This window comes from Melopsittacus undulatus, chromosome 5 (genome assembly GCF_012275295.1).
Source record: "Melopsittacus undulatus isolate bMelUnd1 chromosome 5, bMelUnd1.mat.Z, whole genome shotgun sequence".
NCBI classification, from domain to species: domain Eukaryota; kingdom Metazoa; phylum Chordata; class Aves; order Psittaciformes; family Psittaculidae; genus Melopsittacus; species Melopsittacus undulatus.
In genome coordinates, this window is record NC_047531.1 from 81479298 (window position 1) to 81551386 (window position 72089).

Genomic DNA, 72089 nt, shown 5'->3' on the forward strand with positions numbered 1-72089 from the left:
TTACCTTAAAGGTTAAGACCTTCCTGAACTGCAGATATGAACTTGTCTGGCCAGTGCTGGAAACCACTATTGTCATCACTCGCAACAGCAAGAGAGACTGTTCTGAATACTCCTCCCTTCTCTTTCCATAGGAAGAGCCTCAGGAAAGATCTTTTATTGTCTAGAGCACAACTGTTTTGCTTATATGCAAGATACACTTTGTAAAAGAATGAAGAAATGAAATACAGGAGGTTTTATACAGCATGTTTTATAAACACTATGTAGTATTTAAAAGTGGTTGATTTAAAAACCAAGATACATTTCTGCACATGCTGAATGCATAGGCTTTATATTTGCCATTGAAGTGCTGTACTTCTGAGGAATACTAAATTTGGTAATGCAAGGAGATAAAGAACTAAGCCTGCTTATCCTTACGATACATAGCTCTGAGATATGAAGTGGTTATTGAAAGAAATATGTAATCCCATTGAATAATATTTGATCCAATTTTAACAGGATTTTACATTTACTGAGAGCAGCAATCCTCAAGTGGAAGGGCCTCCAGAAAGGCTAGTCACCAGCTGTGAGCTCCACTTTCCTTTCAGCTGCTCAACTCTAATATTTTTCCATGACTATTTCACACCTGTGTCTGCTGCCGCTGCTCTAAACTCAGCAAGAAAGAGGGAACAATAGGACAAAACTGTTTCTACAGTGAATCAGGCCTCCAACTGCCCATGGAGGCCTTTATTCAATCAATTATGGTCTACAGGGAAGAAGGTCTCTTGTGAAAAGCAATAACCATTGTAGAAGTAACTTCACATGATTGCACTTGGTACAAGATGAGCAATTTCCTTGATCTCTACTTTCTGATTGAGAGAGGAGCACCACAGGGGTTTTCACTGTCCACGGAATTCAGGATGAGATACACAAAACAGCCCCTCAGTGCCTGAGATGTTGCCCATTCTGGATAATAAGCATTTGCAGTACATGGTGTGAAAGAATAAACCCAGCAACTTTACAAAAAGAATGCTACTTTTATTTTCAAATGCTGTAAAAAGCCTCATATAAATTTTTATAATGCTTCTATGTAACTTTCCCAACCACAACTAATGAAACAGTCTAGGAAAAATATAGCAGTTGCCATTTCGACTCCAAGAACGAGCTGCTGTAAGATATCAACATTAAAAGGACAAGGTACAGTATGTTACAATGCTTGTAATTGCTCATATTATTGAAAAAGTGAGAGCACTTCCTAAGCATTAGAGTATAACTGGGCTAAACTGCAGTATTCTCTACTTGCTGCTGCACAGGAGGAAAATCACCTCTTCAGAAGGAGCCGACGCAACACCCTGTGTACTGCTTCTGCCCATTTTTCTTAGTGTGGAGAGCTTTCAGCAAGCCCCTTTGCACTTAGGTGAATTCACCCATGTCAGATGCTATTATTCCATACTGTATTCAACGGCTCAGGTGTTTGAACAATTGACCTATAAAAATAACACGTAACTCTCCAGCAAGGCAAATTCAACAGTGCAAATGCAGTATCAACAATATTTGATTTCTGAATGCTGGCAATTTTTTTAACTCCTTTTGCACATGAAACAACCTCTGCTGATGTCCTGGAGCTAAGGCCACTCACTCATGCTGATAGGAGATGGAACAAAGTGCAAAAGCTCAGCTGCGTTTCCCAATCCAAGCTTCCTCCCCAGTTGCAGGGTATTCAGATCCAGGATTTGGATTCAGGCTCACCCCTTCCATCGACGCACTCAGGTTTTGTCTGCTGGTATGGGTTAACTTCCCAGCAAACCTCCGATTACAATTTGCATACACAATTCCACATTTTTAACAGAAGTTAACAAAACGTACTTCCAGAAAATAAGTTTTCATATGGTTGCAATCATCAAGCCATTTCAGGATCTTTGGTACTCCAAGAATAAGAAAAATAAATGGCACAGTGACAAACATCACCAAAGGAAAACACACAACCATCCAAAGGAATAAGACATAAAATAATAACAGATACATTGCATTTCCATTTTTTGAAGCCAGTGTAGATTAACCTTCTGTTCTCTTTAGTCCATACAGTGTCACAGTTTCACCTTTAAAAAAACCCTATCCTAAAAGCAGCAGTTAATATTATGTTTAACTTGACTTACTGATTAAAATAATGCTGTCTAAAAAATCCCAAAACAACCAGAAAACAAACTACCACAATGCAGGAGTTGATGCTAAATAGGCTGCAGGCTGTTTCCCTATGGATGTAACTCCTATGTGAGCACTGATATGATTAATCATCCTCAACTTTAAATGAGTATTATCTTTAGTGTTACAAATATGAGGGTTGAGCTGTTTTCCCAGGTTTGTAAACCAGTGAGTATGTACAGACGTTGTTGTTTAATAGTTTTAAATTGTGTATTTATCTCCCCTCCCCTGAACCCTGCAGGATAAAGAAAAAACACCCATCAGTATTTACTCAGCATTTGCAGTTTCCATGAAACTTATCTTGTCTCAGGACATTCAAGCAAAGACTTCTGTTTATACTATGTGAATAGGGTTACTCTGGTCTTTTGAAATGTGTTGTTCACAGGAATTCCACTTCTGATGCACAAAGTGCCCTATGAATGACACAGGAAATTAAAACTAGTAAAAATCCTATTTTGAATAGCAGTGTCCTTTGTGGCTAAGTTTGTATTGCAGGTATTTTCTGCTCAAGCTCCTCTGTCTTATCGAATGGACTGAAGGCCTTAAAAAAGGGATTTCTTTTCCTGAGAAGCCTCAGAAGCTGCTAGGGCATGGGCAGAATGAAAACTGAAAGTGTAAAGATGGATTTAAGTGAGTGACCATCTTTGGCCAGTCTTTGGATGGATACAGGTTGAGCTTCACTACACTGAGAAGGCTAAGAACAACACTGGGGAACTGCTGAGGGAGCTTGTCCCAGCCATATAAGGTCTGGGAAGAAAAACGTGGAGACCAATGAACTGTTCCCAGGTAGTGATGAACATTCAGGCAAAAGCATAAACTGTACAAATTGGATGGTCCTTGAGGCACTGGCTACTCCTCTTCAATGGCCTTAAGACTACAATTTTTTGCACAAATGCAGTATAAATAGCATATTAGATGCCTGAAGGGAAACAAAATAATGGAGGAAAGACATCACTGAAGGCCTTGAACCTGGTAGCTGTTGGATCAGGGAAGACCATGTGCACATGAATGTGCCACTGATACACATAAATCTTGCTGGCAAATGCAGATGAACACCGCAGTGTTTTTAAAGCATACAAATAACTCAGAACAGCTGCACCATGGTGCCTAACAGCAATAAATATTTCTGTAATGGATTTATAAATAGTCCCATTTTGCTGCAAAAGCCAGTCTAATGGAGCCTTCCCTACTCTATGCAAAAACATCCTGTGCTTCACTCCTATGGGTGCTGCAGAGGTTTTAGAGTGTCTGTCATTTCCTTTCAGAGGAAGACAGCGACAGTGACTCTGCTTGTTTAATTGCTGGGGAATTGTTGGTTGCTGCAAATCTCTTTTAACCAGAAATTGACATCAAAAATCTCTGCTGTATTGTGATAGATCCGAAGTATTGCAGATAATATGCTAGTACAGGGAGAGATACAGGTAAATTTGCCAGCAACCAGTTAATTGTGAACTGTTGAGGTGTGCAATTCAATCCTCAGCTGCTGCTGGGCTGAGAAACAAAACCATATGCTGCATATGGAGGGATTTCTGCTTCAGTTTCCTTGACCTAGGAGAAGGAGACCTGCCTCTGCTTCAAATCAGTCACCATCCTGCAGACCGGGGAGAAAAGCAGTTGGATGTTCTGCCTAATTCAGTCATGGATGTTTGTGGTTCTTGGAAACTGAACTGCAGACTCATCTGGTCCTTTGTAATCCCATGGTCCATGTTAGATAGAGATACTAGAAGACAGTGGAGACCACAGGAGAGTCTGACACAGGGTTTTCTAGAAAGACAAGGCTAAAGCAGGATCTCTTCTGCCTGGAACTTCTCAGGGTGACAAAAAAGGAAAAGCAACAATTTGATCACTCTTCTAGAATACATTTTGCACTGACAGAAGAGGCAATTTGAATTACAAGCAGCAAAAAGATGATCTACTTTCCAGCACAGGCAGGAATGCAGTCCTGGAAACTGCTGTCTCTTCAGAACTTGTAATCAGAAAATCTCCCTTCTGTGAAAAATCTTTATGATTTTTACTCAGATTCCTTTTTTCTTCTGAAGTTGCCAAAAGGCGTCATCATCTTAAACAGTAATACCCATCATTTAAAGCAAAAGTACCACTGAACAGATCACAGGGACAGTCTCACCATCACACACAGTGGGAAAAGGAAGGAAGAGAAGAAGGAATGATCAGATGATAAAGCCCTCCAGTGGACAAAAACAAATGTAGGCAGGGTACAAATAGGCCCACAGGACATTGCTATTTAAAATAACTCAATGTTGCCACACTCATGGGGTATCTGCAGACCACAACTGGAACACCCTGGAGCAACTGTTCAGAGAATTTTGCAAATGTGGACAATTGGTTTTTATACTGCATATCTGAAACCCAGGTAAGCAGTACAGTAACGATGCTGCACAAAAGGATATGTTTTACTCCTGGCTGGATTAGATGGTTTACAGTACAAAGCCACAGTACAGAGAGGCATAATTAACCGTTATACACACATAGGCAGTGCAGTTAAAGGGATGTACGTTCCTTTTATTCCAGTACCTTTGTATAATAAAGTTAACAAAAATATTCAAATATTAAAAACAAAAGAAAAAAACAAAAGAAAAAAAAGAAAGAAAACAAACCAGCCAGCTGGCACTGCCAACTAATTCCTGTAGTAGTCTCAGAAATCCTAATCCTGTAGAATTTCCTTGTGAAATTGATGCGCACCAGAGTCAATGTATTGATAACTAATGCCAAGCGGGTCTGGTGATGCAGCTACCTGAGGTTTGTGTTTTTGTATCTTTTGTGGGGTTGTGTTTTGTTTCACAACTTCCCGGCTTTCATGTAGGAAGGGATTGAGCCACGCTGTGTGAGCCCTTCAAACCTCTTGTAGGTATAATTGAGGAAAACCCAGTCTTTGGATTTGTAGTCAGGTTCCGTTGTGTTTGGCACTAGAATTCAGAAACACAAGTAAAAACAGATTAAAACCCAACACTACTTCTGAGAAGACTTTTCACAGAGCACTGATATAAACCTCCTTGAGCTCTTACTCCCCTAGTCAGCAGAAGAAATCCTGTTTCTGATCAACTCAGTTTGCCTTTTTTAGTATGTCTACACACCCTCACAGGCTCATGGAAGCTTGTTAGGAGACCTTGCCAAAAACCTCTAACACAGCCAACAGGATACACAATTACAATAACCACATTTAGGATGCTCCATGCACAGCAAACACATGTATACATATTGTGTTATCCTCACCACAAACAGAAGAAAAGGGATATCCAAGTTCTCCCAAGAGAATTACATATATCACACATATTACTTTCCCAGAACTTCCTCCTTCTTACAGCTTTAGCAAGGTTTGTACAGCCTCTTTTTATTCCATGAGCAGCCCAGATGGCTGGCATGCTGCACACAGACATTGATTGCAGTAGGCTTCTATATTTAGCTCCTGGTTACTGCTTTTAAAGTTCTAAAATAATATTTTCAACTTAAGATACCAAACACACCAGTATCAAAGTTATGTAGGTATCTAGATGTACAGTGTCAGTTTCAGTGGGGCTGAAATGCCAAAACCAATACAAATGTACTTGGCATTATTCAAACATGGACTTAGACAGCTGTTCTTAGACACTGGAGATTGATTGCTTTTCTATTAAACTTCCTTGCCATTAAATAAAAGCCATTTCAGAAAAAAGCCCTAGCTTTTTGGTAAGTCTCATGGTTGTTAGCACATCTACACTTATCTGTCCTCAATCAATCTTTGTTATGTATCTGCCTATCTTTAAGCAATTAATAATTAATTGAAAACAGTGGGAGTTGGGAGAACTTGGCATATGAGAGAATCAAGCCTTTTATGTATAAAAATTTCCTACTACTTGCCAATGGAAATTAACAATTACAAAAACTTCAATGATTTGCAGAACCACTCAGGTGCATAAATCATTATGTTAACTCATCACCTGTCTGAAATGTTTTGCCCACACATATGTGAAGGTTTATGTTTGGCATGAAACACAGAAGTCATTAAAGATCAAAAGCAAGTCAGTGCATAATGTTTTACCAGAATTTGGTTAGACAGACTGCATGGTAGAAAACTGCACTCTTTTCTGTGCTTGCTATATGTGCGAATGTTTTTTATTAGCTGTTAAAATCTGTGGGCTTTCCCCCTTCCCCCTCTAAAGTTCTAAGGAAGTAGAAGCTATGAGAGATCATAGGTTTACATTTGGATTTGAAAGAAAGTTTCTAGATCATATCTGTTACTTTGATTAGAGCATCAGAAAAATTAATATAAACCACCACCAAAACCAGCATCTGGCTTGTGAGAGATAGAAATTTGGGATTTACAACAGCAGTCTCACCTGGCTGTAAAATATCAGATTCAGGAAATTCATCGAAGTTGGAAGTATCATCAATACTTTTGATTTCTATAGGAATTGCAGCTGGTCTTTCCCTGCAGATACAAACAAGTGCCAGAAGAGTGAAGAGTAGGAAGAGATACATTAAAATCCAGTTTTAACTTAGCTTTTTGCAGTAACAACATGCCTTTAAAACACAAAGGTTCCACTGAGTTCATCAGTGATGTATCTGACTTGCCTGTTTGCTGATACCATGGGGAGATTTACTGGTTTCCTATCTGGCATTAGTATCTTCTTGACAAACATAATTTTCCCATTAGTTGAAACAGCATTCCGCACTTATCTGCCATATCGCTATTGCTATGATCTTAGTTGTCACCAAGAACCACTATGGTTCATTGCATAAACCCAGCCGAGCAGGACTTTACTTGCATTTGGAGCCATTAGATGTGTTACAATTCCAGTGCTCAGCAGCAGCCTGGACCTCATCCAAATACCTGTCAACTGTAGGTCCTATTTCTGACACTCAGTCACCAGTATCTCTCATCCAAAATGGGTTGGCTCTGACACATTACTGCTTTATTAGCTCAACAATTAGGGAGTCCTTTAAGAAGTCTTAAAGTGGCTTTCGAAATTGCTTAAGTGGCATGTCCCACGAAAGCATTCAAACTGGAACACGGCACTGTGGGGAAGTCATTAATTTACACCTGTAAACTTATTACAGTTGTAATTATTACAATTAGAATTAAATACACTTGTGAATGGAACAGGGAAACCATTTCACCAGGTTGCCAAATGTGGCATGAACAGATATGGTACTGCTCTTGCTGCTTATTAATACCTCTCATGCTGAGGAGAGGAATTAAATGAGGCTTTCTGCACCAGAAGAAATGAGAAGTACAATCACATGGCCTCAGCATGTATTTTCATGTAGAAAATTCAGTATTACTGAAAAAAAACCCCAACTACCTCAGACCTTAAGGAGAGCTGAACAATAGCCATAATTTCAACTGAAAGGATCTGTGGCGTCACCAAATTCTCCTCTAAAGCTGTTACCACTTTGGGTATGTGCAGCTGTAGCTCAGAATCTGCAGGCGCAAGCTCAGGCTGGAACTGGCACAGCTGCCTCAGCCATACCCTCTACCCAGGCTTGGCCCAGCAGAATTTGGCCACAGAGGTGAGTCAGTGCCTCTGGCCAGTGCTCTGTAGACATACCGGTTCATTCAGGTGTAGTATCTGCAGCATGCAATAAAGACATGCCCTGTATTTTCCTCTCACTTGCTGCCTCTTGCCTCTTCATTCATCTATTTCCCCTGCATTTCTGGAATAGAGTTTGCTTTTCTTGTGTTCCTATTACAAAAAAAGTTAATTATAGCAGTAGCTGCAGAGCCCATTACTACTGGAAGAGGAGCTCTCTGCTGACATCAGAGTATACATCAGGAATAACACAGCCACCCTACCGCATTTCCTTCCATCCTGGGCACTCTGGGGCAATCTAAGGCATCTCAAGGCATTTAAGTTCTGACCAGATCTGTGAATGCCAGCAAGGCCTGAAAATCTTTGCTGTCACCCACCTACTGCCAGTAGCTGCCTTTCAAAATGAAAGATAAATTGGAAATAATTATCCTTGACATTATGGTACATGAAATTCTTGCTTTCACGGCTCTTATTCTCTCTATAAAATGCGTGTTTGTATCTATGCATACCTGATGTGTCCCCAGTCCACTCCCTCAAAAAATGGGTGACTTTTTATTTCTTCTACTCCGTTACTACCAATTCTATTTTCCGAGTCGATACAAAACCTGAAAAAGTGGAAAAAAATAAGGGAAAGTTACAATCAGTGCAAACAGAAGCAACAGCAAATAAAAGTGCTGTGGTATCCTGTATCAGGAATGTGAGGAAGTCGTTTTCAATTGTTCCATCACTTGGGGTAATGTAAAAGCAGCCTGTTGCATCTAGGAGAAGCAGAATACTGTTAGAGTCCCAAAACAAAAAGCTATGATGACAACATCCTACACTGCTGTATCCCCATCTTCAAGGTTTGTGAGAAGCTGCAGCAGTTCTAGCCATGTAAAATTAGTCTGGAATGGAGGCTAAGTCCCTTCCACTGAAAACTCCTCTGCATGTTCTCAACTATTTAAAATCCATGTTTCCAAGTCAAACTAACAGGAACAGATACATTCAGTGAAATAGGACCACTCTCTGATATCACATTTTGGAACTACAATGAGTCAGACACATTCAAAGCATGCCATGTCCCTATTCTCCCTATCATCTCCATTTCCCTCTCCTTAGATGACCAGGTGCTGGTGGTACAAAGACCCAAGGCCTATTTGTGATATTGCCTAGCTGCATAACCTCATCTCAGACTCTACAAGACACTCAATTTAAGAGAAGCAGCTGTGAGAAAGTCGATAGAGTCAAGTAAGAAGAAATGGGTGAAAAAGGAGACAGAGATAGGATTGTTCCCTGCTTAGGTAGGCAGGAGAAAAAACACCAACAGCAGAAAGTATAAAATCCTGAAGTAAAAAAATAGGGAAGTGAAAGCCTCTGACAGCAACTCAGTGACATCAGGGATTTGTTCCAATGACTAGCAGAGGCTGACACTTCTCCCCTGGACTGATGCCTGCCTGGACCAATGCCTAAGCTGGCTGGAAAAGACTCTCATCAGAAGTAGCTTGTAAAGGAGATGGTGAGCATACCAATGCTTAGCATAGGAGTTATTAAATCCTAGCTATCTTTTGTGTGTTAGCAAAGCTAAAACTGCTTTATATTTTTACATTGTCCTTGCCGTCTCCTTAAGTATGGCCAAAGATGTCACCAATGCCATAAAGAGGGAGGCTTACAATAACAGGAAAAAACGCCCATGTCAAACAAAAAACTTGGTCTTGCCAAGTGTGGAGTCACCTGATGACCTCCTGGAAATCAGGAGTACTTGGTAGCATGTGGGCCTCCTGTTGCTCTAAAACTCAGCTGGCCTTTGTTAAATGAAATCCTGTTTGCCTATATAAGCAAAGCCTTTGGTGGCTGATTTAGTTATCCTGAACTCAGTCTCTCTGCATGATCACATCATTCACATTCACAAGGCACTTTGCAAGTGAGCATACTGCAAAACAAAAAAGCCACCATCTCACTAGTTAAGGAAATATTCAGCAGGTGATTTAGTAACATAGCAAGTTAGGCTGTAACTGTCTCCAATTATAGTCTGTAATGAATGTTCTTTAACTTGTAGTCAAGTGTCACTTGGGAAAAACACTGCTTACATTTCTACTCTACCCCAGCCAGTTGGTTTATGCCAAGTACTAATAATAGACCCCAAACCTTGTAAAACAGTTAGCCAGACCAGACTGCAAAACTTGTCAGGCTTTGTCTGAACTTAAGCTTATTTTAGATCGGTTTTACCTATATCCATAAAAATAAAGAAACTTCAGCTTTGTCTGCAACTTCCTTTAAGTTGAAATATATGTTGTCTGAACTTGTCGAAGCTGTAATGGATAAACTTACCCAATGGCCAGCTGTTTGTTGCCTAACCTGCTGGTTTGACCTCATTTTAGTAAATAGCCTACAACAAAATTTGGCTTACCCTAATTTAAACCCTTCCATGTATGGAGAAAAACTAATAAATTCAAGTAGTCATTGTATAAGTAAGCTCATGAGCAAGACATGTTAACAAATATACTGCCTGAAATATCTAAAAATGCTCCAAACACAAGCAAGACTGAGGAGGAAGAAATCCTCAGCAGCAACACTGTACTCTTTCCAGCGAAGATGGGATGCTGACAACACACAGGACAGGTAATTGGAACACTAGAGACATAAATACCGAACCCATAATAAATCCATTACACACAAACATTAATGAAGATTAGAAATAATAATTTGAATTGTTAGTATCACTGTAACTGGATTAAGGGTAACTATTCATTGTATTTACTACATTTGTTGTATGCTACTGGAGCACTGCTTGGACTAATAATAATTCTAGCTCTTGGCTCTGCCTATGAAGCACGTTCCTCTTTTTGCCTGTTACAAAACTGTGTGTGTAATATTATTGGGGAAGGAGGGGGGAAGGTAGGAATCAAAGTCAAAAACCACCCTCCATACCCCCCGTCAAAAAAACCCTCTGAGGACAAGAAAGCATTTCTGCCTGACCTTGACACTATAACCCATTGCAAAAACTTCAGTGCAAACTGAATGGATTCAAAACTGTCATTTTGGAAAAAGTCAGTATATCCAAAACATCCAAAGATTTCTGTTCAGTCCATTAAATTATGGTGAGTGGTTATTTTCTAGTTCCCTCTGAGAAGGCAAAAATTGTGTGTTAATCACCTTTTCAGTCTGCTGTTTCCCTTCATACTGTGGTACAAATCAAGATCATTACAGCTTATTTGTCTAACTTAAACAAATGCAAAAGGAAAAAAGATGATGGATGGTGATACAGAAGAAACCAAATTTCCCTCTAATCTAAAGTTTCCTTCATGCAGAATGGAAAGTTAACCTAATGGAAGATGACTGTGTCTGGGGAAGTGGCCAGAAGTGGGCTTTTGTTACTGACCTTAGAATTAAATCCTTTGCTTTTTCTGAAATGGGCACCTCTGGAGGAAATACCAACGTTTCTTTCCAGTTCATAACTTTCCTGTAAGTCTCTTGTGGTGTTTCTGAGCAGAAAGGTGGATACCCTGTACAAACAAATGGAAATATTAACAAGCTTTTCCCAGAAGATGAAAGTGACCTGGGCCTCTGCTTTTGCTCCTAGGGTTCACAAATCTAACTGGTAGCACCAGCCAAAAGTTTTCTCTTGTAACACAGCATTAAAGGCTATTTTGTTACTTCCAATAATGAGACTGAACTGCAAATACATTTAAGAGTGAACAGTTACTCACTGAACCAGCTGAGGCATCACCTCTTCTCTTTTTGGAAAAGAGGAAGGACTTAAAGGTTTTCTGGAAGCTGAATTTGGGGCTTACTTCAGGTAGAACAATGAAATTCTGGAACCTCTACTATGCGGGGTATCAGACTCAGTGAATTAATGAATCTTCTACCTCTGAACCCTTTGAATGATTCTTAAGTTGGGGTCTTTCACATACCTATTAGCATTTCATACATAATCACTCCCAAAGACCACCAGTCACACAGCTTGTTGTACCCAGTTTGCATAAATACTTCTGGTGCAATATAGTCTGGGGTTCCAACAGTAGAATATGCCTGGAAAGAAAAAATAAACTCTTTAGAAGATAAAGACTATGTTTTTCACACTTTGCAAACCCTTTTCCTGGGGATACACACATAGGAGCTTGTTATTTGCATGGACAAGAATTCCTAGCTTAAGAAATCATACTATCTAAAATCCCAAGAACATTGTTTTTTTTACATGAGTAACCATAGAGAACTTTGCAAGTAAATGGAAATCATCCTCCTAAAAGTGATGATGTAATATTCCCACTGCAATATCAGAAAGTCAGCTGAAGATTCAGGCAGCCACCAAAATACATAAGTTCTATAGTTGTTGGTTTTGAAAAGGAAAGGGAAAGGAAAAGGAAAAGGGAAAGGGAAAGGGAAAGGGAAAGGGAAAGGGAAAGGGAAAGGGAAAGGAAAAGGAAAAGGAAAAGGAAAAGGAAAAGGAAAAGGAAAAGGAAAAGGAAAAGGAAAAGGAAAAGGAAAAGGAAAAGGAAAAGGAAAAGGAAAAGGAAAAGGAAAAGGAAAAGGAAAAGGAAAAGGAAAAGGAAAGAAAAAAGAAAAGGAGTAACCAGTGGTAGATTCCCATGTGTGACACTGCTGATAAACAGCTGTTGGATCTACTACTTTGTCTTTACTGCAAAACTAATTTGTGCTATTTCTGGGCCCAGGCTCTGTCCTTTTAACCTTTTAAAAGCCTGTCTAATTCTGGCTAACAACTAGATCTTGAGCTATTTGGGAATTTCTCTCCACTGATGGAAGATTTTGCACAGGATGGTGGGGTAAGGAAAAAAAAAACCCCAAAAAAGTTTTTACTTTCATTTTCTGAGAAGAAACAAAACAATTTTACTAAGCAGAGCTGAGACATTCAGTTTTGCACCAATGGAAAGCCAAGAATATGGCTCCTTTTTAAACACTGTTTATAAAAGTTGTTATATTGGCCTTTTATTCTCTCTGTTGGGCTGCCCTGTGATTCAGCTAGCTTCATCAGGAAGTTCTACCACATCAGTCATAACTGACATGTAGATGTTGTCTTTTCAGGGATTAACTCCGAGCAGAAGTGAGGGCGTGAAATACAGTCACTATGAGGCAGCTTGATTGCAACTTAATCTCACTATGTCTCATGAGGCAAGAAAAAACAACCAAAACCTTTCTGGGAATGCTGCAGCACGTCACTTTTACACCAGAGGGTGCAAAGTTAAAAGTTCCAAAATTTGAAAACTGTGGGTTTTGCAACTGCTATTTGTTGAAAATCACGAGCAGAGCTGAAATCCTGAAGTCCCATGGCTGACAGATAGTTTTTTTCGATTCAGTTAATGCCACAGCTCCCTTCTATTACTTGACCATTCTTCATTATAAATGCAGGCTGCAGCACTCCAGTGCCCGTACCCTCCACTGCCTTTGAATCACATTCCCATTCAGCACAAGGACAAACAAATTTTCCCCATGATTCTCCGAAGAAGAACCACACAGCTCTGCATCTTCTTGCAACACTGAACTGCAGGAGCTCATGCACATTGTCAGTACCACATCAGTCTGGGAGACAAACTTAAAATACAGCTTTTCTAAGTGGTTACTCACACCTGAGGTTAGTTAGTCCAGATGTTAATAGGGGAAACAAAGGCAGAGAGAAGAGCAGTGTCCTGCTAGTCACAGATGTGAAATCAGATGAAGCAACCCTGATCCTAGCGCTATTCCACAACTGGAATCACTAGACCATCTTCTTTTGAGTTATTTTCAATTTGGGGAGCTTGAAGAGAGCAACATCTATAACAGATGAGGGCCTCTCAGTTTTTAAAGAAACAGCAGCATTAATGCAGAGCTCTTATTTAGCATGAAAAATACATAATTTTAATAACTCACCAGCTGTCGTCTGTTCTTCTTCCACGTTTCTGCTTTTCTCTTTGAGTTCATGTTCTGAAATGCTAATTTATAAAGTAGTTATTAGGTAATAAATGCATTTGTGAGAATTAAAAGAAAATATACAAACATTCAGTTTTCACAGAATAACTATTTTGTATCTTCAGAATGCTTTAGTCTAGAAACAAATACTCAGTCGTATAGTAACAACTACTGTCCAATTTGCAGCTGAAACTCATCTAAGTAGGATACAGTAGTAATTCTAAATTAGAACTTGCTGAAAGTTTTACACATTGATCTGGGATAAGCAGCACTTATTGTTGCAGCTGGCAATATATATTCATATGCAAGTGATGGTATTGTTAAGCAACAAGTGAAGAATTCAAGAACTGCAGAGGAATTCTGCATTTGTAGAACAATACACTAATGCGGCTGTGTCACCAAGGCACGCTGATGAACAACTTTACTCTTAGAAAAAGCTTAATGAGAGTGTCGCTGACTTCAGCACGTTGGCACAGGAAACCTATGTCCCTTCTGACAGAGCACTTCTCTAAGTTCCTAACACTGTTCTGAAGAATACATTAAAATGCAGACACATTACATGTATTTGTATCTGCGTGTGAATGTGCAAAGACATCAACACTGCAGAAATGATGATTTTTCCTGTGAAATGCTTCCCTGTCCGAGGGAGCTTACATATCCAGTTTTCCAATTAAATGCAATCAGCCTGACCAATCTTGCTTATCCCAGTAGACAGAAGTTAGAATGTGGCATAGCTGCAGCTCAGAACTATTTAAATGTTTAACTAGGGCACTGTCTACTTACAGAAGTCACTTGGTGGGTTGTGTGTAAGGTTCCTGTAGAACTCTGTTCTGTGAGCTTTTTTTAAACCTGTGCATAGTCCAAAATCAGATAGTTTTACATGACCCTAAAAAAAAAAGAAATATATATATATATAGATAGATAGATCAGAGAAGATAAAAGCATATTTTAGAAAGGTAGTGCTTAAAAAAGAAAGTTTTAATAACTGCACATGCCTTCTCAGGCCATGATGGACTTGCACAGGACTACCTAACTCAGGACAACTAGGCAAATAATGACTGAATCTTGGTGTATTTGAGAGTGTGTTTCCTCTCAAACAGGTTACTGCCCCCTGGGAACAGTTGTAACTACAATGCTGCAAGAGCTGAGGGAAGCTAGTTTGTCCGGTTTTGTTTCGAGCTGGGTACCACTGAGACTGCAAAAGCCTCCAGGACAAAATTCCTTTGTTTTGCTTTGATGGTAACCTGGCTTTAATCAGGTTTCCAGACTTCAGTGCTAGATAGTCTACAGACTTGTATATGATGCTTAGTAGATGCATTTAATGGCTTGCTAGAGTTAGTCTAACAGACAGACTCGCCTCCCCTGGCAAGTAGGTAATAAAACAAGTAAGGTAACTGTAGGAATTGAACTGGTTATCTAACATTGTCTGAATGTTTCATGCTTTCATTCATCTTGAAGTAACCAAGGTTATCAGTTTTTAATGTGTATGACTATAAAATCATAGATTTGTTTAGGCTGGAAAAGATCTTTAATATCTATTCCAACTGTTAACCTAGCACTGCAAAGTCCACTGCTAAACCATGTCCCTAAGAATATGAGCATCTGGGCATCTTCTGACCTAAAAGTCTTGCTTTCCAAGGGGTATAAAGTTTTTCAATTAAGGCCAAGGGTGGCTTTACTTCAAGTACATTGGTGTTCTACAAGGAAAAGACAGAGACCACTTTCTGCCTTTACTCCAGTTAGTTTAAGTCACTGGTGTGGCACTACTGGTTCCCACTGATTAGCACAGCTATAAATAGCATTATCTGTTTAAAGCATAGGCAGTTTATATGCACATTACATGCCTTAGCATCCAGCAGGAGGTTATCTGGTTTAATATCTCTGTGGATGAATCCCAGCTGGTGAATAGCATCTATGGCCAACACAGTTTCAGAAATGTAAAACTGTGTCTCTTCTTCTGATAAGGTGTCTTTCTTCATTAGTAAGGTCATCATGTCACCTAATCAAAGAGATGAAAATACAGCTTAGAAATCAGAACATTTTAATCACAAGACTAATTCCACACGAAACCCCAGTAGAATCCAAATTTAACCTTGCAACTGGCCGCCTAGCTACTAATTATAAAGCTATTACTGTGAGGACCTACAAACCCAACATACTTTTTCAGTAAACTGAGTGTAAACCTGTTGAAAATCCTAAATACGAATAGCCCAGGATGTGAATTTTAACACATAATGCATATTTTGTACAAACAAACTGTTTAAATAAGAGGTTTTATTGTTGTTTTTACTGTTACTAGCTTCAGCAGTAAAAAGCAGAACATTGGATTAGAACAATTATTTAATCCAAGTCTACTTTAACACCGCTTTGTAACTTTCCTCCTTCCCCTAAAAATCAGGCATGGTCACATTACTGGGACTTGATTTAAAACAGCATTAAAATTTTTATCACCGCAAATTTTACAGCATGGTTGTTTCTAACATTTTACAAAGCTGACAACAAGAGCTAAGGAAAAAGTACTGGTAGTCACCTAATGCCCCAACATGCAGCTTACCTCCAGGCAAGAACTCCATGATCAGGTAAAGATTTCTTTTATCCTGAAAGCTGTAAAACATTTTCACTACCCAGGCTCCGTCTGCTTCAACCAAAATATCTCTTTCTGCTCGGATATGGGCCACCTAAAATTTAAAAGAAAAAAATATATTATTAAAGGACAATTGAAATATTTCAAAGAGAAACACCACATTATTGCCTAGTCTTACAATATATTGCCATGATCTTTAGGAAAGAAACTATTTTTCATGCTCTCTTCATAGTTTCATACTAGATCCTACAAAGTCCTCCCAAAATACCCACCATGAACCCACAGAAGTCAACTCAATGTCAAAAAAACCCTGTTCACTCAACTTTGCAGAAGCAATCTTAGAAACACAAAACATAGCTTGTTAAGCTGGTTTTGTTTGCTTGGAAAGAACTGACAAAGGTGATGGAAAAGTGAAATTCCCATTTTTTACTATACCTAAAAAGAAACAGAAACATTAAATAGAAGTCACAAAGCTGACCCTCAGAGCTCTATAAGGTACATGTAGTGTCCCTGATGCAAGCTTAGACAAAAATTCCATATGCAAATACTGACAGTTATTAGAAAAGGCCAGAGCTGGTCTTAAAGAATTCAAGAACCAAGAGGTAAATGGTAAATGCATTATGATTACTGTCACAAGTTACCAGATTTCTCATACACATATACAAAGAAACAAATTGCTAATAGCAACTTCTATGCTTATATCCCAGTTTAAACATGGCAAGACAATTGGGAATTCTCCTCTAGGAAGAGCGACAGTGTCTAATTATTTCCTGCAAAACCCATTTCTGTGAAGAAAGAAATGCCTGACTTACAGTGAACTACTGTCTAGTTCCCAAATTACCATTGTACACGTTGATGATGGTGCGTGTACCCCTTCCAGATGATACACAGGGACTGCTCCTATCACATGCTCCTTTTGCATAGCAAACCTTATTTAAACTGCATGGCATATGCCTTGGCCAAGTGGGAAAAGGGCTGGGATGAGTTTCAGCCCACAGATGACAGCAGGTAGCAATGAGCTCAGTGGCCAGTGCTGAAGCAGTGCAAAAATGCTAAAGGTCTTGGGCTGTGTAAGCAGGGGGAAAGTGAAGAAAAGATGGAGGCATTCCTCCAAGTGAGGTGCATGAAGCTGGTCCAGAATTGATACGGCCACCAATGCTGCTGATGGGCAAGCGAGGTTCAGAATACATGACGTTACTCAGGCTACTGCAACCCCAGCTGAAGCCTTGGGGGAAAAAAACCCCAAACACAGAGAGCTGTTACTCCATGAATTCACTGGGAACTAATAATAGAGATTGGAGGAGGATGGTGTGTTTCACTAGAATGTACCCTCATACTTCAGGAAAATGAAAGACACGCATGGGAAAATACTTCTTAACAGCTCTAAGATTTTCATTATTCATACACCAGAAAACACCTTCTGTAGAGAAAATATGTACTACTATTCCAGCTTCAAGGGCTGTCTTCTGCATCTCTTCCCCAAGTCTACTGGCCAGGAGCACCTTCATATGTACGTGTTCTTTCCACAGGGTTTCAAAGAGCACTGGGTTCTCTCTCTGTAGTAGGCACTCCAACTTTATCTAGCTCTATTCTCATCTTCTTTCCACCCTCCACTCCTCAATGTGGCTATAAAATACAATATTAAAACCTTGCTTAAAAACCAGCCAGGATATCTCCCAATGCCATCAGACTTGAAAAAAGATAACGATAACAAAAAAAATCTTAATCTTCTTGCATTTGTGTCCCGTGTTGCTTTCCACTGAACAAACCAGGCAATGAAAATTATAGCAGAGAAACACTCTCCTGGGAAGATTTCCATCACAACTGAAATGGAGAGCGAGAGCTCAGCCTCCTTGTCACACCAGGTTACAAAACCAGGACAGGGCTTTTACCAGAGGGCCACACGCATCTTGGCTGCTGTGCAGAACATGCTGCTCCTCTAGTTCCCTACGATCAGGGCATGGGCTTGAGGAGACAAAACATCTGTGCCAGGAAAAAAAAAATGAAGTACCACTGCTGAGAAATGTAATACGAGAGCAATGATGGGTAAGGTTTGCACTTAGGTTTAATAAGGAAGAGACCTCTCTTATCTGCCCTTTTGCTTGATTTCCTGCACTTGATTTCCTTGCACTTGATTTCCTTGCTTTGTGGTGCTGAAGTACTTGCCGTGTCCTACCAGGAATTTGCAGTGTATTGTTAACTAAAAAGTAAAAGCAAAAACCAAACCAAACTAACAAAAACAAAGCAAAGCAACACAAGACCCAGCTAAAAATGAAAACAAAGCCATTGAACAGTGAGATATCTGTTGGTATCTAACCATCAAAAGAAAATGTCAAATACTCTCAGTTTACACTTTGGCACAATATTACTTTTCAAGAAGCATTTTCCTTGAACTGCAGTTTTACATATGACACACTATAAGGTCTGTGCTGATAAAGGGAGGAAAAGCAAAACCAAAACCCAACCCAACTTTGTTTCTATTCAAAACAGATTGTAAATAAAATGTATTTTAAAATGTTGTTACATGACCTTATTTCCTAACTTCTGTTTATTCTTTTGTACTGCGCTAGTAGCTCCATAGATGCTTTGGGCTGTTGTACCATTACTGGGGCTTTCAAAGTGAAAATATGACCAAATAGGATCTGCACAAAGATCTGGAAAGCATGAGTTTTAACTCAAGGGAACTTATCCAACACAAACCTGCTCTTTCTCCAGCATATCTGCTTTTCTTAGTATCTTCATTGCATAAATATGACCTGTATCCTTCTTCTGAACGAGGCGCACCTATAATGAGAAATACAATCCAATCTTTTACACCTCAGAACCTAGACCCCAGAACAGAATCTACTGGAAGGCTCAAAGTTGCTGGGCATGGAAAAGTTCTTTTGGTAAGCATTTAAAAACACATGGGAAAAAGAAACATTTCTCCACCACATATACTACTGATGAAGAGACAGTTTGAAGTAGCTATTGTTTAAGGAAAACTTAACAGGCACCACAAATTCCAGGTAGCTGTGAGAGTGTGCATACTAAAATTCAGGAGCAGATATAAATGTGATGTTACAGAGGGCAGGAAGAATGTTTACCAAGAGGACCTATGCAACAGCAAATCCATCAATACAGGGGACCACATCAGTTCGGGAAGTTGTGGGAAACCTCCCAGGGCCTTTCCAAGGGCTTTGAGAAATACAAGTAATTCATTACTTATCACATTTCCACAATTATTCAAATAACTGTTCTTCTGCAATAAAACTCCCCAAGTGGAACTTTTTATTCTGTAATTAAAATGTTTCATTTTAATGTTCGATATAGTTATACCACGTTCAAGCAAGAATGCCACAAACCTCCCCAAATGCTCCTCTTCCTATAACTTTCAAAGACTCAAAGTCATCCAAGCCAAGTCTGGTCCTCTTCAGTCGCAGAAACTCTGTTTCCTTGCGAGCGTGTTGTGACCTGCGCAGTTTTTTCTAAGGGGACACACAAATACAAGTTTATAAATCATTTAACAGTAGAAAATCCAGATACAGACTTTCCTGTGAAATATTTCTCTGTAATTCTAATGGAATAGAGAGAAATGCAAAAAGGAGAAGCCTTTTTGAATCTACTCCGCTCTTGTGAGACCTCACTTGGAGTATTGTGTGCAGTTCTGGTGTCCTCAACATAAAAAGAACATGGAACTGTTGGAACAAGTGCAGAGGAGGACCACGAGGATGATCGGGGACTGGAGCACCTCTCGTATGAAGACAGGCTGAGAAAGTTGGGGCTGTTCAGCCTGGAGAAGAGAAGGCTGCGTGGAGACCTCATAGCAGCCTTCCAGTATCTGAAGGGGGCCTATAAAGATGCTGGGGATGTATTCTTCATTAGGAACTGTAGTGATAGGACAAGGGGTAATGGGTTAAAACTTAAACAGGGGAAGTTTAGATTGGATATAAGGAAGAAATTCTTTACTGTAAGGGTGGTGAGGCACTGGAATGGGTTGCCCAGGGAGGTTGTGAATGCTCCATCCCTGGCAATGTTCAAGGTCAGGTTGGACAGAGCCTTGGGTGATTGGTTTAGTGTGAGGTGTCCCTGCCCATGGCAGGAGGGTTGGGAACTAGATGATCTTAAGGTCCTTTCCAACCCTAACTATTCTATGATTCTAATTTCTATGAATATGACCCACAAGCAGAGGGTTCAATACAGATGCACATGTTCACTTTCCTGGGGAGGTAATTTTATTATTTTTAATACTCAGATGTAAATAAATGGTAATTAAAAATAACGAAGAAAAAAATCATACTGGTTCATACAAAGCGCATCAGTCCAAAGGCAAAAATCACTACCTGAGACAAGGACTCTTGGTTTTGGGCATCTGAAGGATCAATAAAAGCTGAAACTTCCACCACACTGAAAAGAAGTGGTGCAAAAAAAGCAGGCAGTAAGAAGCCTGACAGGCAGTAGAGATCCAACTATCTGTAGCAAAATCCATTTGATTTATGGCAGGCAATCACTTGAATTTGAAAGAAAAACCTGTCCAATCCTGCCATATATTTTGTTCTATAAAAATGTTAATGAGATTCAGCCTGAGAGGAGACAAAACAGCGACCAATGCTCCCAAAGAAGCGGGGAGAATCTCAGACCTTTAACGAGATCCATCGATCAGGTACCTACCTGCTGCATTTTGTATTACGGTGACAGGACCATTTAAAACCACAAGATGGCAATACACACTCACGGTCGCCTTTCCCTCTTCCCAGAAGTTAGGGCAGCCACACCTCAGAAATAACCGAGGCACTGTTCCTACTTATTTCCCTGACAAGCCCTGAGGGCACTACTGACACCCATGGTCTGATGGACCCCAGAAAAGCAATTGACTGACCAAAGTTCTGAGAGATGCCAACCGACCACAGATCCCTCCTTATCTGTATCTAAATGGAGCAAGGGTTTACCCAATTTACTGTTTAAATGAAGAAAAAATGGTTCAGCATTTTGCATTCCATCCACTTCTAAGCGCCTCACCGTTTTTTCTTCCCAAATAGAATGGCAAACAAGTTTAATTTTTGAAAAGCATGCTATATACTTGCTGTGCCTCATAAGGACCAAGGGTGGCATACAAAGCCATAGCTATTATAAGTATTATAGAATCATAAAATAGTTAGGGTTGGAAAGGACCTTATGATCATCTAGTTCCACCCCCCCTGACATGGGCAGGGACACCTCACACTAAAACATGCCATGCAAGGCTTCATCCAATCTGGCCCTGAACACTGCCAGGGATGGAGCATTCACAACCTCCCTGACAACCCATTCCAGTACCTCACCACCCTCACAGTAAAGAATTTCTTCCTTATATCCAATCTAAACTTCCCCTGTTCAAGTTTTAACCCATTACCCCTTGTCCTATCACTATAGTCCCTAATGAATAGTCCCTACCCAGCATCCTTACAGGCCCCCTTCAGATACTGAAAGTCTGCTATGAGGTCTCCATGCAGCCTTCTCTTCTCCAGGCTGAACAGCCCCAACTTTCTCAGCCGGTCGTCATACGAGAGGTGCTCCAGAGGGGCAGGATCACCTCCTTTGACGTGCTGGTCACGCTCCTTTTGATGCAGCCCAGAATACAGTTGGCTTTCTGGGTTGCAAGCACACACTGCAGCCAACTCATGTTCATTTTCTCATCAACCAACACCCCCAAGTCCTTCTCCTCAGGGCTGCTCTGAATCTCTTCTCTGCCCAACCTGTAGCTGTGCCTGGGATTGCTCCCACCCAGGTGTAGGACCTTGCACTTGGCATGGTTAAACTTCATGAGGTTGGCATCAGCCCACGTCACAAGCGTGTCAAGGTCCCTCTGGATGGCATTCCATCCCTCCAGTGTATCAACCAAACCACACAGCTTGGTGTCATCGGCAAACTTGCTGAGGGTGCACTCAATCCCATTGTCCATGTCAGCGACAAAGATGTTGAACAAGACCGGTCCCAACACTGATCCCTGAGGGACACCACTCGTTACTGGTCTCCAGCTGGACATTGAACCGTTGACCACAACTCTTTGCATGCGGCCATCCAACCAGTTCTTTATCCACTGAGTGGTCCACCTATCAAATTGGTGTCTCTCTAATTTAGAGACAAGGATGTCATGTGAGACAGTGTCAAATGCTTTGCACAAGTCCAGGTAGATGACATCAACTGCTCTACCCCTGTCCATCAGTTCCATAGCCCCATCATAGAAGGCCACCAAATTGGTCCGGCAGGATTTCCCCTTAGTAAAGCCATGCTGGCTTTCTCCAAGCACCTTGTTGTTTTTCATGTGCCCTAGCATGCCTTCCAGGAGAATCTGCTCCCAGACTTTGCCAGGCACAGAGGTGAGACTGACTGGTCTGTAATTCCCTGGGTCATCCATTTTCCCCTTCTTGAAAATGGTGGTTATATTTCCCTTTTTCCAGTCATCAGGATCTTCACCTGACTGCCATGAGTTTTCAAATATGATGGCCAGTGGCTTTGCAACTTCATTCACCAGCTCCTTCAGGACCCACGGATGGATTTCATCAGGTCCCATGGGCTTGTGTACTTTATTGAAGTATATTCACAGCTTCCCTAATAAACAATTATTTATAGGGGCAACATTCATTTACAGAATAAAACATACTGCCATGCTAGCTAAAGTTTCTGTCAGCTTCTCAAATGCCAATTCGAAGTAGGGAAACAAAAGCAAAGTGGTCTCTTCAAAGCTTACTCAAGTAGTATTTACCTCCTCATCTGCGAGGCCTTCCTCTTCCATAGCCACTTCTAGCTTCTTTTGCCTGAGAAGGGGAAAAACAGAGATTGCTTTTTTAAATATTAATGAAAAACAAATGGAACACTACAGCAAGACAACTCCTTCACTTCACATATTCCAGATACCAAAGAATTTGCCTCAAATGGAAATTTGAAGACTTACTGGCCTCTCCTCCCATTTATTCATTTGTGATCAAAGCTGTTAAAAATGCATAAGCAAATTCAAGCAAGTACTTAGATATTTGCACAATCAGGCATTAAAGGTCCAAACATACAATCGCTCTACTGATTTGCATTTCTTCATATAACCTTGTTGAAGCAAAGCTTGTTTTATCAATTCGGATAACCAATCAGAATAAACACTTCTTTTTTCTCCACTGTTTCTATCTCAGCTCTACCTCCAACACCTCAGTCAGCTCCAGCTTTCACCGCTGCCCCCCACCCCAGCCTTGCTGACCTCTCTCTGGTAACACACGTGGTCCCGCTCCCCTTGCTCTTGTGCCAACTACCTCTACCCCCCTCAGATTCATCATCATCTCCCAGTGTCCTGTCTCGGCCAAGGCTTACTGGTCCTGGGGCTCATCCAGCTGGTGCCATGCCAGGCTGGAGGATCTTAGTGGCAAGTGAAGCCTGAGGGTTACCCTACAGATGTCAGGGGGTCAGCTTGTGGTCATACATAATCATAGGATGGTTTGGGTTAGAAGTGACATTAAAGATCCTTCAGTTCCAATCCCCTGCCATGGGCAGGTACACCTTCCACTAAATCAGGTTGCTCAAAGCCTCATCCAACCTGTCCTTGAACATGACAGGGATGGGGTAGCCACAGCTTCTCTGGGCAACCTGTGCCAGTGTCCCACTACCCTCACATGTCAACTGGACCCCTCTTTTTCTACCCATGACACACTTCTTTATGACTGTCGGGGTGCAGGTTTCAGAAAGTTCATTGCCACATGCAGCAGCAAAGAGTCTGAAGGCTCGTTGCCAAGCTACTGGTGTCTTTCTGCACTTTGGGAAGTACAGCAGGATCCCCTAAATTAAAGGCCCTCAGCGGACACTCTATTCTCCTAACTAGAAGCAACTCAATTACGTGGGATAATGACTAAATATGATGAAGAGAAAAACCCTGCTGCTCAGCTGAAAATCCCTCAATTAAAAACATATTACCAGGGGAATGATAATTTCACATGCTGATGACAATTTGAAATACAACATTAATTATCATCAAATACTGGTGTGTTGACACTTAATTCAAGTAGCACTTCACCACATCAGAGGCAGGATTGGGCACAGAAGAGAAAAATTAAAGTGGAGATGACCAACACATACTCCCACAGAGTACCAGTTAGCACCACCCAAGAACAATTTAGAGGTGGGAACTGCATTATCCCCAGAATTCTTCCTGCCTACCCAAGAGCCTCTCAAACCCTCTATCACCAACCCTATGCCCCTTATTTCCACTCCAGGCCACCCCCAGCTCCCTGCCTCCTTTCCTTACCCTATCACTCCTATCAGTCATTTTCCCCACCTCCTGTAACACTTCCTTCTGCAGGGTTTGAGAGTCTTGGCACGAGCCCCATGCTGCAGAGCATGAATAAACACCACCAACCCAAGTTACCACCCATCAGCAGCTCTGCAGCATCTGCCTCTGTAGAGTTTTAGGAATTGGAGATCACCAACCTCACATGCTGAGGCAGAAACCTTGCGTGTGCTGCAAAATAAGACTCTGCACAGAGCAGTTTCCACAAAGTAGTAATAACCTGATGAGGAGGTAGATTGTATGAACTGTCTAAAGAGGAGGTCCTCTGTCACTCAGTGACTGTTACAGTAGCAGGGGATGTTCACAGGTCTACTAGCACAGCCAGCAGCTGCAATGTAGCCTGTGCCCTTCAGGGATAAGCTCCTTGCTACCAATTGGAGAAAAGAAAAACAACTTGCAAGAACAGGTAATCAAAGTGCCCTTAAAGAAACACCGCAAAACCCAACCAAGAAAAGATGAAACCAGTACCTGGTTTCTCTCTCTTCGTGCTGTATAATTAGGTTGCTGTAGAAGTTCTCCAGTGTAAGTTTGGCCACCGTCACCCTCTCCCGGGTGTGGTTACTCATGGGAAACGATGTTGTAGTCCCTGCAGTCATCGCCATGGTAACATGTACTGAAACAGAGCATGTCATATCATTACTCACTTGGAAAAAATAATACGAAAATTATATATACACATATATATTTATTTCTCTTTCCCATTCTCCATCGCCAAATTCTTAGACACTACAGAATTCACATGGAAGGCACTGTTCTTTAGATAGAAGAAACTCCATTAAAAAACCCTCTTGTATTATAAAATTATTCCAAGATAGCAGGAGGGCCTATTACCCACTCTCTAAAAAAACCCCAAACCAGCACATTGGCAAAACAAAGCGTGAATCATAGCAAAGAATTATGCAGGCTATGGGCCTTGTTTGTGAATGAGGAAAATGTACCTCCAGCAGACGTGAGCCCAGCTTGGGCAAGAGAAGAGGTGGCAGAGTGGAAAGGAAAAGGAGTAAACCAGAGGAGGACCAGGCACCTCCCACAGCTGGATACAGCACAACTCTAGGACAATTTCAGACTCCAGAAATTCTAGGTGCTACAAAAGGACAGGATAAAATGTAAAAGTAAATGGAGAAAATCCCTAATCCCATCCAGAGAAGAACCTATTTCAAGGACAGAAGAAAATAATCAACTATCTTTGAATCTTAAAGACACTCAACAAAATGACATGGCAAAAGTTGGAGAGGGCTTCTAGAAATCATTGCATGGAAATGAAATAATGGAGCTGCTGTATTTTAAATGGGAAACTGCTGCTGCTGGGGTTTGGTTTTATTTTTGGCTGTTTTTTTTAAAGCAACAACCAACCACCAAGAATAGAAAACCCTTCCTTACCGCAAAGCCATTAGGCAACCAGTCTTTCCGTTTAATTTCCAGCCACCTCTGTGCCATGCTGCCAATGAAACAAGCATTTTCTGAAGCAGCTGTTCATTTACAGAGCTGCCTGTGTTTGGATTCACAAAATTTAGGGTGAAATCATCTTATGCAGCTGTAAATATGTTACCCATATAAGTGACGTACTTGAAGGTCAGGGCATGTTGTCACTGAGCACTTAAAAACTGGGAAGAAAGAGGACAGAAGGGCTGTTCTCTTCAACAGCTTTCATCTCAAACCCAAAGAACTTGGATATACTAGAACAATGTTTTTAACGCTGGAAAAAGGCATCTTGGGGCAGTCCTGAGTCCCTTGCAGCTGGTCCAGGGAAGCCAGGGGAGATGTAAAAAGCAGCACAATTTGTCCTGAGCCTCATGCCCTACCTGGAAGTGTGTTGAGGCACTTTGAAAGTGCCTCACGAAGGAGAGCCACAAATAGCAGGACCTCAGCCCCATGCTCGTTTGATCAGGTTGTTTGGGGCTGGTTTTGGAAAATTCCACAAGTACATACACTTCCCTTTTGACTATTTACGTAATCCCATTTCACCAGGGGATTTTAAGGAAGACAAACCCTAAATTAGCCTTACGATCTTCAAGCAGATCTTAATACCTTTTAAGGTGAACTGAGTAAAAGTTTCATATGGAAGAAAACTTGCATGTCCACATCAGGATGGGGAAATTACTTAACTCTGCCTGCTTTTTTGTTGTGGATTTGACTGCTCCCCTCTGTGAGGACGGGATTTTCTCTCATGGATTTTTAATTTCATTGGTGCAACAATAGGATATTTGTTGCCAGAAATGCAGCTGCTGTCTCCCAAATAAAGGAGTTTTATAGTATTATGTAGATATTATTTTAGCTGTGTATTTTGGAGTGTGCAAGAGTTGGAGTTCCAAGAATAAAAATTTATCTGTCTATACACATACAAAGAGGTTTTAATAGCACTACAGCTGCTTCAGGATGATGTCAATATTTCTGTGTTTTAATCACTTTTATTCCCTTCAATTTTCTACTAAAGAAAGATGAAAGCTGTCAACTCTTAATAGTCTTTACTAAAAATTAAGGGGTTCTACTCTTCACACGTGTACTGCAGATTGGACACCTCTCCAAAAGCTGAAGAACTTCTCACTGCTCTCCCTCCTGAGTCTGCTGTACAATATTATACTCTCTTTCTCCATTGACAGGTGGGAAAAGAAATACAAACCAGGTATCTGAGTAGAAAAATCTATAGCATATTGACACACCAAATCAAACAGAACTGCTGACCTCACACTGGCATCTGTGATTAAGTTATTGCAAGAAATGACCTAATAGAGTGAAACCCCATCTTATGGTAATTTTTGAATGTCAGGATAGAGCAGCATTAACCCAGGCTTGAAATGGATTAACCTTTACTTAAGGTATAATGAGGACACTTCTAGCACTGGCAAGCAACAGGATATTTATCCTTTGCACATCTTGTATTCCTGGTAGGATAAAATAACCCTGCAATTCTATTTCCTGTTAATTTGTTTTCCTGATGCTCCTATACTCACAAATGCAGACATTACCAAATAGCAAATCTAAGTTACTTGATTTTATTAAGCCTGTAAAAAGGAGATAACAATTCTGGCACTAGCACACCACGCTATAAATAGCAGGGCTGACCCTCACTGTAGTTCTACAGTAGGAAAACACAGACAAGAAGCCAATCCATAAACTAGCAAACTCAGAGAAAGCTATTTACCAGAGAAGAGACTTGTATTGACTTCACTGTCATACTACAGCATAAACCCACCATTATCCCCTCCACTAAAGTAGGAGGGATGCATTACCAGAAGCACTTGCTTCCAGCATAGAATCATAGAATGGTTTGGGTTGGAAGGGACCTTAAAGCACCCCATATATCCTGTGCACACCCCACCAGCCCTGCCTTCAGACCATGTTGTACCACAGCACAAGTTTTCAGGCAGAATCTACTGTACATTTGCTCAGTTTGCAATTGATGTCTCCAGTTACAAAACTGAAATATTCAGTTGGGATAACAAAGTAAAGTCCTTAAGCATGGCCTTTATAAACATATGACGCTGGAAGGGATGAGGGTGGGAAGGAAGAAGCTTCAAAATGGGGCCTTTTATTGACAGCACACTATTACTGACCTCATCCCATTAACAGGAATGTTTTGAAAAGGTGCCACCCATAGTTCTTGGAAATGCCCTCAAAAATCTATTAATTCACCCAAATTCATTCCATTTGCATAATGGAACCATTCTACTCCTGCTGCATCACCAGCCTTGCATTAGGCTCTCTGGATCATGAATAAGGTCATATTAAACCAGCCAACCACATTTGGCCAAAACTCCTCTGGCCGATGACAACCAAAGGCGTTTCTTTCCAAAGGATATATTACTTTGGAAAAAAAAAAGAACACTGGCTGTAAGAGAGAGAGAGAGAAAGATCTAACCCAACTAATGGACAGGAGACACTGAGCAGTGCACAGCCACAGGACAGTATCTCAGAGATGCCAGAAGCACAGAGGCCGTATGTGCTGCTTGGCCCAGAAACAGAGGCTTTGCCTCCTGGATGGATGGCTAACCTCAGAGCGGGAGGGAGCCCTTCTCCTGATGCCTGCTTGGCTCAGCAGCAAGCACCGAGGGCAGGCAGATGAAAAGCTACAGATGCGCAGCAGCTGGGTAAAATCTTGCCCCCAAAGGTAGATGGAACAGCAGCAGAGTGGGAAGGAGCTGAAGGATGTTCCCAAAGGATGAGGGAGAGCATGGGACAGGCACAGAAAGGGGACAGCAGGCCCAATGCTAACACACTGGAGTTTTCAAGAGTCTTGTGTAAGGAAGACTCTCCTGACTTACTACAGAATAGAGTATTTCAGTTGGAAGGGACCTCTCCCTTCTGGTACAACAATACTGCCTGGTCAAAGCATACGTAGATTTTTGGATTCCCAGATCTTCCCTGATTGGGAATCAGAGAAAGGCCAAGCAGTGGCCTCCAGTTTACTACAACTTCAGTTTGCACTCCCAGCATCTCTAAGTTAAACTGTCAATTGATTTTCCTGAAAATTTCCACCTCTGAAAACCCCTCACTAAAACCCAACATCACCCCCCAAAGCAGGTAAATTCGTATTTCAGATCCTTCTAGCGTATTATTCCAACCTTTCACATTTACATTTTTAATGATTACTCACTTCAGTGAGAATATAAATACGTGCAAGTATGCTACAAGTAGTGAAAACTGAAACTGTCTTTCCAGCTATCTTCCTTATTAGAGGGTTTCACATTTCTTAGGATACTACAGTAACCTATTTGATCAATTCTTGCTTTCTCTCACAAAGATTGCCTGCAAAAATAACTCTGTGCTAGTTAGACAGTGGTGGGTATTGCAACTGGGCTTCACTTGGCAATAACAGGTCTGAAGATGCCAGTCTCTTTACAGGTAAGTCTCCCGCACAACTGTGTTATATCATATAGCTTATTCTTACTATCAAATAAAGCTGATCTATACTATCAACTTAATCTGGACTTAAGTCACACAGTGGAAATATTCTTATTTTTCAAAGTATGTATATAGCATAATTATACAGCAGCCCCAACAAATTTACTCTGGACTCATTACTTAGTGCATATTTAAGTTATGCAGCAAACACCAATACAATTCTCTTGGAGAGAAAAGCATTGTTTTTTACCGCATGACAGGATGACATTATCATGCTGCTGAGTCTCTGACTTGGATTTAAAATGTAAAGCTATAAACATCACCAGGACAGGGAACACCAATCCTTCCTCCCAAAACAGCTACATCACAGAAAGGCTGATAATAATTTAGGCACCCAAGCACATCCCTAGAGCCCAGCAATCAGGAAAGCAGCAAAAACAGTAAAACTGCAAAGTTTATATTCAATTTGCATTCCAAGGGATTGGCTCTTGAATGAAAGCCTCTGGGTAAGGCAGATACTGAAACATATTCTGCCTTTCAAAGTTTCCGTTTTCTCGGCATGACACATTTTGGCATTCAACTTACTCCCGAAATGAAGTATACAAATGGTATTTTTCAAGCATTAGAAGGTAAAAAGAAAGGAGAGGGTTTCAGTGCCAGACCTGTTCCAAAGTAAACAAATACAGCTCAATAAAGCAAGTACCTTCAGAAACGCCAGTTATCACCACTGTGCGCTGTGCTGGAGCTCTTCTGGGTGAGAAGCTAGAGTGGACTTAGTAACACTGCTTGGCTCCTTACAGACAAGGCAGCAAAACAACTCACTAAACAGGCACTAAAAACCACCGCTGGCAAGGACTGTATCTGAAAAATGAAGTCCTGTCTAGGAAAACAGCATGGACACAGCAAAGCTTCAAATAAGAGCGCCAGTCCTGCTCTCTCCAAATTGTTCAGATTCTCATACAGAGACAGGAGATCTATATATACGAGGGAAAAAAATCAACCTACTGAACACAAATAACAGCATGATTCACACCAAAAGGCAGTGGGCAGGGACAGATAAATGAAAAAAGCAACCAAAGGCTCAGCCGGATGAGGTGGTGTGACATACCAGCAAGAGTAAGGGGAGGAGCAGCAGCTGGAGCAGCAGCCGCACAGGCACCCCGAGCAACTTCTGAAACATGCGACTGTACGTGGTATGAGCTGACATACAAACAGAAAGCAAAGATAAAAATGTTGTACAACAGCTGATAGTTCCAGTGATGAAACAGAAGGAGAAAGTGGTCATAATGTGGAATCAGCTGGAGGGAATATTACTTTCTGCTAGCACAAGTTTGGCAATTGTGCTGTGCATATTTTCACTGTCCAATTGTTTATACCAAACCTTCTCCTGGAGAGGTTCCCTGCCTTCTTTGTCTATAACCCACTTTAAATACACTTCCAAAGCTTTTGAGAAAGCTCCAGAGACAAACAAAACACTACAGGATCCTGAAGCCTCCGAACAGCAGGCAAACAACAAAACCCCACTACTCCAAGCTACTCAATTATGTGCCAGCATTTTTCAACCCTTGGAGCTTGATCTTAATACTTGTGTTATTACTAAACACAGCTTTTCATGTTCAGAATAGAACATTGCCACAGTTCATGTATGTCAATAAAAAAACCTTTCAGCTCAATAGGTTTTTACCTAATAGTCCTATCCTGGCATCTGGATGATGCTAGCTGTGCTACTGCTGTTACTGAAGTTCCTAGTTATCAGATCAGCATGTTTGCCAAGCACTGCTCTGAGGTATGTTTCAAAAAGAAAAATAAATATTATGATCCTACATAATTCATGTTTTCAGTAGTATCACCATTCACAAGCCCATATTTTGTTACCTGAAAGAAGCAACATTTTATGCCAAATAAAACAAATCAGATGATTACTTCATATGCAGGTTTTTCTTCTTTTCAATGTTAATTGCTAAGACAAGATCTTTCTGAGATCCTCCACTTTTTACAGCAGTCTGAGAAGAGAAAATGAAGTAACGAGACTGCAACAAAATGGCACTGACACTTCAGCTTTCATTTACCTCATTTATATACTTCATTTCCTTTAGTTTGTTACTCATTCCCCAATGCGCGTTATGTTCTAGTAAGTTTTGCTACTTTAAAGTTACAGCATGAATTATATTTGTTCTATTTAAAGCAGCACTAAACCTGAGTAAAATTAGCCCTGTTGGAACAGGCTTTGCTATTTAAAAGCAAAAGATGTTCAAATGTTTTAGCCATTTTAAGTCATTCTTGCTTTCACCACAGAGCATCTGGGTGAGTTGCCCCTTACAGTCACAGCTAAAAGCAGAGAGCACTCCATGACTCGCCCAGCCCCAGCTCGTAATCCAAAAGTGGTGGATGTTCCCAGCGTCTGATCCCCATGACCGTGAGAAAACCCTGACAAAACATTCAGGACTCGGGATCAAGATGCTACATGGGGGTCCTGCTGCCTCAGTGGCTGCTGCACTTCTAGCACTAATGACACCAGGGAAACCTGGGGAACAGTGAGGCCCAGAGAACAATTTGGGGTGTCAGTGGCTGGCTCCAAGATGCCACCTAAACTCCACAAGAGCTTTTCACCCAATGCACCCAAGTATAAGGTGCTTTCAAAATGAAGGAAGTTACTTTCCACCTTGGGGTAGACTCCTAAGTCTATAAATACCTCAAAGTGTCAAGGAGGGGCAGTGGGCAAAAATCCCCTCTGAAACCACCCATGTCCCTTCCCCCAGCAAAAGCCACAGTTGCATGCACACTGTAACTTGGCACTAGCCAGTGCTGTTTCTGAAAGAACCTGTCCCACTTTCCATCCAACCATCTGTTTCTCTCCTGCTGCCGCTTGATGCTTTGTGCCAGCACAAGAAGCTGTGTAACCCAGATTGAGGAACTGCACCAAGCTGAAACGATTTCTTCTAAAACAGTTTTGGTGAAGCTGCCTTTACTTGCATTGACTGAAAAGGGCCACACTTCCCCAGGCAGAGCCTGTTCATTCCTTCCCATGGAGTTTGTCCACAAGCGAGAAGCAGGTGACAGGGCCTCACCTTCTAATTTGGCGCACAGAAATGAACCTCACAAATCATTCTGACACACCCACAGTAATGATAAGGAAATATTTCCTAATATGGAATAAACCCTGAATATTGGATTTGTGCTGCACTCCAGGATTTCCTGCTATTCAACGAAGCTGAGCAGCAGAAGCCTCCCATGAACAGTGGCCCTGATTCAGTTCTCTGCTACTTTCAATGAGCAGAGTGCACAGTGCCAAACACAAATTCATTTCCCTGACAAGAAAAGATAAAAGACGTATGTATGTACAAAAATATATATGTATATGGGTGTATATATATAAACTATATATACCTAACACCTAGCTAAAATATATGCACTGTTTTCTTTAATAGAGTTAATCTTTTGTCCACATCAAGTTACAAAAAAACTTTTGGACCAAGCATCATAACCTTTGCTTTCACTAACAATGGGAAACTGGTCACCTGAAGTTTAGAAACACAAATCCACTAAAAAAGGTCACTTCCATCTCAGCTCCACTTGCCTCAGCCTTTGGCAATACAATTACATTCTTTATGCTCTACTATCAATAGCTCTGTCCCAAAGTTAACGGTACATTTTGAGACATCCTGTACTTAGAACACTCACTCAGCATTGAATTACTTGCAATGACATACCAAAATCTTCATGAGCTCAGTCCTTTCAAATAACTTATGTTATTTTCCTTATGGAGGGTTTTTAAAGACAATTTAACCATTTGGGTTTTAACAATACCCACTCAAATTGCTTTTACTGTGCATGCATGTGCAGCTGCAAGATAGGACCCCCCCCTCCCTCCCCCCCCTTAAGCCTCATTTGAGGAGAGAAAACAGAGGGTGTACTTTGGCTCCACCAGCAAGGACAGAGAGCTAAAGCTAGGAACAGAAAGTGAATATAGGTGCTAGTGTATCCACATGTTGCTGTTTCCATAGTGCTCCAGATGGGAGGTCAGCTCAGGACAACATCCTGCATGACTAAGTGAAACACAAAACACAGTAAGGGAACTAGACTTGCAGTGCCATGTGGCCATCCCTCTCTTCCAAGGTGTCCCATGTTATCTGAATAGATGCATTTTAATTTCTTGGAAACAAAAGAAATCAGTAGCTTGCTGGAAAGCTAACAATGGTGGTTCATAGCTTGCTTTAGCTCACTTGTATCTTTGCTTTCTCCTGGCTCTCCCCAAGCTTCACAGTGCTGCAAATCTTAGTCCTCTTAGCTGTGTCTAAAAACAGGAAGCTCTTCTATCTACTGAAGTAATTGCATTCCTGTGCACTTAAGCATTTTCTCAGCTTTTAGCAGGTACTTGCATCGAGGCATATTCAAGAAAGCCTTGTTCCAAGACCTGCTAAAATAACTGGCAAAGAAAAAAAATGCCCATGCTAACTATTTTGCTGCAGTGTTTTGGATCATGAAATAATTATGAACAGAGCAAGATCAATGACCAAAAAATCTTCTTCCTCTCCAGCTACTGGTTTTCTGGATAAAATTATACTGAGGTCTAATGAAAGATATGGCCCACTCCAAAACAAGTACAGACATCCAAAAGTAAAATTTGGCCACAGTGCATTTTTCTACATTTGGCTCTTCCATGGCCAAGAGACACAACTTAGGACAAAGTAAAGAATACAAGAAAGAGCTTCTACCCTGGAACTGCATAAAGTTTCCCTGAAATCATAACACATTTTCAGCTTTGATCAAAGAAGCTCTGCTCTTTAATTTTAGGCATGCTGTAAAGCCTTTCTATTTTCTAAGGAGCCTAGGGAAGCAGGAGCAGAGGGAGGATTCAGTTTTGGGAGCCAGGAAGCACTTTTGCATTGGAGAATGCTGGAGAAGAGAACATTAAGGATTTTTATTTTTACTGATAAATGTTCAAATCCCTGACTCTTACTAGGCTCTTTTTAGGTCACATCAATCAAATTAAGTATAGTAATTACACATGATAAGTCTGTGCCAACAAAGAAGCTGACCGCTAAGTGAGATGCAGAACATCAATGACTGGCTATAGCCTATGCAACGCCTCTAGTCAGGGTTAATGAGCACAACAGATCCCTCTGGCCTTAAAAATCCACAAATGCAGGTAGTACGTCTTGTTAGTATATGCAGTACTGGAGAACAGATACTTGTCCATTCAAATCCCACTACGACAGTTCATTTCTTTGTGATTTTTGGAGAAGATAACAGCTGTTGGCACATAAAGCAGACTACCTTGATGAGGCCCAGGATACACAAAAATATGTGTGCAGTCACTTGACACAAGAGAGGATACATGGTGCCACCTTCCTACTGCCTGAAGCTGGGAAGTAGATTTGGAATGGTGGGGATGGAGCTGTGCCCACAGTTTTACCATCAAACCATCAGGAGCTCTGGCCATCAGTATCAAAGGTGGAGAAAGAAATAATATTTCATGAAGAAACACTAATGGCAACATCTGAACTCTAGAGTGATAACAAGGACAACTGAAAAGAGAAAGCATTATATTCTGCCTTATTAGCAGACTGTTTTAGGGGAGAACAGTCAACAGAACTGGTTTTGCATTTCAGCATTTATACCTGTTTGAGAATATATATATCACTACCAGCCTATAGATCACTTTCAGAACAAAAATACACTACAGGTGGGTAACTGGGACTTACCCTTCTGAGATTCAGGTATGGAGAAAACCAGCTCTTACAGTGGCAGACCTACAGAGCTTTGCCTTCAGGAAATCTTTCTGCAGCCTACTGCTTAGTGTCCCAACTGCTGATTTCCTCTAAGGCTGAAGAGTAACCAGAGGAGTGTTTTGTTATGGCTATGCTACAACACTACATGATCACATATCCACCCTTCTAGGAAGATAAGACAAAGGCAAAAAAAAAAGAAAAAGGAAATAAAAGATTTGCACCGAAGTGAACGACAATGAAGTCTGTGATGAGCATTAGTTCCCTGTTGAAGGTCATTCTCCCATCTTGGCCTGAGAAAAATCACTCAGAATGGGTGGTGTTTTCCTTTAAATTAATCTCAGAGATTTGATTCTATTATCTGTTTTCCTACTTAAAGCATAAGAGAGGCAAAAGCAGGGTGTGGGAAAAAGCTCCAGCTATACCCAGCTGCAAGGGGAAGTGAGAGGGAAAAGCAACAGAGGATATCTGCTTAAGTTTCTCTAAGATACTAAGGCTGTATGTAGCTGCTATGTGCCAGTTAAACATGCAAGAATGAGTGAATTTCCAGATTTTTTAAAAATAAAAATCTTAAAAGAACTCAGTTTCATATGCTTTCAAGATTAAATCAGTTATGGGAAGAATGAGAGAAGATGATGACAACTTCTCTAGGAGCAAACCTTTCCCATCAAGAAAGCCTTCAGAATAGAACAGCCTTGCAGCATGTCCTGAGGGCTAAGTATGCTCTCGACTGAGAAAAGGAGCAAGACTCATCAGTAAGAAGGACTCTTCATTGAACACAGGTCATCTACAAAGGTATGGGCTTTACAGGAAGGAAGGAAGAAGGAAAAGCAACACTTGTGTTCCCTCAGAACAGTTCTCACCATTCCTTTCCAAGGTGTTAGTCTCTTATTGCCTTGTAAAGTGACAAAGTGCCATTGTGCTTCCATTTCTTTATCTGTCAAATAGAGACTAGACAAGTGGAGTTACTTGCAGGAAATTTGAACAGAAATAGCAGTTTAGTGCAAGCAGCATGTAAGGATGGAGACTGGTGGAGTGGCAAATAAAGAAGTCTTTCAGGCAGTGATCTGAATTGCTTGACAAGTTGGATGCAACCAGCTATTTCCCATAAATAGTAATAAGAGTAAATAAATAAGAGAAAAAACCAAATAAGCCATAGAAAGAATGAGATCATTTCCACTTTTGGAATAATATTTAACATTAACATTTCCTTATGGGGATGGGCCCCATGCACAGAAGGGACAGACGTTGCTGCCAAGTTCAAGGAGTGGCAGTGAAGATCTATAAATTGCCTTTTAGAGAGAGACATCCCTCTCTCCCACTTTGCTGATCCCTCCAGTCCTGGGCATGCACTCTTCCAGTTTCCCCAATAATGCAGCCACAGCCAAGTTAGACAAACTCAGCAGCCTGACAAAACTAAGTTACCAACCACCCCACGCTCCAGTAAGGAGACTATTCTTCCATAAAATCAGAAGGTTGGGTTTGTCCAACCCTCCAACTACACAACTGCTAAATTCAGTGAAAGAGAAGTAATGAAATATGGATAGGCACAGAGGACAAGGGGCAAAACAGCACTGCCCCTTTTGCAGGCACCCAGATTTGGACTTCACCCAAGTAGGGTTCAGATACACTTGCAGCAATGGGAAAACTGGACTGTTGTATCAGACTGGATACAACATAAGCCCTAGAATCTAATGATAACAACTGTTAAATGTCAGCTCTCAATGAGTCACATAATTCTTGTACCACTTTTTGCTGGCTGCAGTTGGAAATGGCCTGATGTTGAGAACAGCTTTGCAAAGCTTTCAAAAGACAGGCTACTTTCTCACATCCCCTTTACTTTAGGCTGCAACAATACAGAACACAATTCATTTGATTTTGATGAAAAAGGTTAGGGTGAGGCTAATTACGATGAACAGCTGAACATCTATCCCCTAGATAGTGCATCATGTGCTGCACTCTTCATGAATAACCCAAGCTATATTTACAAAGACCAGGAAGGGTTTGTACTATGTTCTGCTTCTGCTCGCTTCAGAAGCCATACCAAATGCTTCTTCTGGAGCACTGCTTTGTTCCTGTATGTTGAATAAAGCCCAGTACAGACAAGTAAGCTCAAACAACAATGCTGACATGGAGTAGAAGTCCACACTATGCAGTTAATACAGACATAATTTGTACTTGAATAGTTCTATGCTCATCCAACGAATGCCAAGAGCAAAGACTTAGAGCAAAGCCTGGTACCTGACCTACAGTAACCAACCAGGAATATCCACCTTAAGGTCCACTCTAATTTCTCAGTCATTCCTTCATGCATCTCCTCTCATTCTACTCAACGACTCTGCCAGAAGAGTTACCAGCAAAGGTATCCCTCACACAACATCTAATGTTGACTTGAGTTTATTTCTGCAAAATAAACCCACATTAAACTCCTAGCATTTGCAAGTGATTCAAATGTTGAAATAATGAATATTTTGAGTTTTCTTTTCCTAATTGCAGATGGTCTATGTACAGAGGAAGGATGCTTTTGTGGCTACAACACAGGAAACTCCATAAAGAAACAGATGAGCTGGATTCTATTTTATTTCCCATATGCAAAAACAAACCCTACAGAAAAATATGAAATAAAGAAAAAATGTACTTAGGTTGTACCTCAGATACCCTACGTGAAAACAAATATATTATTTCTGTTCCTAGTGGGTCACGAGCTTAATGAGTTCATATGAACAAAGAACATGGGCTCTTAAGAAGAAAGATACTAAAGGAGTATTAAAAATTATTTATTAAGCCATTCCAAAAACTCATTATTTAACCCAGCCCCGAAACATACAAAACATGTGGCCCCTTCCTTGCTATTCCACTTCTCTGAGCTGCCCATTCAATCAGGCTGGACAACAAACGAACCACTACAGCTGACTGCAGAAGAAGCATTAATCTGTACATAGTGGATTTGGAAGGGACTTTTACAGGAAAAAGCAATAGAAAGGACAATTAAATATTAACACACTGCAAGTGGCCAAGTTTGGTGATACCATTTCCAGGTTGATCTACACTCAGCCTCGGAGAAATGTTGCTATTGTAAATCCAGCTGAATGTATTCATTTGTATGACTCCCCAGGCAATGTTTACATATTCTGTTGCTCATATGCAAATAACATTAATCAGCTGTCTTTTAAAGTACTGATAAATAGACAATGTTTGGAATGTTTTATCAGTTTCCTTGTAAAGCCACACATAATATCAGGAAAGTAGTTTGTCAAATTGGTGTAACACAGGGTGAAAGAGAATACTTCTCGATTTCACTATTCACAAGGAAACGGCTGCTCTGCTATAATCTCATTTCTGAAAATACAGGGAGCACTTAAAAAAAAGAAAGGAATCTAATAATGTAGTATTAGTACAGCATAAAAAATATTTACATCTGTGATTCCTCAGACGATTAATTATTGTGTCAGTTGAGTCTTAAAATACATTTCAACTTGCACTCATTTGCAAAAAGAAAACCAAGTAAAATCTCTTATTTTAGAAGTACCCCACGGCAGTCAGAAAAGGTCTATGCAAAAATTAGTACTTTTCGCTCCACAGATGATGCCCCAATTGATATTGAGCCCTACCTCCCTAGCCTAGATGCATAATAAAAATTTCATTACTCTCCCCAGACATAAGATGGTAGCACAGGGATGGAAGCAAGATCTGGAGGCTAGTCTGTTTTGGGGTTTTTTTCATCCCCTTGAGTAAAATCTCGCAAAATAAATCAGTAATAAAATAAATCATGGGAATTTCAGCAAATCCTGAAAGCAAAGGGAAGCTGCTCTGCTGGTAGCCTCTGTGAGGGAAGGTGTGCCCTCCCCCTTCCCAGCATGCCCAAAACTGCAGAGGGCTCTTGGGGTTGTTACCAACCCTCAAACTGCCTTCCTCTCCTTTTGGTTATTGGTCATGTTAATAATGTCAGAAAGCCTCTTCATCTTCCCATAAGATGGAGCTGCAAGCCTTATTCTGCTTTCCCAGAGCCTCCAAGCAAATTATAGTTTGCTCATTTAAAATATCTTCCACCCAGATTGTGAGGTAGTTTGCAAGACTGAAACATTAAACACATCATCTTGGTAAAGCAAGTCCACAATTGTATCACTGTTGACTACAAAGGGAAGTAAACCCAACCTCAATCCTGAGAAGACCCTGAGGGCTTATGAGCAAGGGAAGAACTTGACCAGACAGCCCGGCTTTGTAGCAAGTATCTACAGCAGCCTGGGGAATGGACCCCTTCCAATGCCACTCCATTAGTAGTAGAAATATATTCAAGATAACATATAGGCTTACATAATGCTCTCCATGTATAGATTTGAAAACACAAGGACAATTTCAGTCTGATTTTAGAAACGGGGAAAGTGAGGCATAACAAAATGAATCAAAGCCACCAAATTAAAAGAATATATATATGTGTGTATATATATATATATATATATATATATATAAACTGTGCAGCATCACACCAGCATCTGAAGCACAAAGAGTAGTTTGCAGAAGGTGCCAGAAACCTGAAGGAAGAGTTGAGACACGAAATCACTGCATTAGTCCTGACTCTTACATCGAGTTTAGTATTACAGTCAGATCAGGTCAGCACTGAAGGAAAGGCAAGCTTTTCTCTGGCAAGCCTTCACAGAGATACGCGTTCAAAAAATAAAATGTGTGCACTTAAGGAACATAAAATGTTTTATGGAATCTTATTTTTAACACCAAACGGCACAACGAACTATGGAAAAAAATAGAATTACAGCAGGAAACAGAAAAAAGTTCAGCTGACTTAAGCCCAGGGTTTCCAGAGGTGCAACTGCAGAGGAGCTGTCTACTTACACTGCCTTTTACACGGGCTGCTATTGAGGAAGCACATTCTTCATGCTCTTCTGGAGAAAATCAAACTGATTGAACTATGCTGTGAGCAAAACAAAAGGAGTCTGTGAATTCACAGAAGTTTTTGCATACACCTGCAGAGATATTTTACTACAGTGAAGCCAGTGGATTTTATTACTGTTGAAATTTCAACTGCCATATGAAACTACTCAGAAGTCACACAGCAGTTATCAGACCATATAGATGCATGGAAGGCTCCACAACTAGCAATCCACCAGGGCCTTGCTTTTACCCATCTTCTTCTGAAAAACATAGAATCATAGAATAGTTAGGATAGGAAAGGACCTCAAGATCATCTAGTTCCAACCCCCCATGTCCACCTCTGTTCTGCAGGTGGTAGTGATGGAGTCTTAAAACAGTAATCCTTGCATTAGGTATAAGAAAACATCTCCTCCTAGTGACTTTTCATATCCACTAAATACAGAGCACAGTTAAGATGATTACCTGGCTCAGATGTGCAATTTTTAAGCACCCAAAGGTAGATAGGTGAATCTTGCCTGACAGCTGATACAATGTCAACTCTCATGGTGATGAGGGTACTTGGCTGTGGAGACAGTGTTCTCACAAGAGAATGGATATTTGGTACATGAGCTCTGAATAACTCCGAAAGATACAGCAAGGCTGTGAGAGGCCCGAGGAAGCTTAAGCAAGCAAGATAAGAAGAAGCTGGAATTCACTGAGTTATGAGAACTGTGGACTGTTGGCAAGTGTTCGAGGTCAAGTTCTCACACCTGTGCTTAACCAATTATATGTTAGTCACTAAGGGTCTTCTAGACAAGTATCCAATCATGATATGCCAAATTGCTGTAGGTGTGCGTACACAATAGTATATAAGGAGTTAATGCTTTGCAATAAATGGCTTTTTGTCTGATCATATTGATCTCTGACTGAGTCCATTCTGCAGCACCTGGTATCTTTGGATTTAGCAGTTTGCTTCTCCTGACCATTCCAAAAGCCTGTAACTGTTGGCCACATCTATAATTGGTTTCTCGAATCACTTTTAGAAACCCAGACTCATCCAATAATAGACCTACAGCAAATGGATTTGCTTGACAGTTAAAATGTGTTTCAAGGGGTAAATGAAACAAAAAAAAAAATGGGTGGCATCTCTTTCCCACCCCCATAGAGCACTGGACTCTTCAGCAGAGGAAAACCAGGCAACTGACTACCATGGGGATAGATGCAGCTCCCACCAAACCCAAGACACACCTCACAGACAGAAAATATACTCTTCACATGAAGAAAAGAGATGAGGATCTGAAGCTCCTTATAAAGTGTTTGCTAAAAATACCTCTTTGTAGATGTCCTTTGCCAAGTAACTGCCAAACCTTCAAAGGCTGAATTATAATGTTGAAATATTTGTAATACGAGTCTGTTGTGTCTCTTGTGAAGGATGGCTGGCAGTCAGAGATGGAATCTTTCAGCTCAAAGGCCTGGTCCAGGCAGTAACTGGAAACAGCTCTGTGGTGGCTTACGTGAAATGAGTCAGTGGATCTCAGTCCAGCTCTCAATAAACCAGGAACAACAGCACGAAAGCATCTGTAAGAGTCACTTCCTTTGTTTGATACCACTGTAAAGGCCAAGGACTGAATAAGGTGGGGAAAATGAATTATCCTTCCTCAAAATAGCGTGTTCCTTCAGAACACAAATGGCTTTTACCTAGCATCCTTACTGAACGTATCTCAGCGTGTTTTTACAAAATATGAACTAATTTAGATATTTCTAAGTAATATATATAATCCCACATTTTCTCAGTAGAAAGAACCAACACCTGCTGACTTCCAACATGCCAGAGCCATGCAAAAGGAGAGCAGCCAACATGAATATTCCTATCCCATATACTAACTGCATTCCTGCTTCCAGAGCCAACAAAAGTTTAAGAGCTCCCAAGTATTTTTCTTTAAGAAAATTTAACATACAAACATAGGCTTACCTTGAACAAACTGCTCAATTTCAAGGACTCACATCATTAGGAATATTTGCCTTTTCTCTTGCCAGAACAGGGGCATGAAGTAAGAAATCCCAGAATATACAAACTTAGAAAACTAAGTAACTAAGTATTGTTACTAAAGTAACAATATTTTAAACTTGCTTCAAGCATACAGAGTAAGTTTAAGAGGACACAGATAATATGGGATCAAAATCTTTGACCATGAACATCAAACTTGATTTCTCATAAATCCCCACATGCCCAGAAAGCATCATACAGATCCTAGTTTATTAAGTCTGCTAGAAAGCAAAGCCATAGAAGTCACAAATAAAATTTAGAGCAATAGTTTTTTAAGCATGTGTTGAGTATATTAATTAATTTAACCTTTGTTGCACTCAGATGCCACAATGTATCCGAATAGAACACACTTAATATTACCTGGATTAATGCTCCTCAGAAAACTGAGATGCCAAGTTGAGAGAACAGCATGTGTTTCATTCAAAGAAGATGAAGGCCTTCAGAATTTTAGTGCTTTGGAAACACCTGCTAAACTCTGATTGAATGGTGCTTGTGACGTATGCAGGGTCAAATATGGTCAGTATCTCAAAAAGCACCAGATCTTTCAATGTTGAAAAAGCACTTATAGAAAGATCTTGGTACATTCATATATTCCCTCTTTGCCTGTCACTTCAAAAATGTGCTAGGTATACACAACAGAGGCTGGATTATCCTCTGTCAGTCCCCTCTCCATCAATGTTGATGAGAATTATACCCACAATTCCGTATGTGCAGTAGATTGAGCTTTGTATCAATGAAATAGGCTTCTTGCTTAGAAGCAGCATTGACTGAGGAACCAAACAAAGCCAAGAATTACAAAGAAATTCTCAAGTGTTTCATTCATATGTTAGTCCTTGGTAAATATTAATTTAGATCCCCTTAACTTGGAAAGCCATTAGAACATATTCAAGTGCAGCTTCTCCGTAAAAAGTAGGATTAGCCAAATTTTGTTTCCATTAAAAATCCTACACTCTTGGTCAAGCACAAACTCCATTCCTGATCTACGCAAGGAAGAGAAAACTGAAGGAAAAAGCATAAGCAGGTGCAGCATTTGTTATATGACAAGCAAAAAAGCCCCTATTTCCCTCCCTATTTGTACATATATGATGGGAGCCTACTTCTGTAAGTGATTTTATCTTGTAAAACTGGTGCCTTGTTGACAAGATGATCACCACCCTCGAACATAAGGAAGCTGCACCCAAAGCACCAATTCAGATGTTCCAGACAGAAGTCTAGCCTTCCATCCAAGACAAATATGGAGCTTAATCTGCACTGCTTTTACTGTGGTTTATTAGCCTGCAATATTTGGAGAGGACTTGCTTTATGATTTAAGATGAGTTGAGCGGGCCTTACTTAACCAATATCTTTGTGGTAAAATTCAGACTTGCCTTGGCAGGCAAAGAGAAGGAGGGAAAGCACTTAAGATTCCACAATGACAGAAGAAAATCTCATCATGCAACTGCATTCTTCTGCTGCACCCAGGCAGATGCAGATCACCATCACTCTCTAATGTCCTAAGTAAGGGTTCAGAAGCTTTTATCCTCAGTCTGTGTGGCAATAGTCTTCAAAGATGACATGACTACTTCAGAGCACTTATGCAAAGGAGCCAAGAAAATACATTTACACTGCATTTCTTAGGCTGAGAAAATGACAGATAGAAAGAAGATACTGTCAAGACTAGCTTTCAGAGTGAGCTTCTACATGGAAAAAATACAAAGAACACCAAAGGGTTTCAGTTGTGTGTGTGTGGTTTTTTGGTTTTGCTTTGCTTAAAGAGAAATAATATAACTAAAACTGTCCTCATAATTCTTCTCTTGCGGGCTTTGCTCCCTAAACAAGACTGTCTCATCCCACGCCTGGGGGTCAAAATCTGAAACAGAGGATGGACTGTAAACAAAACCAAAATAGGCTTTCCAAATATTACTGCTCCTTTAATAAAAAGAGCAGATAAAAAGATAGCTAAAATCTTTTATCTTTACTAGAGTATAACAATTTATCCCCAATTACCCCATACTTACTTCGATTTTCATTTTTTATTTTCCACTATTCTTTCAACCCTTTCAAATGCAGTGATCTAAAATACACATGAAAAAACAGATGTGTATCTATTAACATTTTTTTCTGAATGTTGCTTTCTACTGTAAAGATTATTTTATAAAGCAGAATGTTATTTTGCTTATTTAAACAGATAATGGGTAAGCGTATTTCCTCATTGTACATTGTACACCATTGCCAGTTTTGCATCTTCCTGAAGAGCAAATGTGAAGGCAGCAGCATTTTTGGCAGGCTCCAAGGAACATCTCTTCTAGTTTCCAGCAAAGGCCTTCAGAAAAGCTGTTCTGTGAGCAGCTAGGCTGCAGCAGAAGCTGAGTACCAATTGAAATCAGTGGTGGAGGTCAGGGTATTTTCACACACATGAAATTTTCTCATGTCTGGTTTGGGTGATATTCACCTATTTTTCCTGAACACTGAAAAGGATTTTTTGTTCTTTTTTCATTTGACAGTACACAATTGGCTTATATGTCCCTGCCCATGGCAGGAGGGTTGGAACTAGATGATCTTGAGGTCCTTTCCAATCCTAACTATTCTATGATTCTATGATTCTATGTCTGTGAGCAAGAGTAGACAGTTAACATAAAACAGGTGCCCTCTGGAATTAAATAGGGCTTAAAGGTATTCAAGTGCAAGCCTGAGACTTTGGAGTTACGAATCAACATAGCTGTCCAGAGACAATGCTTTCAGTATGAACTTAAAGCAAGTGACATCATGATAGCAGGCAACATGGCAGGTTGTACCTGAATGCCTCCTGAAAAACCAAGTGGAAAGTTCCTCTAGGTTGCCCTACAGTAATATCAGCACCACTGATATTGATTGAAAGAGATGGATCAGAGCTGCAGCACATGAAGTCAACTTGAATATCCACATATTGGTTAACCCACTAAACATCCATGGTCAGATTCACAGCACTGTCGGGGGATTGGTCGTATCAGTGCAGCATTCATTTTGCACTTCTCTTGGTGACAAAGCCTAGAGCAGAAAGTCTTGGAAGGCAAGAGGACACATGACCATTCCTGTCACAAGAAACTTTGATATAAGCTCGCTTGCATTTAAATTACTTCCCAGGTGTAACCAACCATCTGGAAATGCCAAGATTTACTTACTCAAACTGATCAGCTGGTAAACATACTATAATCCTCACCCAAACAGCCCCATCCTTCCATATATAGTACCATGCCTGCACAGCTGAAATGCAGGTTTCCATCCTACACAGTTGTTCTCCTGTAACACCATCTTAGCTACATAGCCTCAAGTCTTTGGAGACAATTTTGCATTACCTTCTGCACCTGGTGCTCCCAGTGACTTCAGTGTGTTCCTTCCTGTTGAAGGAATGGATGAATGTTGCCTGTAAACACTGCTAACTACTGACAACTAGAGCTGGTCAAGAAGTGGCACATGATGTGATGTAAGAAAGCAGACAAAAGAAATTTCCAGTTTCTTTGAAGGTTTGCCAGCAAAGCTTGAAAATCTAAAGCATCCCACTTCATTCTTCTTCCCTTTATCAATGGCTCACGATAAGAAAGGGAAAGAAAAGAAAGGAAAGGGAAAGATTTTACAGGGCAGGGAAAGGATCCCTTTGTCTACTCCACTGATCTTCCAAACCAAAGTAACTGAGGTGGTATTCCTAACACCACAGCCCATCATAACTTAGTGATTTCCAACCTGTGGTCCACAGACAGTGTCAGCAACATGTGGCTGGTCAATGGGACCGGAGTGTTTTTTTAATCAAAGGTGCACGATGGTCTGCAAGTGCATTGTGGCCTGACAGTAGTCTGTGGTTCACTGGATTTGAGAGCCACAGCCTCAACTTCTGCCACTGTCTGACCACTCCATGGCTTGTACAACTCAACCTCAGAAACAGCTGTTATACTCAGATTCAGCTGAAGAATATTAGGAAGAGCTTTATTTTACTTCATTTCCATATGTATTTCTTTAGCAGATACTAAAGGTCAATTATGTTTTATACTACGCATGCATGTTTTTATTTCCCTCCTATAAAGATCCCCCAGATGTAATGTCTGTATTCTGCTCTTTGGGCTTTTCAGATACTTCAGAACAGTCCCTGTTTTACAGATTTTTATTCTTATTATTGCCATTTTGCCTGACTTTAAGTTCTCTCAATTTCCAGCTGGAACAATCCAAAGCATAAGCAATTAAAGGAGATTATTCTAGGTGTTAACATCACTGAAAAATTACAAGAAAATACCCAAACCAAAACAATAGAGAAAAGTTTCTACTTGTTAGTTATGCAACAGAGCAGTGAGGTCACCACATCCAGAGCACAACTGGGCTAAGATGCTCACATAATACATATTTTATATGAACTTTCCCTCTCTGTTAAATGAAACTCCCTGACAAGATAAACAGGACAGAGCAGGGAAAGAATCTCCATACAGTAAGAACCCACCTACTATACTTCCATACAAAATCATCCCCCATTTACTTTGCTCACAAGAGATTTGAGAGCTGAATTCATGGAGAACAACTGTTTCAATGAATCTTGCTTCTCTTCCCTTAATCATTACTTCGTAAGATGCTGCCTGTGCCTGTTAACATTGGGGAAGGACTAAGCACTAAAACTTTACCAGAAATTGTATTTACAATATAAACAGGGTTGTTTTGTTTTGGGGTGTCTCCCCAAACTTGAATGTGACTATTTCTTCTCCTACAACATTTGCAGAACCCAAGACTCATTGCTTATTTCATAAAGTAAGTTCTTTTAAAAAGTAAGCAGGCAGCTTTAGTAAGAGAAATTTTCTTCAGGCACAACACAACTTTTGATTTACAGACGTGAAATATGGCAAGTTAGTCATGAGGAATATTGACTCACCTCTCAACCAGAGTTTTCTACCACTTTTTGGAGCTAAGCAAGCATAAATCAACAAAACCTAGTGACAAAGATGTACATTGATGACACCAGAACCGAAGCTTGACAGTCAGAATTCACTGTGATGCACTCAACTGCTTTCTGAGACATGCCATTACTAGATCTGAACTATAAGATGACCTTACTTGGTAAGTCTCACCAAGTATATTTCTTACACAAATATCTGTTATTCAAAAGCCATTACTCCACTAAGTAGGAATGTGTTTAAACAGTTGGCTGTTACATATTCTTAACAGCCATGTCTTTCATTGTCTTTCATTGCTGTATGATTGCCTAGTGTACCAGAGAGAAGCTCACATGCAGAACACAGAATTAATTCCCTCATAGTTCCAGATTTTAGAGCTTGTTAAACTATACTTTTAATTATTGTTAAAAAGACTTAATCCTCCATATTCAGATTCTACTGTTTGTAAAAACAGGCACTCCCATCAAATCCTTACCTTGTGACTGAATTTGTTCTCCTTTCTTACTCTGCCAAACACTAAGTACCATGACACAAAAGAATCCAGTTATCTTAAACTTCAGAAAACGGCAACTGCCTTTAAACAATGCAGTACAATGCTTTTGTCCATGGAGCTACTAATATAAGCTTTCCTCTTCATACAGGACTCAGCATGCTAAAAATTAGTGACATTTTAAGTGGAACAATTCTTTAATCATCAGGCTGATACTTGGCTGGCGTTCTGGTTGCCTCCCTTATAAGGCACCAGTGAGAAGGAAGGGCTGAGAACACATTATGCAACTATTCATTGCAAAAAAAGAATTAAAACAAATTTTGAGACATGTCTGTGATAAACACTTGCAATACACACAGGAAGACAAAAGGAGTCTGATGCCATTGGACTAAGGTCTGCTATTCACAGAATCATAGAATGGCTTGGATTGGAAGGGACCTTAAAGACCATCCAGCTCCAACCCGCTGCCACAGGCACAGACACCTTCCACTAGACCAGATTACTAAAAGCCCCGTTCAACCTGGCTTTGAACACTGTCAGGGATGGGGCAGCCACAGCTTCTCTGGGCAGCCTGTGTCAGTGTCTCACCACCCCCATAGTGAAGAATTTCTTTCTAACGTCTAATCTAAATATACCCTCTTTCAGTTCAAAGCCATTCCCCCTTGTCTTATCACTACATGCCCTTGTTAGAAGTCTCTCTCTAGCATTCTTGTAGGGCCTCTTTAGGTACTGGAAGACTGTTATAAAGTCTCCCAGAGCCTTCTCTTCTCCTGGCTGAACAAGCCCAACTTTCTCAGCCTGTCTCCATAGGAGAGGTGTTGGAGTTCTTTGATCATCTACCTGGCTGATTTGGAAAAGGAGAATTTTTCTTGAAATGAAAGTCTTTCCTCAGTTTTCATGGGAAGAAGTAGAACACTTAAGCTTGTGAGCTGCTCCTGCCTTCTCCACATTTTGGTTCAGACCTAGTTAATCAGCTAAAGAGGTAGTTCTGCACTAGGAAATAAGGGAGATACCAGGCCACAATGTGTCCTGTCACCCTCCCCTCTGTGCTCAGTTGTGACACATGGAAAACCAAGATGGCTAACCATAAGTTCAGCTTCAGACAGCGGTAAGGGAATTCTGTGGCTAGATAATCTGCATCTTGGCTGGCCTGTACAAAACAGCTCTCCTGAGACAATGAAATATTGCTTGGAATTTAACTAACAGTTCAGCTATAAGTAATTTCTTGTTTTACTAGTGCACTCATAACAACACTGAGGTTTCTATGAAGTGAGGTTATAGCTGTTTTGGTGTTACAAGGCAGCTAAGCCAGGCTCTCTCAATATTGGATTCAGCTCTACTCATTCTGTGAAAAACAAAGTAGAAAACAGTGATCTGTGGTAAAGGCCCACTTTGTCAAGCCATCCCCCACAGGTGACTGATTGGTAGTAGTGCCAGCAAACTCAAGGTCTGAACACATGGCAGAACCAAACATTGTCCCTGGAAAACCCTTTTCTCACAAAGCAGACTCAAGAGTCTCCCAACTGGCAGCAGTCTAGCAGGAAGAGGACATAGCTGTCCTCTGGGAAGATTATCAGTGATGCCGACAGAAGTTCATGATAGAGCATAAGTGTGCTAGACAAGTTGCCTTACTCACTGTTGCATCAGGGACAGGGAGATGGAGCATAACCTGGTACAATCGCAGAGTCTCCTAAGCAAACGCAACTCCCCACTTGTAGCAAGCCACTTCCTTTTGCTGTCTGCATCCCTCTTAGCAGTACAGTTAGTCATGTGCCTTTCTGAAGTTATGACTCCCATTCTTTCCCCTCCTAATTAAAACTCCTTTGTACGGAAGCTGACTGTATTTGCAACTCCTATGGCTTGGCACAATCTAGTATATCTTCATTTTAGTAGCATCCAACTTAAGCACGACTATCTTTCTCATAAACATTATTCTACTACAGTGGCTCATAAGCAGGACCAGAAAGACATACTTGGTTTAGGGCAAGGTACCCACTTGACTGAAGATTTCTAATTGTTTGTCTGGGAAGTGGTTTGCTTGGCTTTGTTTTACTACAAGGAGATTTTAATTGCTAAAATTTCTTGGCACGTTTTATAGATGCAAAGCAGTGCCTCACTTAATGTGACATTACACACAGTACTACCCTCAGAGAATTGTAAACTGCTATCTTTATTACACATAGTAGAAGGAGGCCTTGCAACCTTCCCTCTATTCAAAGATAACAAAAAGGTTTTTTGTTTCCACTTCTGTGGAAGGAAATGTAACAAATTCCAGTATGCCAAGATCTTTGCTAAAACTGCAGCTCCTCTACAGCATGCCAGTGATCACAGGTTCAAACTTTGGAACATGCCTTGGTTGATATGGTTTAGTGTGAGGTGTCTCTGTCCACGGCAGGGGGGTTGGAACTAGATGATCTTAAGGTCCTTTCCAACCCTAACTATTCTATGATTCTATAGCTAATCTAAATTGCAATACAATAAACACTCTTCCTCTAAACACAGTTCCTCTCCTCAGATTCAAGCCATTCCCTTTGTTCCTCCCTCCCATTCATTCTGCCACCTACAATAAACTCAACCTCTTCGTGCAACCTGTTCACACCAACTATTACTTAACATTGTCTGTTCCTTACTAATAAAAGGTGAATAGTTGTCTCTCCTTTTTACTACTTCAGAAGATTCTTACTCTTGTGAAGTCCCATAAACCCAGTCTATGATTTTCATCAACCATTGTTCCTCTTTATTAGTAAAAATACAGAATTTTATTTATATATATTTACACAGAATTTTACTTAAAATATTTAAATAGAATTTAAAAATATATATTTCCTATGACAATCAAAATCTCACATAAACAGTCTTCTAAAGTTTATTACATTAGAATTCTAGGTATCTCCTTTCTTCGTATTCTATTCAGTTGCAAGTCTCAAACTCATATGTCAGCCGACAAATTGCAAGTTTGTAGGTATAAATATTAAAGACATACATCAAACTAAGCTCCGAATCTACAGTTCAAACCATAATGCAAACCCAGATAACCCTATATTTGAAGCAAGATTAATATTCTTTCCTGATCCACTCTTTTGCTTTGCTTTTTTAAGTTCTATCAAGTAGTGAGACATTAATGCAAGGCTCACAAAATTAACAGATTTCACACATAAAAGACAGTATTAACTATGAGAACTGCCTACTATAATGCTTCCCATGTTGATAAAATTATTTATGACAAGGAAGATAAGTTTTTTCTGATAAATTCATTCCCTCCGCTTAATCCCAGTGTTGTCCTATTCTGTTGTTTCCTCATGCAGATGCAGGAGCTGTAGGACTGCCAAAAGTTATTTAGTAGTTTTACACTACAGAGCAGCAGGACCCTTCATACCAATGAAATGATCTACTCTTCATCATCTGGCATCAACTAATTTCTGATTCTTCAAGGAAAGATCCCCCCACCTTAAATACAGTTTACCAGATATATCCAACACCATGTTCTAAATAATTCCTCCCTGAGTTCATACCCCATAACATTAGACTGGGTTACCCTTGGTGTTACTCCTTTTTTGCAAAATCAAAGATGTTGTTTAGTCACAGTAATGCACAGTAATGCAGTTACTACTGATGGCAGGTCTGCTCTAAGTGCAGCTATATGCTGAAATGAGCTACCAACAAGAGAAGATTAAATGATTTTGTGGACAATAGCATGTTTGATTTATATCAACTGTCATAACCCTAAGACACATAAAGCCTCTTTCAGGGGGACTAAAAGCAAACCATTTACCATATACAGCTTAGTAAGTAGTCTTTGTGTTGATGAATGCTGTATTCAGAGAAGTAATTCTTTTCATTGTAATTTACACGTCTTTCCTGCATCTCCTAGAATAAAAATATAAAAGTTTAGCAATTGATTTTACATTTTAACTAACCCTTGGCTTAAACTTGGTGGGAAGAACATTTTCATCAGAATAAACATGGATCGAGCAAAACTTGAATTTATAGAGAGAAGATAAGCTTTAAAACCAAAACAAACCCACTGCTTAGGCAGACAAGAGTGGACAAAACCAGTGCTCCTCAAACTGTGACTAAGCTCCTTGTAGTCGCTAAAGGATTCAAGAAGGATCCCAAAGTAGAGCAGGTAACTTATTAAAAACCTCTACCCACCACTCAGGCTTCAGGGGCATAAAGACAGATGAGCTCAAAGGACGCTATACAGAAGCCCTGAGAGACAACAGTTAGGCAAACCTCACCATGTGCAAGAGAAGCTATGCATACACTGAGCTCCATTCAGCATGCCATCCCATATAATTCCAGGCAGTACACCAGGGACTCCACCAAGCACAGTACCAGATTCTCAGAGGTCAGCACCACAAGGTTTGCACAAGCAAGTTCACAGTGGATATCTGACAGAAATCCAAAGCTTCCGTTCTCCTGGGAACATAACCTCATTGCACCCTAAGAGAATAAAGGCCTTGTCCAACCCCACTGGAAGTTAATGATAGGGTGTGCGTTTGTTGTTTGCCTCTTTTTAAGAAAGACTAACTTTCTGGGAAAAAAAAAAAAGGCAAAATGAAATAAAGCATGATACCTGTTCACCATAAATATTTACTTCTGACTTCTGTTTTAGCTAGTGGTCTGGGAGTTTATTTTCTCCTGAAATGTTTGAGAAATAATTTTATAAGTTTTTAAAGCTATGTTAAACAATAATATTTAAACTGAACATATACTACACTATGTACAATGTGAAAAATACGGAGTCCCAGTTTCACAGAGCTATGTGAATTTTACTTTTATAATTCAAGATACCTTTTAACAAAGGCAGGAAAACATGCCTACATATAGCATAGGAGATGAAACTGCATCAATTCTATCAGATACAGTAGCAGATTTCTCATATGCGCAAGTGTGGCCACTGCTTATCACCTCTCAGAATAGTAACGTATGGACTAGTATTGCAGTTAAAGGCTCAGAGTAAAAGTAAGGTTGATACTGTTTCACCCCCAAGATTTTCAGCAGGTTTTAGGATTTCTGTTTATGTCCAGGCACCTTTCATGGAACACGCCCAACCATTTAGTGCGATTTATTAGAGTGATATACACTCACAGACAAGATCCCTTTACTTTAAGGGACTTCAGAAAAACTCTAATCAAAAGGCTGAATTGGCATACGTGACAAATCCCAGCATCTGTAGCCTCCAAAATACATTTCATGCCTCTTCAGCAAAGAGTAAGTAAAAGCAAAACAACATTAATATATCTCACCAAATATCCTACAGAAAACTTTTTTTAAAGTCAAACTTCAACACTTTTTTATTCAGAGCCTACATCAAGGCTCATTTATTCCTATTCCGTATTTCACAGCAGGAAATCAGGTAAGCAGTATCAGTGGTGGCATGCCCGTGTCTGCTATTCTAACCCAAGACATTTCAAACTAATTAAACCCAACAAAACAAAACTACAAACAATAAACAAAAACCAAACAGGAGACATAGTTCTTCCACTTAACTTTTATCTTAGTCACTGCGAACTGCCTAAAGATACAGAGCAAAAACTGGGCTGTCAAATTACGGGCCCAATCCCAGCCTCCTTTGGCTCAGGACAAAAGCAGGTTTGGGATTTGTGCATCCGAGAGCGGCAACTTGTGAGTTCCTGAGGGTTTTTGGCTGGGTATTTTTTTGTTGTTGTTGGGTTGAGGTTTTTTGTTCTGTGTTTGTTTGTTAAATACACTTTTCAAGCGCATTACACAGATATTTTTGTCCCTTTATTTATTTATTCACGGAGCGGGCAGGACACCCGAAAGCCACGCTACCTACCGCGGGTACACCCCACCTCGCCTCAGAATGGCCAGCCGCGCCTCAACCTGACCCTCGCAGCACACAGCACGGCGCTCACACCCGCCTGGCTTCACCTACCGCTTCACCTACCACCTCACCGAGCTCGCCTCGACCCCGGCACCACCCCGGCGGCACCAGCGGCCCCAGCAGCCTGCGGGCTCAACCGGCGCCCCCCCACCTCCCCGGGGGTATGGAGCGGCGGCCGTAGATGGGTAACCCCAGCGCCTCGCTGGCTGGCGGCACCCACCCCGGGGAGACGGACGGTGAAAGTCAGGCAAGTTGTGCCGCTGGCAGGAGGCAGCAGCCCCTGCTCGCCCGCCAGGGGCAGGAATCACCTGAGGGGCAGCGCGCCGGAGGCAGGCGGCAAACTGCCTCGGTGGCTCCCCAGGCGAGACCCACCCCCGATCCTCCCACCTCCTTCCCGGGCTGAGCGGCAGCCGGGGCTGAGGCTGTCCTCCCTCAGGCTCTACGGCGATGGCTGTTCCTGCTGCCTCACGGTGGGGGGGGAGGAAAGAGAAGAGGGAAGGCAGAGGGAGACTTCCAGTCTCCAGTGACAGGGTCCCCATTCCCCCCGCACCACTCCAGGGAAGGTCTCTCCCCCGCCGCCGGGTCAGAGGGCTGCGCCGGCTCCCACAGCACTCACCTCTCCTCGCTCGCTGCCTGCTGCCGGCGCCTCAGCGAGCACAGCCCCCTCCTCCGCGCTAATGGCAGGAGGAGGAGCAGGAGAGCGGCGGGAGGGCCCGGGCAGAGCGGTGTTTACTCGGGGCTCTCGCGAGAGTCCGCCGCTGCCAAGCTGCGCTGCGATTGAGTGCTGCTGCCGCCGCCCGCCCCATGGCGGGGCCGGTACCTCAGGACCGCCGCAGCAGGGGAGTGATCTTGTCGGCCTGTTCTGCCCCTTCAAAGCCGTCTCAGGAGCGGTGGCCGGGGGCGAGCGGCCTCGCTTCAGGCTCCTACTGAAGTGCAGCTACGAGTCCTGGCTCCACACGGGCCGAAGGGAGTGCCCGGCTCTTCAGCCTAAGCATCCGGCTTAAGCCCTCTCTCTCGGCAGGCTGTGGTGATAGAGGTTCACTGAAGGGCTTGTAGCTGTGGAGAGCTCTCCCGTTCAGGAGGGCACTATAAAACTTTCTTTGAGCACACGTAGGTGGCCGGGTGCTCAACCAGAAGACTGCATTTTCAGGCCTTTCACTTTTGTACCCTTCTGTCCCACCACTGAAGAAGTATAAGTGTGGGGATGTTTGCACAGGTTGCCCTGTGAAACCCTCTTGTGGTGTTAGTACCACCTGATCATATAATGAAACAGCCAGCATACAGTATCTGTATATATATACAATACTGTTATCCCAAGGATGCAGCAATACAGGTTTCTTACACAGCCAGCTACGTGGAAGGCTGGTCTGAGCTCAGACTGGGAGAATGACAAAGTACAACCATCTGCTGCTGTCACAACATGCAACGTGTGCATGGGAGTGAAAGTTTGTCCTCCTGATGTCACTTCGCTTGAGGACAGTTGCTGATGAAGAGGACTTATTTGGTAGCCACGTTTGTTTTACCTAATTAGTCTTCATCTAGAGACAAGGGTCTTAGGAACTCCGTGCACTAAAGTAGATCTCTTGCCCCGAGATCTCAATCACAGGACCTCAGGAGTCCCCTTTGCCTGCAGGCAGAGCCAGGAAATTCACTGAGCGCTGTGGTTCCATGTGCTGAGACTGGTTTCCAGAAGCATTAGATTTGGTAGGTTTGAAATAACAGAAGCTTAAAATTAGCATGTTTTAACTTGAATGCGGTGCAAGAGTGCGTCTTTTGTGATGCCTGAACTCCGTTTCCACATTTGGAGCCTGCGGTAATGAAGTGGTGCACTCCCATTTACCATGTTGCAGTGCTGAAAGCACACACAACCCAGAAAAAGAGTTAGGAAGAAGGGAAAAATACATTCTACATTATGATAAGTAAATTCAATATGAACTGGCTATGGATCTACAAAAAAAAAAATCAGTATTTCACTAAAGCATTCTTCCCAGGGCAAAAATCTTTACCAGTAACAATGGTAAATGGGAGGGACACACATCTCTGCCCCCCCAACATGAATGGGTACTGATTTTGACTGGGGGTTTCTAGTATTTGAGAGTTACAGTTTCAGTGCCTTGCTTCTGGCTGCTCCCCTGCGCTAAAGCTGTCAAAGGGAAGTTGGGGGAGGCAAGGTCAGTCTTAGAGATGATGAGGGCCAGCTGTGACAATGAAAATGGAATGAATATTCACAACATGACGTTACAGTTCCTGACTTGCTGCTGCTACTCCTCTTGTGGGTCCTGCCAGCACAGCAGATGGCAGACACTGAAAGACTGTTGTGCCAGTGGAAAAATACTGAGTTTTGTTGGTCCTGCATATGTGTGTGCGAGGGGGGAAGTGGGGCAAACTTCTAATTATTTAGTTATTTTCAAGAGAGAAAAGGAAAAGAAATGGTTCCTGAGACTACAGAGATTACTGCATGTAAAGAACTGGCCTCCTATTTTAAATTAATGACACATGTCTATTTATAAGTTTCTTGTAATTCCATGTAACTTTCTTCATAAATCAGAATCATGAGTTTTCCTAAGCAGTAGTGCAATTATAAAGAGAAACAACACTGTAATAATAGCACTGGCTATTACTTAAGAGACCTATGGAAAAACTACATAATTCATGTTTCTATTTTTAAGCAGCTGTGACACTATTCATCTTAGTGGATTTTCCATTACAAAACAGATATAGTTTGGTTTTTTTTAATTTTACATATTATTTTTACATAGCTATACACAAAGCAGGTTTTCTTACTGTTATACACATAAGAGGTTATCTTGCTTGATCTTGTAGTGGGGTCACCACTAGCTGCAATTGAAGTCAATGGGATCCCTAAGTGAACACAGATCTTTGTGTCCACGGTCTTTGAAGGTCTGCACACTTAAAGAGGGTACAACCAAATGCTCATTCTAACATAAACCATGGCAGAACCAAACCTGCAGATAGTGTCTGTGCAGGCAAATGAAGTGTGGAGAGTTGGCAGAAGTAATGTTTTAACCAACACTGGGGTGCCACTTGACAGTTATAAACAGCAGTGTTTGCCCAGTAACTTCTGTTTGTGTATATTTGTAGAGTTAGGCCTTCATTTAGAGGTTTAACAACTCATTCACTTGCAGAAGAGTAACATATCTTTAAGGTGCCAGGCATAGGACTTAGAAAAACATTTTGAATCAAAATCTTTGCTCTAAATATGCGTATTTCTGTATGCTGTATAATGTTCCAGTCCTGCAAGTTGCAACAAGCAGCAAAAGGTTCTGCTCAGACGTTCTGTCTGCGGCATCAGGATACACCCCGGTGGGCAGCAATTAAAGGCGAACACAAAAGCCTAAATACCTTTTGTCAAATTCCACCGAACCTCTGAAGCTTTCAGAGAACTTAGGGGAAGGTCTTCAGCAAACCAAAATAATATTGTGCTCATTATTGCAATTCAAAGGAAGGGTATATTGACTGTGAAAGAGCATTTATGTGAGGTTTTGATATACATTTCTTTCCTCAGTCAATTGGTGTAACAAATCACTGTGTCAGAGTCATGCTGGAAATGTGTCTTGGAAAGATAACTATGAAAGGTCCTTGTCAGCACCAGAAATAACCTATAAATGTTTAATTCACAGGAGACATTGCAAGTAGTTTGCAACTAACTACTTAATCAATGTAACATTTAGGAATCAATTCTGACTTTTCTTTCTTGTTTTCTTACTATTTTTCTATACTGTATAAGCCATTCCATACTTCTCATCATTCTTGTTGCCCAGCTCTGAATCATTTCCTTTTCTATTACATTTTTTTGCAACTAAAAAGACCAGATTTTCACTATTCAAGCTGTGGATGAGCTATGCATTTATCCAGGGCCATATACTTCTTGCCTCACCTCTTAATCAGAAGAAATACACCATTTGCTATGCCTCTTAAAAATAGTAACAAAGTTAAGCAATGTCAGCAAGTAAGTAATATTGGTTAAGTTTTCAAATGAGGTGCCTTCTGAAGGCATTTGCAACAATCCAGCTCTGTTCCATACAGGCAACTACAGACTGTTTCTATCTCCAGATCCCTTCTTAGAAAGTTCTACTTTATACATTGCTGAAAGCCCAGATAATTTTATGTATATTAATATCATCTACATCACTGGGAAACCATTTGTGCTTCCATACATGTAGTCTGAAAAACAAAGCAACTCATTCAGCTATACAAAACCAAGGAAATTACTATAGCCACCTTACAGACTGTCAAATCATATCTTGAATGTCTTAGCAACTCACAACTGACCTTCCAAACCAGTATTTTGCCAGTTTTCAATACCATTAAAATTACTTCTTTCCTATATAAGTATTATTCTTTAACATGAACATCTGGCTTAGCTATGACTTTTGCAGACAATTTGGAACCCACAGCATGGTTCTTCCTGGAACAGAGACAGCAAATACCTCATGCAGGAGCTTAAGGATGTGACAAATTAATGGATTAATTTTGTAAGCAATTAAAATATTTATTGCTGAGTTCATTTATATAACATCATCTCTTAAAATATTATTCCTGGATTCTCGTTGGAGAAAATCTTTGGTGGACTTGCAAGATACATATTTAGTACATTATCTTTTTCCATAAACAAAGAAACACGGAAAGTCTGGAACAAAAAAGTTACCAAAAGCACTAACTACTAATAACTATTTTTAATTCTTAAGGAAGCTCAATATTCTTTGTCAGCATAGTCAGCCTTGTCCTTTCTTTAAAACGCTAGAGAAAAATGAAGTTGACAACCTTTCCAGTCAACCCTAGGGATACAAAACAACACCTTTGTCAAAAATGCTCATATTTTTCAGGCATTTTATTTTTAGTTAATGTATCTGTTCCTGCACTGTTTCAGGAGTTACCATATGTTTTTTTCCTCATAGCAAAGATTGTCTGCATTCTTTGCCAGATTCATTGTTATTTTCACATTATGCTGATACATGGGAGATCATCTGTATATCGCAAGCTTACCACACAGTCTGTCTCCTTACTTAAGATTTGCTTTCCACTTATCTTTGCTTTATAGCTATTTAGTTCAGCTTTTGTGTCTGACATAAAGCTCTTAAAATAAATTAAGAAAAAAAAAGAAGAAACTGGAACAAGATGTAAACTAAATGATGCAACTTGCTTTTACAGTCTGTTCTCTGTTTTTCAACCCTAATGCGTCTATTTTAGGGCCCGATACTGAAGTCTCTATACTCACAGGAGTTACCCTGTTGAACATTGGCTTCTAGAACAGTCTAAGGAGAGGAAATTCTTGTTTGGAAGGGATGGCCTGCATCACAGCATAGTGTAGCTCTCATAGGAGAACAAAGAACAACCAAATAGTCGGAGGAGGCAAAGACTAACCTGACTGGAGTCAGACCCATTGTATTTCTCCCACTGTAACGTGAAACACCACTTTTCAGGTCACATGATAGGGTCGTGTGGACTGAAGTTTGCCTACACAAGGTGACAAGCTTCCTGCCTGAAGGCCATGGACTTCTGTACTCTCTCCATCTTGCTATTTTTGTGTATGGATGGTCAGCTGGAGAGGAGTTAACATCTGCAATTTAGTTTCAGAATCTGGATCTCAGAGTATGGAGTCTGTATGGAAAGTAAGAAGATGGATTACAAGGAAGTAGGCTAAAACATCACAGGGGTTGTGAAGAAACATTTCTAGGACAGGGAAAGATTTGTCCAGAAGTTATTGGTATAAGCTTAGAACATAAGCTTACATTTGTGTTCAGGCACTCATGTTGCTAAGATGTATGGTCCCACTGCTACATACTTCAGAAGAGCTGCGATGAAGGGAGAAGGATTTGGTGAGGGAAGAAGCTGGAGCAAGGATCACAGGTAGCCTGAGAAAACCACAGTTCCAAGGACAGTGTAAAGGGATGACCAGAAAGAACTTTGGCGGTATTTCTTACCCAAAGCTAAACTGATCTGATTGCAGCACTACAAACTCTTAAGGAGCTCCTTGGATGGATAAGGAGCTGCTGAGGAAACTTGGAGGGAAAAAAGAGGTTTTTTGGTTTGTTTTTTTTTTTCCCCTAAAAACAGGGGAAGTTTAGATTGGATATAAGGAAGAAATTCTTTACTGTGAGGGTGCTGAGGCACTGGAGTGGGTTGCCCAAGGAAGTTGTGAATGCTCCATCCCTGGCAATGTTCAAGGTCAGGTTGGACAGAGCCTTGGGTGACATGGTTTAGTGTGAGTTGTCCCTGCCCATGTCAGGGGGGTTGGAACTGGATGATCTTAAGGTCCCTTCCAACTCTAACTATTCTATGATTCTATGATTTTAAGTGTTCAAAAATCTTAAGTCAGCTCCCCTCTCCCAAACTTCCCCAAAATTCAGAAAACTATGAGCCTGGAAAAGAAGGTTATGGTGATGAAATCCTGGGGTTTAGTCAAGTGCTTTGTTTATTTATTTTCCTCTTCCTAGTTCCCCCATTACCCTCCTTTTCAATTGAGTAACTGAAGGCCTGAGACCTCCATTGTAATTAGACACACAAAGATGCAATCCCTGCTTTGCCATATTCTCAATTTACATCCCCATTCCTTTCCCTGTCTTTCAGCTCCATTCCCTAGAGCCCTCCCTGTTCCCTAAGACCTCTTAGCAATACCTGACTGTCCCTGCACATTCCTGCTAGATTTTTTCAACACACTAACAGACTGGCACAGCTTGTCCTTAGCTTCCAGTGTGTGTGAACCATTCCCTTGTCATGTCCTTTATTACTGAAATGAATCTTTGTTACTGAACAGTATACGGGCATTTTCCATAATGTTTGCTGTTTAATAACATGAAAAGTCTCCTCTAAATTTTTAGCACTGATCTGGTTTTCTCTTGAGAGGCACTGCCTCTCAGCCAGCGCTGTAGCCAAGTGCATGAACCCTTGCTGTTTCTACCATAACTGTGCTTCTCCTACACCTCTGCTCCTATCTCAAAGATGTAGTGAGGAAGGTGCTGCTTACTGCCAAAGTTACAGAAAGGTCATTTATCCAATCTTGGCAGTAAACAGTAAATTCTGGTTCTGTTATGTAGCACAAAGGAAGAGAGGACTTTGCAGGAGCAGAGCTGTCAGCTCTTGAGGTCTTGGTATTCCTCACACATCAATTAAATGCAGCAAAACTCTACAGGGATATAAGAATAATAGTTCTCAACTTGGAAAGGGTCAGTTCTTAAATGAGCTGGTTTCTTTGCAAATTTGCTTAGCTACATGTATCATCTAACGGGAAGCAGGAGTTTCTAGACAAAACATTTCAAAATCAAAGTGTAATTTTAATTTGAAATGGGGGTATAAAAAACCTGATATCTCTCATACAGTCCCTATAAATATCCAGAAAATGTACTCTCTACTAGAAGATGAATTATGCTACTGGTGAAGTCTTAATAAACTTCAAGAATCACTTCTTGGTTGACATAAATTTTAAGGGGTCTCTGACCATTTGTCTGTCCCACACACAAGCACATGCATACACTGTCAGTGTAATTAAGTCTGGCACATGAAGATATCAAGTGTACTGGCCTATGTCAACAACATCACTCACATTCTTAAGTTTTAATGTCACTAAAGAACAAGTAACACTACATGCTATTGCCCTGTGCAGTAGGGTGTCTGCCTGAATGTTCAGCCAGTGAGCGATGCAAACACAGAAATGAGTGTGTGCTTCCCCCATTCGTCTCAAAAGCTTCAACCTCTGAATGTCCCAAATGAAGCACTAACTACTGTGAGCATTTCAGCAATAGTTTTAGCATTTCAGTAATAGTTTTCAAAGATTACTAAGGGGAGGAACTGGTCAACTGTTGAGTTTGTAGGTCAAGCCCATGAGAAATTGTGACAAGCATCCTGCAGAGACATACATAATAAATGGGATGACATTTTGAAGTCTCACGTGTGTTGCAGGCAGAGCTTGCAATGATACTATCATCTTCCCAATTTAGCCTCTCAGCACAGAGATTTGATTAGGTCGCTTTTTATGCTACTTTTGTAGTAAAAAGGATATAAACACACTGTAATTTCCTTTCTCTTTTGGTGCTTTTCTTTGTGAGACTTAACCTTTGCTGTCCTTCTTTTTCACTATCAAGGTAATTGAAAACATAAATTGTCTAAGTACCCTTTTCACTTTTAATATACCACAACCACACACTGGAATATAATGATCTAAGCACAGTCTCCATTTGCAGAAGAGAAGAATGTGATTCCAAGCTAACAAAATAGTTACAAACTTAATGCAGCCTCACACTTGTTTAGACTACTAATGAGGGAAAGCAGAGAGAGGAAAACAATTCCATTCCATTTCAGTTATCTTGTGGGCTTGGATCTTTAAATGAAAATAATCCAATTAATTGTCACAGCATGAAGGAATCAGTTGGGTCTCATAAAACTGAGGCACAATCCTAAAAAATAAAATAAATAAATAAAAATGTTTAAGATCTTAATATAAGCCAATGAAAGATCTCTTGGTTTCTGTGCTCTTATTCGAATGAGTGTCTGTATAATGTCATGGAGGGGTAAAGCAGTCAGTTCAGGCACAGTTAGCAGGATCAGTTGTGTAGTACTAAATCTCTCTGACTGTAGTTATGTTTGATGAAATCCTTCCGGAGTCCTCAGGCACACAGAGCCCTGTGCAGAGGCTGCTGTGCATGGATGGAAAGAGAACAAGTAATTAAGCCTGCAATGCTCAAGTCTGCTATGAGAAAAGCAACAGGGGGCCCAGTGAAGAAAAGCTTTTCAAAATGGCATCAGACATGAAATCCCCGGAACTCTGTTCTCAACCTCCCAGTCAACAGTCAAGGATCAGCCACGTTTTCCAAGAATTATTGCAATTCAGAAAACAGGGCAATAAGCTGCCAGCAGGGTGTCGGTGAATGTGGAGCTGCCAAAGTAATCTCTTCGTCTCTCCAGAGGGAAAAGAATGTTAATCAATGTGCTCGTTTTCCTCCTTCCTCTGTAATTAGCCATGCATGGCCACAGCTTGACCACCTAAGTTAGCTGAAAACTGTTGAAAACTCAGTATACTCAAAAGGGTTGCTTGCCAAAGAGAAGATTTGGAAGGACAACAGGAAGTCAAATATCTAGCCTAGATTACTGAGGGCCTATTAAAGCAAGGGTGTACATACAATAAAAGAGTAAACACAGATGAAAATTCTCTTAAGTTTCTTAGGAATATAACTAGTCTCCTGTCTCCCTGGAACAGTAATGTCTTAGTAAAAATGAATAGTTCCAAGGCTGTTTCCAAAGAGATTTCATACATTAATTAGGGTTCTTCCACTAGCTGGAATTTTTTCATCAGCTGAACTAACTATGAATCCCTACTCTTTAATGAGACTCTTTTCCTGTTGTATGTAGAGGTAGAGGAACAACCCATGAAGCAACTGTAAAATCAGTAGAATCAGACTGAAGCATTTGGTTCTGCACCCTGATTACTGTATACTAAGAAAACATCATGGCAGTGAATATGGGAAGGAAAGACATGACAGAAGCAAACACCAGCTAAATTCTTCAGGGAAGCTGGAAAAAATTCTTTTTGGAACAAATATTTGAGATATGAAAAACTGGTCAAATATGTTGGAGGGGGAGAATATGTAAACTCACTTTTCATAAATATTTGTTGCAACAGATAAGATCCAGAAGGTAGTTTAGAGAGTAATTTCATTTATGCTAGGAGACCAAGATGTGAAGTAGTGGTGATACTAGGTGGTACCTTCTAGAACTTCCTTTGCTGATGTTAGATAGTCAGGAAGCAGCAAGAGCAGGGTTTCTTTATGAGGAGGATGAGCTGGGGCTAAGGGCAAGCATAGCATAGGCAATGCCCTCACTGGCCAGTGCAGAGTCCTACAGCATGTGTAGTGTGCAGTATCCATCAACAATCCCAGGCAAGGCAAGGTGATGGAGTCTGCCCAGGGAGTCCAGTCAGGAGCAGCACAAAACAGAACTGAAGCCAAGCTACAACACAGATCTGAGGTTTGCCCAGGAGACAGTATACAAGCTTCCTACAACATGGATCGGAGATGAACTGGGAAACAGTGCCAAAGATAGGGCTAGGCACTTCCTGGAGAAGAGAAGGCTGCATGGAGACCTCATAGCAGCCTTCCAGTATCTGAAGGGGGGCTATAGGGATGCTGGGGAGGGACTATTCTTTAGGGACTGTAGTGATAGGACAAGGGATAATGGGTTAAAACTTAGACAGGGGGGTTTAGATTGCATATAAGGAAGAAGTTCTTTACTGTAAGGGTGCTGAAGCACTGGAATGGGTTGCCCAGGGAAGTTGTGAATGCTCCATCCCTGGCATTGTTCAAGGCCAGGTTGGACAAAGCCTTGCGTGACATGCTTTAGTGTGAGGTGTCCCTGCCCATGTCAGGGGGGTTGGAACTAGATGATCTTAAGGTCCTTTCCAACCCTAACTATTCTATGATTGTATGATTCTACAACATAACTGGGGCAAGGACTGAAGACCCTGACAAGAAAAACTATGCCAGGTTCCTCCTGACTAGGGAAGCAAGTTGGATGTAAGGTGGAAACAACAGGTTTGTTGTTCTCTGAGCTGTGGAGATCAAATGCAGCTCTGTTGGAGGTACCTCCAGTCAGTCCCTGTTACATCATCTTCATTGCCTTATGAGTCCCTTTTCACTCTTCCAGGTTCTTCTTTCCCATGCTCATCCTCTTCCAAATAAAAACCCCACACTGGTTAACTGTTGTCCCATCTTTCCTTCTGTTACTCTTTTTGGTGCTTATCATGTAGCTGCTTTAATAATTTCTACCTCAGTCAGCAATTCAATTTTGTCAGAACCCCTCTTTTGTTACGTATGTTTCTCACTTCTACCATTTTTCTTGTTATTATCTTGTTAGTGTAGCCACAGGACAGGGATTTCCAGCTGCACATACATTATCCCCCCTTTGCTATCTTTAGATCCTTGTAGGTTTTTATGTTGTTACTTTGCTCAGTGATGACCTTCTGCATATTTCAGCAATTTATATCAGCTAATAAATAAAGTGAGAGCATATAACTTGCAACAGCAATAGACAAAAATACGATTTCTTCAATTTTTGGGACTATACAGTTCATTGGAGTTTTATTTCCAAGTTGAAGACATACACACATATGTAAGTTCTTATCAGTGGCCTCTTTCCCTTTCCTACTTGTCATTCTTACTGTCTGCTACACATAACTGAAGACAAATGAAGATACATACTCAAAGGTGCTCATTTTGAGTCTGATTTTTCAAGGTTTCATTCTCTGAAGCTGACCTACACAATCTTCTGTCACCCCAGGCCTCAGTCAAAGCCCACTGACACCAGTGTTGAATAGCAGTAAGCAGAGATATAGATGTTTCTTTACCATGAACTGTCTTTGTCCCAGCTCCTGCTTTTGCTTAGAGTTGAACAGGTAATATTTACTCTTTAAAAACTGAAAAGAGATTTGTTGAGGGTTGTTGAGGTCTTTACAAACTTGTCTACTAGTGAAAAATATAGAGAATTACTAAGATTTAGAGGACATCTGTTTTATATCTTTATTTCTGCCTGATTACTCACTTTTTCATTATGTCATCTACTGTTTCCACTTTTTAGGGTACACAGGGAAATCTCATTTGTCAGTTTGGCCATCATGCATCATTTCACTTGCATTACAGAGTAAGTCTATACTGCTGACCTCCACACAGTCTGTGGCTGGACTTTAATGTAGATAACCCAGAGCAACTTTTAAAACAGTTGTAGCCTGGAAACCAGTGATAACAGAGTTGTCTCCAGGCATCCCAGCTGCAGAAGCAAAATTCAATATGAAGGGGCTGGAGTTGGCTGGTTCAAGAGGAACTCTTGAAATAAGAAGTAGGTCTTCAAAAGGGAATGCTTTGTGTCTCTTCTCTGTTAGTCTTTTGTTCTCTAGATCTGACAGGGCCCCAGTTTGGCATCTTCTTCACACATTTACAGGCACGTTGTGGACATAACATTCTATTTTCTTGATGTGAGCATCAGCAGCAAGAGATGCTAATCAGAGTGCTCTGCTTGTTCCTCCCTGTCTGGAAGTCCCTGTCTATTTTATTAAAATAGACATTAGAAGACTTCCTTAAAGTCATCTACAAAATACAGGGGGGAAGCTGAAACACTGCAACCGCCTCTACTTTCTCCTTACTCAAGAAAAACATCTATTTCAAGCATGGTTTTTATCCTGCTACTTTTCTGGCTTGTAGTACTAAGCCACACCATTAATTCTCGCCAAGTGATCACTAAATTTGTGCTTTTTTGAGCTTGTCTTTTTGTATCCATTGTTCATTTCATTTCAAGTTCACATGCTACGCTTTAAGCATGTAATTCATATTCTACCAGCTACATGAACAGAGCTGATCTTGTCAAAGAGCAAACTACCTTACAAATAATTGTCTGAAGCCTAGTATAAGATTTCTGATTTGCTCTTGATTAGATGAAAAGAAGATGAAAAGCTACTTCCATTGCCAGTAAAAAATAACATTTCAATAGCTGGACTGTCAAAAATATAATGATGCACCACAACTAAATCCAAGAAGGCAGAATTTGTGCCATTGCACTCTTACCCTGTCCAAGAACTACTTTGAATTGAATAGAGTTCAAAAAAAACTCACCTAAGAACTCCCTCAAAAAGGCAACACTCACCAAGGAATAATTCATAAGTAACCTATTGGTAAAGCCATTTAATGCTTGAAGTGTTACCAAATCTGGTCCAGCAATTTTGACTTATCTAATGCTTTAACTTCCTGATTTTATTTTAGATTTACATAATTTCCTCTCCTCATGTCTAAAGCACCATGCAGTGCCTTATTTAAGCCAGAGCAAGTAACCAAATGTACCAGTTCCTTACAGAATGGTGATGGTTATTACAGCAACTTGGTAGTTGCTGCATCCACTCCAGGTATGGGCTTACCTCATGAAGGAGATAGATACAAGTACTGATAAAACGGGGCAAATAGCCTGACATCTGCAAGATTAGTATGCATCAGTGTAACCAGACTGGGTTCCCAGGAACTGGGTGGCTGCAGGGGTGCAATGGCATGAAGCAAGTGACAAATTTCTGCTTCTCTTGCCTGTAATAATGTTCTTAGGTGTGCAGTAAAAGCAGTGAGGTAATCAAAAATAAAAGGAACAAGTGCATCTCAATTAGGTATGTTACACAATACTACACCCATTTGCTTGTGAAATTTTCATCACACCCTTCTAGAAGTGACACCTCTGAACTAGTTTTGTGATCTGCCAGGAAAGGATGTCATTAGAGAGACAGCTCCTGAATGTGAAAGTGATTGACAAAAGTTCAAGCCATTGCAATATTTAAAACTGGCACTAAAACTCTTAACTCAGTTTCTTAAGCTCTCTCAAAAACAAATACTCCATATTATTGCAAAATTACTTGCTTTTCAGGAAATGTACTAAGAGAAGCAGTCACCATCCAGATCATCATTAGTGAAAGAACATGACAACAGTTAACCTAGTTATGGTTTACAGCTGAAGTTCAGTCCTACACTGTTAAAGTCAAGGGATGCTGCTCTACTAATATGTTTTTACTTCTGCCTTCCTATTCTTCCTGTGGGGTTACACCTTTCTGGCATCATGTGTGGGATGATGCTTCCAAGACTTCTATGCACATGGCTTTGGTGATGGAGCTGAGAGCAGCAACTGTGTTACTTACACATTGACTCTTCTCTCTCTTATTAACGTATTTTACCACCATAATATCTATCCTTCAAATTTATTCATTAGAAGGGAAAGGGCTCTTTATATACATCTCACATCTGTTGGCCTGTGTGCATTTTGATGATGATACTTCAATTAGAAATATAGAGAAGGACTATGTTGAAAGGAAAATTGACTCGTAGAATGACCATGACAGGGTGAAAGAAAGAGCAAGCCAAATTGCAGGTCTTGTTGAGCTAAGACACTTGAAATTAAGGGGAACTAAAAATGCAGTAAGTTGTTGGTGATTTTTACCTTCAAAAAGGTTGTGTAACAAAAGCTTAAAGCAAAGCTGACTGTGCAAGCCCATGCTGGTCAATAGGGCAAGATTTAGTCAAAGTTAAGAATTTCTTTTTGACATTGTTCCCTAAATGTAGGGCAAAACATGATCAGTTGGTTGAATCATCTGAAAAATCATGTGTCTTTGTAAGATGTTAAGGAGAACAATTCAGTGGAGAAATTATTCACTTAATTTTCCCTAATTAGACTGATTTTGGATTATCTTCTGCAGTCACAGCTTTCAGGCTGTGAGTGCTTATGGAGATAGACACCTTACTGCAGTACCTCACTGCTTACAGGGAGGGCAAGTCAGCACCTACTGCCAAGTGCCACCATGCACACAGACACGTGGTTTACACCATGAAACAACAGGTCACACATATTTGTTATCTGAGAAGAAAAAGCTGATAGGATGTCTCTGTCATTCTAGCTGTCCAACACCTAGTGTCAAATATGTCAGTGTACTGAGGCTGTATGTAAGAAATCCTGGTTTTGTTGCGAGGTAGGGTTGGGAACTGTTGACCTGGACAGTAAAAGCATCATTGCTATGGTCTGAAATGAAAAGTCTGCTACAGAAGAACCCTTTCTCTCTTAGGAATGGATCGTCATCATGCTTTCCTAACTGCAAGCTGGGAATGAGTAGGAGAACTTTTGGCCTCAGTGCAGCTAATTTTTTGAAGGATGGGAGAGGAAGCAGGGCCTCCTGCTTCAATAAGTAAGTGAGCATCCTGCAGCAATAAGTGACAGAGCAAGAAAGGCAACTCAGTAATAAGTACTATTGACCACACTTTCATTAGTCATTCTCTTCCCCATCTGTTTAAAGAGAATATGGTATAGGCACTGGCTTGAATGAGTTGTTTACAGTCCTGCCTATGGACAGAGCCTTTTTTCCAGATACTGGAGATGAATTTTTCCTGTCCAGAGAAGCTCAAAGTTCAGGATAGATATTAGGTGTAGGAGACCAACAGCAGGCAATATCTGTTGTGCTCTATGTCAGTCTGATAAGCACTCTCACAAAAGGAGCTTTTTAAAATTCACCTGACTTTGGGAAGAAATAAGACCAGCACTAAGGAAACTAGCAGGTGTCTTCAGAAGATATACTAAATGACAATCTCCTTGTTGAGAAGCAACAGAGTAAGCTGCTTTCCTTTGAGCATATGGACTCTCCTGCTGTAGCCTGTGTATCTCTGGCTTGCTGAGGCAGCATCTATCTGACTCCTGAAAGGCTTTGACCCATAGTTGCAGTTGGTTAACACCATGGATGACACTGAATTTCCAGTTTGGATGGTGTAAGCTCTAATATCCTGAAGGTTTATCTAAATACAATCAGTGATGCTCACTCACTCTTTGCCATAGCCATTACCCCTTACTGAATTAATCCTAGCAAAAAATGCCCAGTTATCTCTGTTGAGGTTCCCAGAAGCCCTCTGTGTTTACCTGAAAGAGGAAGTCAGAACAAAGTATTGTGTATAAAACCTTGTGATCTCATTTCTATCAAGTGTCCTCCAGGGCCACATAACATTTTCAGGGTTCTTTAAATGCACATAGAAACTTAAGTGTTTGATCTTGCTGTCGTGGGGTGGGTTTTTTTTTTTTTTTTGCTGATATTTCAGAACTGCCATTGTTGTTCAGTCAAGCAAAAGGTGGCCTGATCCCTAGAAGGAAGAGTCCTGCAGATATTTCAGGGGATACAAAGGCTGGACACTGCTTTTTAGCTAATCCCATCACTGTCATATGACATAATTTTATAGGAACCAGCAAGCAAGGAATGCAAGATTCACACACTTTACCCAGCTGGGCCAGCTAGAAGCAGGCAGGAAAGGAGGGGAGAGTGAAGAAGTGTAAGGTGTGTTCTCCTCACACCAGTTTCTTCATAATGGTAAAATAAATTGCCTTGCAGAACTGCTCACACAGATGATCCATGTAGTTTTTAATATGTTTCTTGAAGCAAGGCATTTACATGAAGGCAGAATAGCTTGGCGAGCTTCACTGCTGGCTTAACAATGTGGTACGGAGGCAATCTACTTAGTTTACTTCTCAGAGCTACACAGAGGTATGAGTCACAAAACACAGAGACAGCATCTAGACATCACTATCCCTAATGTTCAAGGAGTTCAGCTCTGTTGCTTTTGTTCAAGCTTTTCTCTCTTTGAGATGACGAAGTGATGATTCCTGAAGAAGAGGAAGCTAGTTTATGTATTTATTAGTACACTCTTAAAAAGAAAAGAGAATCCTGAAAAGGGTAAGGCAGTCATTAGTTTGTAGCAACATAGAACTGCAAAGTTGTTAATGCAGAAAGCTGGAAATAAAGGCTAGAAAAACTATTCCTGATTCAATGTGTAGTCAGGAAAGATACTTGGCCCTCACTTTTGTTAAACTGCAGATACTACTTGTAAGTATTACTACATTCAAAGTAAAGCTTGTTATCCAGCCTAGAAACTAAGAAACTGCATCATATTTCAGCGATACGTTAAGGCAGTTGTTAAGGCAGATATTTACTTTGAATTCACAAATTTACTAGTTTGCAGTGGGGCTGTTAAAATAAGTCTTCTGATGCCAGGCTTGTGTGTGTTTTAGCCTGAGCCTTTCTTGGTTTCTCTTCTTGAAGTTGCTACCATTTGTACCCTTCATGAAAAAAGTACTAGAGTGAGCAACTGTTAAGGAAGGGGAGAGCAGCAGAGCAAAAGCAAGGCACATGGAGAGCTGCAGTCTGCATTCTGTCTTCCCACCAGTGGCAGGTTTTTGGTGACCAAATATTTATCAAGTCAGGTAAAATACGTCTTTCATCATCTTGTGGGTGGTTCAAGGTTCAATTTAATTGTTTTTCCGGAATCAGAACTGAACAAGCCAGAGCCAGTTTTGTCTTGCAGATGCCTTGAGGCTAAAGTGCACCTTGACCACTCCTATATTTCTTTACTGTAACAGGTACATGCAGGTGTCTCAGGAATTCACTAGTGCAGAAGCAAGTAACCTTGGCCCCTGCAAGTAGGGGGAAAAGCTCCCTTAGGGAGATTTGCTCTTGCTGGGTAACTCTGTTCAAGGTTCATTTATAATTCAAAAACCATTTCATGGAAGGTGTTCCATGGATGAACACTAGCTCCAGTTCTGATTCCAGCAGAAGATCAGCAAATGCCATGTAGACCAACGCAGACCTATTGCATGGGATCTTTCCTTGGAACTTCACAGTGAGATATATACCCAGAAGAAAACCAGGTGTGTTTGAAACCTGCAGTTTTTAGTCTCGGAGGCTAAAGTGTTTTCATCAAATGTAAAATTCAAGTAGACAGAGGAAATCCTTTAGGAAGTGCAGAGGCTGCAATAGGTAACAAAATTTGAATGGGCTGATCAGCCACCCAAAACATGGTCCTTCCACTATTTAAAAGCTGATTCTTGGCCAAAATATATGTATCAGGGAAAACCAAAAGACTAGGTGGATCTTAAGGACCCTTATGATTGTAATAAAGAATGTATAGCTTCTGGTGCTTCACTCTCTTGTGTTTTGTGATGAAATCTTTAATGACAAGGATGAGTGTTCACTAAGCTATAGTGTCACTGGCAAACCAATACCTTTTCTACAAGGATATGAATTTGCAGCAAAGGTTACTCCTTGCTTTCTTCTGGTTTATGGAGTGCTATGATTTATCAGCATGGGTCTTCCAATGCACTTTATTCTTCTTGGCAGGATTTTCAGGGTGACTAAGTACTCCACACAGGGTCAGGCATTCTGATTATCTCAAAAAGTCAGTTGGACAGGCTGGAAATCTGGCCTTAAGCATTTACAAGAAGCAGTTGGTGGGTGATGGGCTTCTGGGAGCTGGATCAAGTTGTGAGAGCCTGAGTCTCTTTGTGCCAGCGACCAGAAGAAGCCATCCAGCCTAAGACAAAAGCTCAGTGTGTGCAGAGCATGATTATAACAGGCCAATATCTCTCCACCTGTGTGTTTAGATTTTATTCATGCTCTTCTCCTAATCTTCTTGGCCTATTGCTTGTGCAACATGTTTTGCTGCTGTCTCTTGCACCAGCACTGCGTTCTGCCCCAGTCCATTGGTCAGTTTGGTTTATATAGCTCATTTCTGATAAATGTGGTCCACAATAAGAGCTGAATACAAGTAAGAAATCTTCAGCCTCAAGAAGAAGGGAGGACTGTATAACAGAAAGGGAGCAGCTGAGGACAACACTGTGCTGTTTCTTGAAGCTGTCTTGAATTTCACTGGGAGCAATGGAATCCACACTGTCCTGGACAGTACAATACACCTGATACACCAACGCAGATCTTCTAGTTGATAAAGAGATGAAAAAAACTCATCTAAAATATAAGAAACAGCTGGTGATCAGAATACTACTGAGATCCAAAGAAAGCAGCTTCTGACAAATGTTCAACGGGAGGCAGAACAACCTCTTCTTTGCCAAGGGGTCATATGGTCTTGAGTACAGATGTCACTGTTACCAAAGGCAGGCTATTGAGCTGGGAGCTTGGGAAAGCTGTCACCCAAGTTATGCAGGTGCCAGCCACACACACTAATAGGAAGCAGACTGGTATCCAGTGTAAATCAGCTTGGCAGGCATGTTTCCCCCCAGAAATCAGCCTGGGCTTCATCAGAAATTCATTAACACTGATACATTCCTGCAGAGCATATTGAGCCAGCAGGCAAGATATCCTCCCTGTATGCTGTCTGGAAATGGGAGCAGCTTTTACAGTAGTGGGATGATGGCAAGAGAGGCACCTTGTGTGCTGTTTGAACTTCACAATTGGAGCAGCAGATGCAAGGAAAGCACACAAGAAAAGGCAAAGTTTGTTATGGTGGAAAGGTCAGCTGTTCAGCTCTGTGATTCCTTATGTGTAGAATTGTTTTGTTTACACACTTGATAATAAATGGCATTTGCCTAATTGTCTCAACTAGACTAATTGTTAGTTTTAGCAGTCTG

The 72089-nt window shown here is 40.8% G+C and overlaps 1 protein-coding gene across 3 annotated transcripts; it reads right to left on the reverse strand.

Annotated features, from left to right (window-relative positions):
* Window positions 1-993: 993 nt before the first annotated feature.
* On the reverse strand, window positions 994-53874 carry STK38L (serine/threonine kinase 38 like). Of its 3 annotated transcripts, none has more exons than XM_031048139.2 (14): window positions 53785-53874; window positions 24926-25070; window positions 22895-22946; window positions 19515-19637; window positions 18871-18954; window positions 16141-16264; window positions 15431-15585; window positions 14370-14472; window positions 13548-13609; window positions 11597-11714; window positions 11065-11188; window positions 8216-8311; window positions 6513-6604; window positions 994-5102 (listed from the first exon to the last, which is right to left on the reverse strand). In XM_031048139.2, the coding sequence occupies exons 2-14, from the start codon at window positions 25057-25059 to the stop codon at window positions 4975-4977; spliced, it is 1395 nt and encodes a 464-aa protein (XP_030903999.1). In that variant the 5' UTR covers window positions 25060-25070; window positions 53785-53874; the 3' UTR covers window positions 994-4974. The 3 variants fall into 3 exon arrangements, with proteins under 3 accessions (XP_030903999.1, XP_030904000.1, XP_030903998.1); XM_031048140.2 differs by lacking the exon at window positions 53785-53874 and adding an exon at window positions 53556-53645; XM_031048138.2 differs by lacking the exon at window positions 53785-53874 and adding an exon at window positions 39877-39897.
* Window positions 53875-72089: the final 18215 nt, after the last annotated feature.

What these genes read in the sequence shown, in the direction of transcription:
- STK38L (XM_031048139.2), bottom strand. Translation starts at nt 25,059, where the DNA reads ATGGCGATGACTGCAGGGACTACAACATCGTTTCCCATGAGTAACCAC. An exon ending in CAACCCACCAAGTGACTTCT is followed by an intron (nt 13,610 to 14,369) that starts GTAAGTAGACAG and finishes TTTATAAATTAG; the next exon opens with CATTTCAGAACATGAACTCA. An exon ending in TATGTATGAAATGCTAATAG is followed by an intron (nt 11,189 to 11,596) that starts GTATGTGAAAGA and finishes TTGTTTGTACAG; the next exon opens with GGTATCCACCTTTCTGCTCA.